Raw genomic sequence first — 72,089 nt, 5'->3', positions numbered from 1 at the left:
TGGTTTGTTCAAACTATACTTGAAGACTGTGTAAGGTATTCTTTTGTTTTGTGCACACGTCTGAGACTTTTCTTGTGATACTGCATGACTGCTCCTTCTTCTTGAATATGTGTTCGTGATGACTTGAGGATGTGTATATGAGGTATCCCTTTAGATTTTGTGTGCTGATAGCTTTCTCTATAAGTGTGTGTTCATACTAACTGGAGAAATGGTATTTGTATCCCTCTGTTTTATGTAAATTGGCCTTAATTTGTTTTAGCCAAAATTTTGCCAAAGGGGGAGATTGTTGGGTATTTGGATAGGCTGCATTGTTTCTAAAACAAATATCCATTAAGTGTGTTGTTGGATACTATGTTCCAACATGGTTTAGACATCTATTTCAGATGTTGGACAAAATGTTCCAACATCCTAGAACGGTTCAGTGTGCCTGAGTTCATGCCTATTTGTACGCGCGCCTTATCTTTAAAAGGAAACAACTTTTCCTTAACTTGATGACCAAGCAACATACGTATCTGTACAAAACCAGTTGAGCTTTTATTCCTAAAGGAGCAACAATATTTTAGGGACTAAAGTGATATGATTGGAAGTTCCGAAAGATGTTCCTACTTCTTAGGACTTTCCTTATTTGTTACCGATTCATGTTTTGTAGATCAGCTAGACGATCTACTTTGTTCTGAAGCCCAATATGGTTTGTTAGCCCATATTACTTCAGTATAAAAGCAAGACTTCAAGACCTAATTAGGTATTCAAGCCGTCATACTAAAAAGTTTAGCTTTTAGGGTTTTGAGTCTGTGTGTTCTACTCTTGTATCGTTTGATGCAAGTTTAGTCATGTTTTATTTGTGAGCCTGTAATATCCCACTCGTCAGCTAATGGAATATTACCAGTCGAACGTGTCAGAGAACAAATGTTCATGGAATGTGAGTATGACGGGGAATGTTTATTAAACGACATCAGACAAACACGAGTTAAGTATCAGTGTCGGATAAACACGTTTAAGGCAAAGGGTATTTTGGTACTTTTACGCAGAAGGGGATTATAAGTGATTTTGGCTCAAAATATTTCATTATCTCATGTTGTTTCCCTCTCTAGGTTTTCTCTCTACACCATCGCCCTCCCTCTCTTCTTCAATCCTCCTAAAACTCATTCCAAAATTAAGATCTATGTTTGTACAAGATTCCTTCAAGATATTTATGAAACTTGGAAGCTTGGATTGGGTTGATTTCTCTACTACTCCTCACAAGAAGAGATTCAAGGCTAGAGTTTGGTCTTTGGTAAAGTTGGAAGTTGGAGCATGAACTTGTGCATGTTATGGTTTCTTCATGATCAAAGAAGCAATATTGAACTTGGGTTTAATCTTGGTTTCCACTTCCTCCCTCATGTCATAAGATCAAGAAGCTAGGGTTTTGGATTGTTGATTTGGAGCTTATGTAGAGCATGTTTCATGCAATTGGTGAGTTCTATAGATAGTTTTCCCACCCTTTGGGACTATGTGTTTAACTTGTAAGGAAAACATGAATTTTCTAGGGTTTTAAGTAATGTGATTAGTTTCCCTTTTCATGTCATGCTTGCAAAACATGTAAATACTTGTTGTATGAATGTTTTTCAGGTATTCTATGATCCATAGAGTTAAAATATGCTTTGGGTCACTTGGTTTTGAGGTTTTTGAGCCAAAAATGCCATTTTTGCAAGTTCTGGACTGTCATAACTCGCCAGGGCGAGCAAGTACTCGCCATGGCAAGCTAAACCACAGAACACAGGGTCTGCTCGCCACCAACTCACCACTAACTCGCCATGGCGAGCTGACAGCATCAAAACTTGTTGTTGGCTCGTTTCAGGCAGTTTTTGGGAGTTTTGCTGGGATTTTCCCTGTGATGTTTTTACAAAAGTAAACCCCTCAAACCAAGGTATGTTTTGATAATCTTTTAAAAGGTTTTCTTGAGAATGAAGCAAGTATTTAACATAGTTAGTAATACATGGCATACGAGAGAATGATATGATATAAGTCGGGTAGCAAACTAATCTTTAAGGAAGGGAATGAATGTAGAGCCTTGACATAGTTGGTCGGGAACTAGAATGCTAAGCATGAGTCCTATATATGATAAGACACGAAGTGACTAGTGTATTCTCTTCGCACATGAACTAGAATGACCATGCAAGCATGTTAAGCCGTGAATAGATAAGTTAAACCCTTCACTATGAATGAGTGTGTCTATGTAGGTAGTTTACCGCTAAATGGGTATATCACGGACCCGTGGTAAACGAGCAAGTATGTTTAGGTTAAACCTTTCATGTATGTATGATCAAGACTATGATGTATGTGTAGTTTACCACAAATTGGATCGATTAAGGATCCGTGGTAAATGAGTATATAAGACGTAGGTGTCAAGGGAACGGGATAAGCTCCACAAGGGGGGCCTGCACGTCACTGAGGGAGTCCGATGTGCCTTAGTTAGGTTTTCATCGGTCATGTATGGGATTGTACTTGGGGTTACTCCACCCGGGGCTCTCCGTAAAATGAACTTAGATAATATGTTTGTTCAACGCTAACATCTATGTATGAATGATTATGATTATATATGATTATGATATGATGTTAGACACGTACTCCCTCCGTCCCTAATTATAAGCAAATTTGACTTTTTTGGTTCATTCAATTATTGATGTATGTGGTTCCTATTATAGACCATATACATCATTAATTGAATGAACCAAAAAAGTCAAATTTGCTTATAATTAGGGACAGAGGGAGTACAAGTTTATGCAATAGAGCAAGTTATGAATGTTAAACCGAAGACGATCTTAGGTTTCCCTAATCATCCGGTATAGGAATCGTGTCATAAATGAGAAAGTAAACTCTCAATGCGTTTATCGTATCTTGAGTTAGCGGTCTTAGGTTCCCCTTAACCGCCATGACATGTTTGATGTAAGCAGGACCTATCACAAGTTAAGATGAACCTATGACAGATCTAGTATGCACGACCGTCTATGCAAGCATGACCACACACATATAATCAACTGGCCGGTTGTATTGTAGACACGTGGTGACCGTAGGTTTCCCCAAGGTTACCTATAGCTTAGGTTTAGGTAGAACTCACTGAGACATTATGTCTCATCCCAATCCTTATTTGTTTCAGATAAACATGGTGGTATTGCAAGCTCGTAGCCGAATGAATTTTTCAGCAAGAGCTCGTTCGTACCCGCTGCAGAACGTCATGGATTTCAAGGATGCATTTACTATGTTTTAGACAAGTTATGTTGTTTTGATGTTGTACGATCGCATATTGTTGTGTAAGATATTCATTCAAATGTATTCAAGTTGTAAATTTTTAATGTATCCAGTATCAAGTTAATGCACATGCTAAACTTTCTAGATACATTTAGTATGGGTGTTACATTTGGTATCGGAGCAGGTCAATTCAGATCGTGCCATGGGTCTTTAAATTTCAACTAAGGTAGTGGGACCATTGGGTTCCGGGTAAATGTTTTAATTGTTGATGTTAGTTGAGCCTGATCAACTCAATTTAGCACTCGACGGTTAGGACGGATGCCTGAGAGCTGAATAGGACCCAGGAGGAATGAAGTATGTGATGAAGATGAACTGAAAGGCGTGAACTCAGAAGTAGGAACTCGGAGTGAGAAATAGTAAGAATTTAATCGTGCCAGAAAGTGGCCGGTGAACTAAGCAGTAGAAGTTTGAGTCCTCTGGAAATGCAAAGCAATGTTAAGTTGGAGTGTTCTGACAACGTTGGGTGAGTTGTTAATGATACTTCGTATACTCGAAAGTGAAGAATTTGGAAATATTTAAGTTTGACCTGGAGCTTCGGTAAGAGTCGTTGTTGGAACGTGATTGTGATATAGAAAGGAATTGTATTCTGGAACGTAAGTGCAAGGCTACAAGATAAGGAAAAGTCGACGTATGTTGACGGAATCGGTAAGCTTTCAGGGGTAGTAGTATGTGTATGAAGTCAAAGATGTGAATGCCCAGAGTGGGCAAGGTTCTAATGTTTGGAATGTTACGTGGGGTGGCAGAGTAACGAGATAAGTCATTTGTAGCAAACGGAGTTCATGTTTTATGTGAAAGCTATAGGTTAAGTGTTAGAACGGTTAAGACATTAGTTTCCAATGTACTGTGAATCGCGTTAATTGATGTTAATGCTTGTCATGAAAATGTTATGAATTGCTTTGATGATGTTAGGGATGACTAATGTGCACTGGGTTACTTGAAAAACAAGAATTTTATGAAAACTTCATTTTCTGGAAACTGAGCTAAACAAACTTGCCATTAGCCAACCTGGGGCGAAATTTTCTGCTTTTCCCCAAAAGCTGTCAGTTCATCTCTAGGGTCCGTAGTGGCTATTGGGGGTCGTCTTCACAATCTTCTACGCAATAAAAACCTTTTATAACATCCAGTATCGAATGCATATTATATCCTAAGGTTTCCAAAGGAAAAGGCATGGAAAATCATTAACGGAATCGATTCGGTTAAAGGTAAAATTAGAAGTTAATGTGTTAAGAGTTAAGAAGGGGCATGAATCAAAAGTTCGAGGTTCCGGCATATGAAATAGATGATGGGGATGTGAAGACTTGAGACAAAAGTAGAATGTTGAAAAGTTATGTGAAATCACAAGATTCTCAGATTTTGTGAAGTTATGAGTATCTCTCAAATCTATGTTTTGCTTGATTAACGTGCTAAGGCTCATTACAATGATGGATTTTAATAATTACAGGGTTTGAAAAGATAAGCGCATATGGGTGATTGGAGTTGGCGTTCTTGAAACTAAAATGGAATTCTGCAAGTACCGGTCCGTCATGACTCGCGTAGAGTAAGCTAAACTAACTTGGAGCCAGATTTGATGGCACTGTTGTGTTATCAACTCGTTCCGTGAATTTTATGGTAACGACTAGGACCCAGATTCACTATGTTGTTATATATGATGAAGAATCATCAACGCCAATGACCCGTGTGCTAATTTATGAAGTTTTCTTTAAGAGAGAAATCAACGAGCGAGCATTGGTATGATTAAGCAAAGCATAGCATGCGAGAATACGAAGATGCAATGTTGGATGTCCAAGGAAGGCATGTACGAGTACATTATGAGTCTACCATGGGAATTTGTAAGGATGTACACTATGAGTCGAGATTGTTCGGGAACAAGTTTAAGTATGGTATTGATATGTCAAGAGGTAAGCCCAACCAGTGGGTATGTAAGGTCTTTCCATAAGGAAAGTAATATGAGTATACGATAAGTCTATCGTGAGATTCAAATTTACAAAGCAGTGAGAACTGTAAGGTTGCAGCGTTGGTTGCAACATGGAGAGTCTTGAGAAGAGTTCAAGAAGATAGTAATCATATGGTAAAAGGAGTGTGAAGTTTCACTCGTCTCAACGGATTAGAGTATCGGTTAAAGCCAACCGGTGGGAATCAGAGTGGCGCAGCAAAAATTGATCGGTAAGGCTTTTGACGGTATGCATGGAGCCTTGAGTTTGATAGTAAGATAGGAAAGGCTGGAGTCACCACAAATGTAGGAATCGGGTTGCCTAATTGGTGATGTCGAATACGCGCAAGAACTATTAGTCAGTTAGAAAGAGTATGTGCTATGACAAGAGAAATACATGTAAGAGTCGGAAGGTTCCTTCTTGCGACTCAAAGTAATGATCGAATCATTAAGTGTGATAACCGGTATTCGAAGAAGAGGTGCCATTCCGGAAAAGGTAACAACACTCGAGCATTATCCGAATTTGCTGTTCTGAAAATTCAAGTTCAGTATTCTTGGAGCAAGGGAACAAGATATCATTATGTGGGTCAAGGATCCTACATGATTTATGTTATGTAGTAATATGTGTCTGAGATATACATATAAGATAAGAAGGAATATGAAAGAATTCACTTTTGAAGTTTAAGAATTTTATCACGGAAGGAGATACGATTCTTGAGTTATGTAGGATGAGATTCATACCCTCTTATTCCATGCTTGTTAAGTGATGAGGATACTTGCTATGATAATGTCAAACCATGATTTTATAACTCTTAGAGTTAAGATGGGTATTAAGGGACTTGGAAACGAAGTCTATATTTAAAAGCATGATATCTTTATATTCTGAAAATGATGACACACGTCGTAAGCGAGTAAGCTCACTTGAGACGTGCCGACTTAAACTTTTTTTTCAAAAATATAGTGACTCGTCCTGTGGTCCTGCAGTACCGTAATAGGCTCAGTTTCAAACTGTTTTTTTTAAAGTCATGCATCTATTCGTTCCAAGAACCTGTATACCAATGTTTAGAAAATTTCTTGAAGCTAAATGTTACGACAAGTATCGTTATTATCTAACAAGATGCAGCACTTGAAAGTATGTAAGACACTATGGAAATTAAGGTTTGACGAAGTGAACAACAATGTTCTTCGAAGGGTCATATGAGACGTACAAGTTTATGTTGATAGTATTCAAGTGCAAGTGGTCTAAGTCGGAAGATTTCGCTTCTCTATGCCAAGTTATATGAGTTACCCATGAATTCGGGTGCAATGAGATCGTAATGAGATCAGAAGATTTCTTAAGACACTGAGACGAGATAAGAGCATTGCAGAATCGTTGGATAACCAACGTAAGTAAGAGGCATAAGTCTCAAGGTATGGTAAAGAAGATTATGTATGGACCAGGGCCGTCCCAATAAAACTGGAGGATCGGCTCTCGTAGTAAAAATAGGCCGCCAATAAAAAAAACGGAAATTTTTTTAAAAGATTAATCTTCTATTTAAATTGAAAATAACACTTGTATACTGGTTATTAGCCACCGAAATCAAAATTAACAATTATTTTTACTAAAGATGTGCTTTTTTAACTTAGAAATAGAAACATAGAACCTGATTTTTTACTTAGAAATTGAAACATGAAACATGTTTATTTTTCTTTTTGAGTGAGGGTACGGATATTGAGCAATAATTTTTTCTTGAGGCTCATCACTTTAGGAGGCCTAGCTCGGTTGAGCTCTTTGCACTCCCCAAAGAACGGCCCTCGTATGGACTATGTATGGACTATGTGTGTGCACTGCAGGGCAAACCTGGATTCCAGAAGGACCCCAGTTGAAAGGCAAATCCTGAGTGTTCCAGTTAATGATAAGTTACTTATACAAATGGTTAATACTAAGCGGATAAGATATGGATCCGAGACAACCAGTCCACATGTAGCAAGGGTAAGTTTCAATCACGATGTTCTAAGATAACTCTAGATTTTGAGGAAGATATCAAAATTAAGAAGACTATATTCGGTTATATGCAGATTAAAGCAGGATGAATTACTTGATTTGATGAGGAAATTATACTTCGAACTCTTTTGAGTGTGCATGATCAGACTTTGTAAGACTGAAACCAAAGATGGTAGGTTTTAGTCACAGTGATTGGTAAGTAATCTCTAAATTTCGAGGACGAAATTTCTTTTAAGGGGGGTAGAGTGTAATATCCCACTCGTCAGCTAATGGAATATTACCAGTCGAACGTGTTCATGGAATGTGAGTATGACGGGGAATGTTTATTAAACGACATCAGACAAACACGAGTTAAGTATCAGTGTTAGATAAACACGTTTAAGGCAAAGGGAATTTTGGTACTTTTACGTAAAAGGGGTATATAAGTGATTTTGGCTCAAAATATTTCATTATCTCATGTTGTTTCTCTCTCTAGGTTTTGAGAATTTGGTTTCTCCTCCTTCTTTCTACACCATCGCCATCCCTCTCTTCTTCAATCCTCCCAAAACTCATTCCAAAATTAAGATGTATGTTTGTACAAGATTCCTTCAAGATCTTTATGGAACTTGGAAGCTTGGTGATGAGTCATAGATAGTCATATTTATTGCCTTATTTAGTTTAGTTTTATTTTAGATTTGATTTAGTTTTATTGCATTTTATTTTATATTAGAATATTTTACTTCAAATTGTCTTTTGTTTTATTTTAGGAATAACTATATGGTGGAAGGTGCCTTGGAGTGAAAGAAAGAGGACTGGAGCAAATACAGCGCAAGAATACGAAGATACGGGACAAAAATATGTTCCCCCAAACTCAGAAGCTTGGCACGGCCCGTGCCAACATGTGGCACGGCCGTGCCACCCTCTAGGATACTCTTTTGCTGCTTTTCTTCAAGCCCAAGTTGCTCTGTTGTAGTTTTACTGCTTTGCCCTTATAGTTGCTTAGATTTTAAGTCAATTGTAAATCTATAAATAGAGTAGCACTCCATCATAAACATTCATCTTTTGTTCTTAGAATAAAAGTTCACTTTTATATTATTGTTCTTTTACTTTATTGCTTTCTCTCTTCTTCCCCCATGTCTACAATGAACGTTAGTGAGTAGACTCTTCTTTGTCTTGGGATTGTTGGATAAGTCTAATGACGTAATCCGGATCAAGCCAAGCCTTAAACCCTAATTATATGTTACCTTAATTCCTAATCTAAATTCACCGTTTTAACATGAATTAATTATTATCAAACTGTGGAAGCGAACGCGGAGGGTTTGATAATGATTAATTCATCATCTTAGATATCAATTCATAAAGCGAACGCGGAGCTTTGATATCCGAACAAGTGAATTTAGACAAAGTTTACGAAACATGAGAATAGTCTAGCAAACCTTGGGACACATTAAGTTTCGATCTTCAAGGGTCCCAAAGGCAATCACCCATGAGAATAGGTGTGGTTGTTGGAGGGATACACTCACTGACTTCGAGAGAAGCTGTGATATGCTAAAGAGAAACTTGTCCTTAGAAATTAGGATTAACGCATAATTATAAGTTTAAGGCTTGCTTGTGAAAAGATTCGTTGTTATGATGAATCAATAATCTCAAGGCTCTTTTATTATTATTATTGTTATTTAATTCAGCAACTAAACCTCCCTTTTTATAATCTTTCTTCTTTTCTAATCATTCTCTAAAAGTTAATCGAATTCATAACTCCCTAGCGGAACGATACTCTTTTACTACTATTACTTCGATAGACCGTGCACTTGCGGTTTGGCCTATCAAGTTTTTGGCGCCGTTGCCGGGGAGTTGTTGTAATTTGATTAACTTTTTAATAGTGATTAGACCAAAAAAAAAATCTTTATTTTATTCTATTTTATTTTATTTTCGTTTTATATTTGTTTCAAATATATATATATATATATATATATATATTTATAAAAAATAAAAAAATATCTCTCTCTCTCTCTCTCTCTCTCTCTCTCTCTCTCTCTCTATTTCTATTCTATCTCTAACTGTTTTGATTTCAGGCATGGCTCAAAACCTTTATCAATGGACCTTTTCTCCCCTTTCACCACCTTGTAAAGCTTATGAAATTTTTGGTCACACTGGTGTTGAATGTCAACTAGGTAGTGTTGTTAGAAGTCCCGAGCAGGTAAACTATGGGTTTAGGAATAGTCAAAAAAAATTTCAAACCCCTCAAAATCTTTTTGGACAACAAACATCACCACCCGGTTTTGCAAACAACCAAAGAGTCTCTCAAAAATCCGACTTGGAACTTTTGATAGAAAATTTTAAATTAGATAACATTAGGCATAACCAAGAGTTTAAAGTCAAAGCTGAAATTTTGAATGACTCTCTCAATAGGCTTTCCGCAAATGTGGATTCTCTTTCTACTCACAACAAAATGCTTGAGACTCAAATCCCTCAAGTAGCCCAACAAGTAACCTCTTCCCCACAACCCTCCGGAGTCTTCCCGAGTCAAACTGAAACCAACCCCAAAAGCCCAATAAATGTTATTACACCTAGGGATGGTAAGCAATTAGAAGACCCCGTTGTAGAAACCAAGAAAATTGAGGTTGAGGTAGAGAGTGAAAAGCCACAAAGTGAGAAAGTTGTAGTAGAAAGTGGAAAGCCTCATATATCACCACCATATGAGCCAAAAATTCATTTCCCACAAGGGTTTGATGAGTCCAAGTTAGATGAGCAGTTTAGGAAATCTATTGCAATCATTCAAAGCAAATTGTCATCTAAACTTAAGGATCCCGAGAGTTTTTCCATACCATATGTCATAGGATCCAAGACTATAGAAAGAACAACATGTGATTTAGGGGAGAATATTAGTTTGATGTCATTGTCCCTTAGTGAGAGATTAGGTATCGGATAGAGAAACCTTTTGATCGTCAAGCTAATGACTTTAAACGAGCGCTTCGTGGGAGACAACCCACGCATTTAATTTCTTTTGTTTTGTTTGTTTTTCTTTGTTTTAAGTTGTTTTGTAGGTAATTGTTCAAGTATGATTCAAGAAAAGTTGAAAATTTTGAAGCCCCTGTGTCCAGAAGGTAGGCACGGCCCGTGCTAAGGTTGGCACGGCCGTGCCAAGTTTTTAAAGAAAAAAAGGAGTCATGAAGTCAGAATGTTGGCACGGCCCGTACCAAGGTTGGCACGGCCGTGCCCGATTCCTACACCTCTATAACTTAAATTTTTCTCTTCTTCTCCATTCATTCTCCAACACAAACCTCTCTCTACCTTCAAATTCTCTCTAAAACCTCCATAACCATCCATCTTCAAACCTTCGTATCTTCATCAAAACTCCACCAAATCAATCCAATTCTTCCACCAATCAATCACAAACTTCATTACAAACACAAACCACCAATCAAAAACAACTTTCATCCACCCAAATCCATAATTCACCAAAACCCTAATCATTCAAAACCTAACCCAAAAACAACAAATTCTCAACCAATCTCCACATCTAAACCCATAAACCTTACTAAAACATAAACCCCAACCCTAAACCAATCCTTTCCACCACAAATCTTCCAAAAACCCTAACCTTCAACCAAACCACACAAAGTCAACCCAAGGACAAGGTCTAATGGCTTCAAGAAGAAGTGGTTAGGAACCAGCAAGGTCTCAAGGAGGACCTCCCTCAAAGAAGCAAACACAAGTCAAGAATCATGGGATGAAGTTCAAAGACAACAAGCAAAGGGATAGGTATAAAATTCTAATCTCTAAACCCTTGCATCCTTCTTGATATCCTGATTCTCATACTTTGAATATGCTAAAGCTTAGAGATGATGTCTATAGGTTGATAGGAAGGCTAGGTTGGACTGATATGTTAGAACCTTTGAGGGATTATGAGAATTTCACCTTGAATTTTTGAGTTCCATTGTTTTTACTGAAGATAGGTTGAATTATGATAACCCTAACCATAGAGTTTCCTTTAGGCTAATGAATATTTTGATATGGCTCTTCAGCACTTTTGTGATGCCTTAGGTTTTGCAAACGAGGGGTATATCCATGATTCTTGAGATCCTAGCCTTAGGCCGGTTGACTATCAACTCACTGTCTTTTGGGAACGTATCACCGGCCTTAGCTCCTTTGTCACTAGAGCCAATAAAGCTAGCAACATTCACAACCCTGTACTTAGGTACCTTCAAAGGGTAATGACTTGCACTATTTGGGGTAGAACCGAGCTAGGAAACACTAGAACCGATGAGCTGTTCATGTTATGGGCAATGCTCTACAACCACCCGGTCAACACTTGTTTTTTTTGATTAAATTACCTAGACTTTGTCGGTACTAGACCGGCCGGTAAAGAAGATATAGTAGTGGTGGCATCATTACATACATAGCTAGGCATTTTGGCATTGGTGAGGATGAGGGGATCAAACAAATTGAGGGAAACAATAGACTTAACATGGACACCCTCATTGCTATAAATTTCATCAAACCTCGTCCACCACTCCATCACCAACTCAAAGCTTAATGTGCCTATTATGTTTTTACTTCCTAACCCATCTCGGACTACCACCGAGGTGGAAGCAAATTTGTTGTATGTTGATGATGTGCAGGTTCTTAGTGAGCAAGATGATGATGAGGGAGGCGATGCTAACTTGCACTATGATGTGGGAGAAGGTGCTAACTTGCACCTAGAGGAAGAATATCATGGCCATGAAGCAGGTAAGTTTAATGAAAACCAAAGATGGGCATGAATGCATAATAGAGTAGAAAAGAGGTAGGAATGATGAGGATTAATGAGTTGTTTATGTTGTGGACTATGCTTTATAACCATCATATTAACATTTGCTATTATTTGCTTGATTATCTTGTTTCAATTGTTAAAAAGAAACCGAATGATAAGGGTGATATAATGGTAGGTGGAATCATCACTTTTCTTGCTAGGACGTTTGGGGTGAGTGTGAATCAAGGGATCAAGATAGAGGGGAATTATTATCTAGACTTATATACTATTTTGTCCTTCCTTAGAACCCATGACCCTACTCATAATTACCAATATGAATGGAGAATTTGTTTGATTATTCTATCTAATTCGGACATAACTAATCCGGAGGTGGTGGAAAATTTGCTTTATGTTGGTATTAACCCACAGGTACATAATGACGGTGATGATGATGGTAATGAAGAGGAGGTAGGTGCAAACTTGCACCATGAACAAAAAGCCGGTGGAAGCTGTAATGATGAACGGCGGGCATAGATGCAAACCAAAGTTCAGAGAATAAGCACCGAGCAACAAAAATAAGGTGTTGAAAGGAACAATGTCCAAAGGAGCAATCGAATAAATGAAGAAAACAATCAAATGCTCCAAAACATAATGCAACACCTTCACCTCCAAAGTCCACTATGGACTTCAATAAAATTGTGAGCTTTCCTCTTCCTCTACTCTTCTTCTTCTTCTACTTCTACTTCTTCTACTTCTTCTTCTTCTTCTTCTTCTTCTTCTTCTTCTTCTTCTTCTTCTTTTATTTTTCTTTTTGAATCATTGAGGACAATGCTTCCCCTAAGTGTGGGGGGGCCTAATAAAGTGTCTAGAGTCGTAATGTCCAAACTCCCTTGAACTTTATTCTTTTGTTTTGTTTTTATAGTGAAAGGCATGACTAGTAGCTTGTTTTTAATGTAAAAAATGGCATAAATTTTTTTGTTTTGTCTCTTCTTTAAAGGTTGTTTCTTGTACATGAAAGTAGTTTCTAGTGTTTCTTGTGTTCTTGCTATACCCACATCTTGTTTTATTGTGAAAAATCTCCAATGAGAAAAGCACCCAGTTGCAATCTTTGAGCAAGTGTATGAATAGGTATTTTAAGGAGCACGTTCTATCTTTAGTGTTAACTTAGACCCTTTAAAGTCTTCAGAGTAAAAGTAATATAAGTTTGTGTGGGAAAAAAATCAAATGTTCTTAATTGTTATATGCTTAATTGTTAAAGTTATAATGGGGCGGGAGAATGGCACCAACATGTGGGGGAAAGGACAATCCCTAACTTCCTAATTGTGGTGGTGACTCCCTAATTTGAACTTAAAGTGAAACAAATTCATCAATGCTAGGGGGAAAGGACAATTACATCCAAAAAGACTTCCTACGCGGAGATGAAACAAATAATAATTTTGCAGCACTGCTTAGGGTGATTTTGAATCTAGGGGGAAAGGACAATTACATCCGAGAAAACTTCCTATGAGGATAGATAGCCCCTAAGCATCTGCAGCCCCTTTGTGCTTAATTGTTAATTTAATTTAATTTTAACTTAAATTCCCATCACTCTTATATGAAATGAAGAAAGGACTTTTCTCGGTTACTTTAGCATTAAGGATAGAACATGTTCCTCATAATATCTATCTTATACAGGAGCAAGAAAAGGGTTGGACTGCACACACACACTCACTTGAGACTTGATGTTGGGTAGAATAGGTTCATGAGGAATATTTGAAATTGTAATTAGTGTACTTGGAACAAAACCTTTCTTTGAGACTTATGTTCTTAATATTGCCATAAATCAATCTTTTGTTGCTGCTATGTTTGTTGCCTTTTGCTTGAGGACAAGCAAAGATTCAAGTGTGGGGGAGTTTGATGAGTCATAGATAGTCATATTTATTGCCTTATTTAGTTTAGTTTTATTTTAGATTTGATTTAGTTTTATTGCATTTTATTTTATATTAGAATATTTTACTTCAAATTGTCTTTTGTTTTATTTTATGAATAAATATATGGTGGAAGGTGCCTTGGAGTGAAAGAAAGAGGACTGGAGCAAATACAGCGCAAGAATACGAAGATACGGGACAAAAATATGTTCCCCCAAACTCAGAAGCTTGGCACGGCCCGTGCCAACATGTGGCACGGCCGTGCCACCCTCTAGGATACTCTTTTGCTGCTTTTCTTCAAGCCCAAGTTGCTCTGTTGTAGTTTTACTGCTTTGCCCTTATAGTTGCTTAGATTTTAAGTCAATTGAAAAGCTATAAATAGAGTAGCACTCCATCATAAACATTCATCTTTTGTTCTTAGAATAAAAGTTCACTTTTATATTATTGTTCTTTTACTTTATTGCTTTCTCTCTTCTTCCCCCATGTCTACAATGAACGTTAGTGAGTAGACTCTTCTTTGTCTTGGGATTGTTGGATAAGTCTAATGACGTAATCTGGATCAAGCCAAGCCTTAAACCCTAATTATATGTTACCTTAATTCCTAATCTAAATTCACCGTTTTAACATGAATTAATTATTATCAAACTGTGGAAGCGAATGCGGAGGGTTTGATAATGATTAATTCATCATCTTAGATATCAATTCATAAAGCGAACGCGGAGCTTTGATATCCGAACAAGTGAATTTAGACAAGGTTTGCGAAACATGAGAATAGTCTAGCAAACCTTGGGACACATAAAGTTTCGATCTTCAAGGGTCCCAAAGGCAATCACCCATGAGAATAGGTGTGGTTGTTGGAGGGATACACTCACTGACTTCGAGAGAAGCTGTGATATGCTAAAGAGAAACTTGTCCTTAGAAATTAGGATTAACGCATAATTATAAGTTTAAGGCTTGCTTGTGAAAAGATTCGTTGTTATGATGAACCAATAATCCCAAGGCTCTTTTATTATTATTATTGTTATTTAATTCAGCAACTAAACCTCCCTTTTTATAATCTTTCTTCTTTTCTAATCATTCTCTAAAAGTTAATCGAATTCATAACTCCCTAGCGGAACGATACTCTTTTACTACTATTACTTCGATAGACCGTGCACTTGCGGTTTGGCCTATCACTTGGATTGGGTTGATTTCTCTACTTCTCCTCACAAGAAGAGATTCAAGGCTAGGGTTTGGTCTTTGGTAAAGTTGGAAGTTGGAGCATGAACTTGTGCATGTTATGGTTTCTTCATGATCAAAGAAGCAATATTGAACTTGGGTTTAAGCTTGGTTTCCACTTCCTCCCTTGTAACACCCTATCTCTAATAAGCGGTAAAACGCGCGAATATATATAAACATATTCTAGAAATAGATGATACGTCTTCATTCAACTACAAAACATGCATGTATAAATTGTCAAGTCTCATAAACATAGCAGCGGAACATATATAATCATGTGAATAACATCTCCAAATCTCATGACAATAAATACATCTCTCAGATAAATCAATGTCTCAACATCAAACTACATAGTCAACAACAAAAACTAACATGCAAGTACTATCCTACATCAGAGCCCTAATCTAGACACTTTCACATAAAAGAGGAGCTCCACTCCTCGAAAACATCAAGCATACAGTCTAAGCATCCTGCACTCCATCTACCCGTCCATACGGAAAGGTAGGTGGTAAACCACTGAGGGTTAGTATTACATCATCATAATCCAAATAAGTTTTGATCAAGAACATTGGAAATGAAAGATATATTCAAGAATAAAGAATGACAAATTATACATGTATTCACAAGTATTCACAACCCTCATACTATTCAAGATCATTCAATATCATCATTCCAAGTTCATATCAACAAGTGTATCATACACGTATCACAACTTCAACCATGTCAATTAACAATTAACAAATTCAATCATCATGTACAACTCAAATGTGTTTCAATTCATCAACAATGCATGCAATGGTTCTAGACTCATCTAGATGCATGTGGTACCATATCACCTCAAGGTTGTCACCTTCGATGCAACAAAAACATCGTAATCACCTCAATTGGATATAAAATCCACCACCATCAGTCATGAATGCATGAACATATGACTCAACTACAATGCATATGTTCACACAAACAAATCACCTCAACATCACCAATACTTGTATATATGCAATCAACAACAATTCACCACCACTTAACATATATACGATCACCAACAACATCCATAATTCAAGCAACATATAGTTGTCACATATATACACCACCAATCATCTTCACATAAGGTATAACATCTATCCATAAAGGATTCATATGCAATTGGTTCTTAAAAACTCATTTTCAATCAAGTTCGTCTCACATTTCACAACTTTGAAAATATTAAAAGTTATGAACCCAAACCAATTTAACAAGTTCAATTGCATATGCCATGTATTCTCACAAGTCACATATGTGTGCAGTAGAGGCTACAAAAGCATTTCATCGGCCACATATGGAGGATTCACAAAATCACGAAGTTCGTCTCACTTTTGCCACTTTTCCAAAGTTCTAAGTTTTTAAGGCAAAACAAGTAATTAATCCATGGAACCAGTTGTAATCATCATTAAAAATCATATAAACATTATTCAAGTATAATCTTACTTGGTTCCCTTGAAAAGAATCAAGTTCCGGAAAGTCCGTGTTCTTGACCATTTTCAAGTTTCAAGCTCAATCTTTCAAAAATCAAATCAATTCGATTCAAATGTCACTCCAGTAGGATTATAGATGCAACAGTGTTTATAGAGGTGAAAAGAAGTGTTAGAAAGTGTCCGGATTGGTCCCAAGGTTCACAAATCAAAAGTCAAAAATGGCTGTGCAGAACCCAGCACGCTTAAGCGTCCGCCGCACGCTTAAGCGTCCTAAACACCGTAGCTCAGTGTTTGCACGCTTTCAGCATGCTGGCAGCACGCTTAGTTGCTCGCTTAAGCGTGGTGAGCACGCTTAAGCGTCCTCCTACAGTCTGTCAAAATCCAGTTACTGGTTCCACCCCAAATTCATCCCAAAATCCAATTTTCAATCCCCCAATTCACCAAAACAAGTTCCAGAAAGTGTTTATGGGTTCTATTAGTTATAATGCATCTAAACAAACATGAATCATGCATTAGAAACAACAAATTAAATTTTCTCAAAACACCAACACAACCACAAATCTCTTCACAAATCCATAAACAACGATTCCAATTACACCAATTCAATTCTAACAGTTCAACAATCATCAACAACAACTAATGAACACAAATTCGTGCACAATTCAACACCATAACCTCATTTCTCATCAATTTTGCTCAAGAACACAATTTACCCATATTTATGCATTTCAACATGTTAATTCACATACAAGCATACAATTATCACATACATCATGTTTTCAAACATAACAACAACAATTATGCACGAATTTGCAACAATTTAGAAGCAATTCATCAATTTCACAAAATGGGTAAAAAGGAAAAATTATGAAATTATGACTGAAGCCTAACCCTCTTACCTCTAGCACCAAGAATCTCTAACCCAAGCCTCAATTTAGCTCCTCGATGATGAATTCCTCTTCTAGCTCTAGCCTCCAACCCCTTTCTCTTGTTCTTCCTCTTCAAACCCTTATTCCTCTCTATCTCTATCTCTTCTCAAATGAAAATGTTGGTGGAAACCTATTTCCTCTACTAACAAGAGTTTATATAGGTCCTATTTAATTGGGCTTAGCTCACAACATCTTAATGGGCCTAACCCATCTCTATTCTAAAGCCAAAAACGTTACTTCTCACTTAACGGTAAAAATGTAATACTAACGGTCACCTACCGGTAAATAAATAAGTTACTACAACTCCCTGGCACTTAGTAAAATAACAACTCTCACTAAGCACTAAAAATAATCCTCAACCAAATTACAAAATTACCCCTACTCTCAAAATGATCAAAATGCCCCTAAGTCCAAAATGACTAAAATACCCTTCTAACACCGAATTCTACAATTCCCAACCAAAATACACACAGAGGCAAATAATCACATAAGAGCACATATAACACACATAAATAAATAATAAAATAAATCTAGCGAAAATCGGGCTATTACATCCCTCATGTCATAAGATCAAGAAGCTAGGGTTTTGGATTGTTGATTTGGAGCTTATGTAGAGCATGTTTCATAGAATTGGTGAGTTCTATAGATAGTTTTCCCACCCTTTGGGACTATGTGTTTAACTTGTAAGGAAAACATGAATTTTCTAGGGTTTTAAGTAATGTGATTAGTTGCCCTTTTCATGTCATGCTTGCTAAACATGTAAATACTTGCTGTATGAATGTTTTTCACGTATTATATGATCCATAGAGTTAAAATATGCTTTGGGTCACTTGGTTTTGAGGTTTTTGAGCCAAAAATGTCATTTTTGCATGTTTTGGACTATCATAACTCGATGGGGCGAGCAAGTACTCGCCATGGCGAGCTAGACCACAGAACACAGGGTCTTCTCGCCACCAACTCGCCATGGCGAGCTGACAGCATCAAAACTTGTTGTTGGCTCGTTTCAGGCAGTTTTTGGGAGTTTTGCTGGGATTTTCCCTGTGATGTTTTTACAAAAGTAAACCCCCTTAAACCAAGGTCCTTTTTGATAATCTTTTAAAAGGTTTTCTTGAGAATGAAGCAAGTAATTAACATAGTTAGTAATGCATGGCATACGAGATAATGATATGATATAAGTCGGGTAGCAAACTAATCTTTAAGGAAGAGAATGAATGTAGAGTCTCGACATAGTTGGTCGGGAACTAGAATGCTAAGCATGAGTCCTATGTATGATAAGACACGAAGTGATTAGTGTATTCTCGTTGCACATGAACTAGAATGACCATGCAAGCATGTTAACCGTGAATAGATAAGCTAAACCCTTCACTATGAATGAGTATGTCTATGTAGGTAGTTTACCGCTAAACGGGTATATCACGGACCCGTGGTAAACGAGCAAGTATGTTTAGGTTAAACCTTTCATGTATGTATGATCAAGACTATGATGTATGTGTCGTTTACCACAAATAGGAACGATTAAGGATCCGTGGTAAATGAGTATGTAAGACGTAGGTGTCGTGGGAACGGGATAAGCTCCGAAAGGGGCCCCGCACGTCACTGAGGGAGTCTGATGTGCCTTAGCTAGGTTTTCATCCGTCATGTATGGGATTGTACTTGGGGTTACTCCACCCGTGGCTCTCCGTAAAATGAACTTAGATAATATGTTTGTTCAACGCTAACATCTATGCATGAATGATTATGATTATGTATGATTATGAAATGATGTTAGACAAGTACAATTTTGTGCAATAGAGAAAGTTATGAATGTTAAACCGAAGACGATCTTAGGTTTCCCTAATCGTCCGGTAGAGGAATCGATCGTACCCGCTGCAGGACGTCATGGATTTCAAGGATGCATTTACAATGTTTTAGACAAGTTATGTTGTTTTGATGTTGTACGATCGCATATTGTTGTGTAAGATATTCATTCAAATGTATTCAAGTTGTAAATTTTTAATGTATCCAGTATCAAGTTAATCCACATGATAAACTTTCTAGATACGTTTAGTATGGGCGTTACAGAGCCTTTCTTGTATCATCTTGATACATGCTAAAGACTGTGTGTTGAGTTGTAAACTCGTTGTGCTACACCAAAGCTTTGATGCAAGGTTGTAGTTGTTTGTATTTGAAGGTAACTTCACCGTTTGTTTGTTTTTAGTCTGATAGGTCACAGGTGTTGTGACTGACTGTAGGATAGTGAGATGGGATCTCATATCTAGGAGTTCCAAGGTTGAAATCTAGACGGGTAGGTCCTAGGTCATAAAGTGTAAACGAGGAGTTTGCTGAGAGCTTTTGAATAAGGACTACACTAATGGATTTCCTTCCTGGCTTGGTAGCCCCAGAGTAGGTGTGTTTGTCACCGAACTGGGTCAACAATTCTCTTGTGCTTTTTATTTTTCTTTTATTTATCTTCCTTGTTAATTTTCATTTACTGCTAGCACGATGTTCTAAGCATTACATTCAACATGTGTAATTTGTGTTTGGTGTTGGAACATCGCATAGAACATTTGGTTGCTAGTGCGCCAGAATTTCATCCAATCATCGTGAAATACTCATTGTCAAGTTTGGGAACATTTGGAATGGATAAAAATGCATTTTAAGAGTTCTAGAAGTGGGTAATCGATTACCAGGCTTGGGTAATCGATTACACCAAGAAAAAAACATTATGGGCAAAATTTGACTGTGGTTTCAAATATGGAATTGCTTGAAGATGGGTAATCGATTACCACTATTCAGAAAGTTAAAAAACCAGCTTTTTAAACACAATTTTCTACAATTATCACTTCTAAAGCTCCTAAATCAACCCCAACACATTCTAATCTTTCAAAAACATTACCCTAGATATTACCTTTTTGGAAAAAGCGAAATCATCACTGAGGATATTATAGTGTTGAGTCACGACCAGATCGTTTTCTTTAAGACGTTTCGCGACACTGCCCAAGTTTGTGCAAGATTGACTAACAACCACGCTGCCTCCAGGATAAAATAGCTCAGTTCACCTGTTCGATTATGTAGTGCACCGTATGTAATCATTCGAGAAATAACACTCTCAAATATGGTTTAATCGTTCGACTAAACTACTCTATATGGTACGAAGACCACTCGAAACCGAAGGGACAGAAGGAGTATAAGAAAAGTACAGGAATCATCAACTGTGTTTTTTTGGTGTGAAAAATAAGTGAGGCGATCTCTCCTTTTATAGGGAGAGTTCATAACAAATCCGGAGTGACTTAAGGATTAAGTTAATTTGCGAATTAATCAAACTTATTCTCTAAGCAATTCGTGGATTAGTTTTCACGCATGTGGATATATCCGAAACCTTGTTGGATCATATCGGTTTGTAACAAAATTATTTGTTACCAAAGCACTTTCCGATAATGATTGAATTAACAAAAAATTAATTTAACATTTTCAAGTGATAAAAAAATATATTTCTTTTTCAGGGGAGCGTTACCACATAAAGAGGCTTGCAATTTTCATTCTCATTATGAACAATTGAATCGATGGGAACAGTTCAAAAATGAGGTAAGGGTTGATGTAGTGGCAAGGTTCTGAACTTCTGATTGAGATATTTACATATATATTAACGCATTGTTTTGAGTATGAAAGAATTGAAGAAAATATATCACTCGTGTTTGTTTATTAACAAGCTTTAACACGTTGCACGCATGTGCGGATTATTTATAAGAGCTTAGTGCACGCCAATAATCTTTTTCTTTTAGGCTTTGAGACAGTGCAATTGCTTGCTTAGATGTATAAATACATCGTGGTTGTATCTCTTTCTAAAGAGAAACATGCACGTTGTCATATCCTATATTTTATTTCGATAAAGTTTTAAGGTTAAATATGATTGTCATCCTTATAAAATTGAGAACTTCTAAATTTATTCCTTATTTAATTTTAATAATTTTTTAAGTCCTTATTAAAAAAAAGCTTAAATGTGTGGCAACCTCATGCGCTTTGAGTTTTACATGCATAATAATTTAACTTTTCAAATTTCAAGTGCAACAGCCTCTTCCCAACAATCAAGATATACAACAATATTTGGAATTTATGTGCACACTTCATCATATTTCATCTTCATCATCTTCTTGGTCAAGTTATTGCAGCAGACCCCCAACACAAGTTCCAACAATGTTGATGCTTCTTTCTCTTCCAATCATAGTATTGGCATGTACATTCGAGATTCCGACGGGTGTTTTGTACTTGCTAGAACCACCTGGTTCGCCCCTTTATGCTCGGTGGACGTTGGTGAAGTATATTGAGACTTTGTCAAGCGTTGCAGTGGGTGACTGAGTTAGGCTTTTGTAACACCGATTTTCCTCAGGATTTGAAGATTGTCTTTCATGCTTTCAATGGTAATAATAATAATAGTAACAACGACTTTGGCAATATTATTTTGTAGACAACTGTTTAGTACTCTTTTTACCAACTCTAACGTAGAGTTTAGCCTAAGACTGACAAATAGGGTCACTCATGAATTAACACACGCAACCCCAATAAACACTAGTTCCCAATTGTTTCTTAATATGTACCGTTTTATATTAACGGCTTATTATCTAATGAATTGAGTTGAATTTTTTCTCTTAATTTTTTTTATTAAATAACTAATATATCTAATCTATATTATAAACCAAGTACTTGTTAAAAAAAATATTATAAACAAGATATATATCAATTATTCAACTAATATAAAACTTTCTTAAATTTAAATCCAGAGAGGTTTTTTTTTTTTTTTTTGAAACCAGAAGGGGTGAGTATAAAGTTAAGGTTGCTATCCTCAATACCACATTCACACAAAACAATGGTTATGAATCCAAGACTCTTTTTTTTTTTTTTATGTTATTGGCCACGAGGAGCTCGTGAAATTATTTTATATAAATTTTTTGGAGCTAGTGAAATTATTTTATATAACTTTTTTTTTCAAATAGTCTTAACGTTAGACATTTACCTTTTTAAAGTGATTATATTATGTAATGTTCATACCAATTAAGTTAAAGAGAATGTTAACCATTGTTCTTGGGGCATTGGTTAAAGTATTAAAATAAGTAATTTGCATCAAAAAAATGGTGTAATTATTGCTAAGAAAAAAAATAAAAACTTGTATTTCCAAGACAAAGTTTCTATTAATAGAATTCTTACCCATTGCCTTTAAGGCATTGGTTAGCAAGACTCGTAAGTTAAATGCACGGCAACTTATATAAACATCTTTAATACTCCATCCGGAGGAGTAATGTACTTAATATTGGTTTGTTGATTGGATATTGGTTTTTAGTTAACCGCGAGTTGTGGGCATAACCACATCTTTTAAACACTTAAAATCCGCAACGGCCACAATGCGAATATTTAACGATGTTTTGCATATAAAATAACCAAATATTTAATATAAACACTATATTAATGTTGATATCTTGAAAATATTAACGAGTTTTCAAAATTTTATCATATTTACTTTCTTATATATGTACATAAAAATCTACATCCGCATATTTAAACAAATAAAACCAGCAACGAGCGTGATGCAAACATATATATAACATATTTTTGCAGGCTTAATAGCAGTTTTGGCCCCTATGTTTACAGAAGTTGCGATTTTGGCCCCCTAACTAAAATAATTTGATTTTGGCCCCCTATGTTTTGCCCCGTTTGCACTTTTGGCCCCCTAGGCCAATTTTGACCAAGTCATTGCTGACGTGGCGTCACATGTGTAATTTTTTTATTTTTTATTTATATTTTTTAATAAAAAAATTTTAAAAAAAAAGTGTTTTTTTAATTAAAAAAGTATTTTTTTTATTTTTTTAATAATTATAAAAATAGGAAGTAATGTAGGGTTCATGGTTTGTCAAGGATATATCAATGTTGAGATATGTTTGTGTGTATTTGTTTTGCAATTGTTGAATGGCCTCAAACTCTTATTTACAGACCATTTCTTATTAAAAAGTCATTCATGTTTATCTAATGTTATATAAACAAATATATAGATCACATGCATGAAAATAATAAATTAAGTTGGAATAAAAAACGTTCATATGACCTGTCTCTCACATGATGCCACTCACATCTTCTCTTTAAACTATTCTTGTATTGCTATTTGGATAGTTTTTACTCAATTCATGAGCTCCTCATGGGAAATAATATATTCATCCGTATAACAAAAGCTGATTTCTTGAATTCATAATCTTAATTTTGTAGAGCACATGATTCAGCTCCTCATGGGAAATAATATGAGGAATTTTATTTGGACATCCTAAAAGTTGTGCCACACCGTATAAGTCTACCAATCCACTACTTTTTTAGCTTTTTTATTATTTTCTTCCTTTAACTCGATTTGCGTGCAGGTTAAAATTGAGTGTTACTTTTCCCACCCTATGGCCTTCTCGCGCGCCCTGCAAAAATTTCAAAAATACCCCTGGTCCGGATTTTGTTTTCCGGACAAGATTGTTAGTAACTTCCGGAATAAAAAATCCGGCCATATACGATATGCATATTTTGTGTCTTTCTTTGATGTCAAGGGTCACTGTTGACCGTTATACGACCCCCGCATAAGCTGCAATGCAATTGCAAGGGTCGTATGAGCGGTCAACAATGACCATGACACCACAAACACTCCTAAAAGCTACCTAAAAAACTTAAAATTTTTGAAGAAAATGTAAGAAAGGAGGTGAAGAAGAATGAAGGAAAATGTTGAAGATCCAAGCCTTTTTATAGCTTTATATACGTCATAGGTCTTAATTACAGTCAAATAAAACGTGTTCCACATTCAAAACAGTAAAAAAAATGCATTCAAACTCCACTAACCGGCCTAACCTTTGGTGAAACGTCACCGGCCTAAATGTTACTGAGTGTTTCCGGATTATACAATCCGGAACGTATGCAGTTTGTCCGGAGTGTAAAGTCCGAACTGTACCAGACCCTTTATTTGGATCGTTTTCGTTGCGAATGCGTTGGAAAAAAATAGATCAAAGATACATAACATAAATAAAAGCAACATAAGACAAATAAACAGTTAAAAAAACCATAATAACATAAATGATGAATCTTTTGGGAAGGTGTTCGAAGAGGAGCTTTTGAACTCGATCCTGCCGGCCTGCCAACTGACATGTTACGATCGGCAGGCCGACATTATCGAGTTCATAAGAACCTCTTCTTTGGAGTTAGATCTGCAACACAATGAAGAAAGGCAAGGTGTTTTCAAGATGATTTCTTTGAGTTAGGTCCTGCTGCCTTGCCAAATGACATATTATCTGGCAGGCAGCAAGATCTAACTCATAAAAACCTCTTGATATTTTTGAGTTATCTATCTATCAAAGAGGCATCAAGGACTATCTATATATTTTTGACAGCATGCTGAGGATCTTCATAATGCTGTCAAATAGAGAGCTAACTCATCCATTCGCGACAGCATTAGAAAGATCCTCAGCTTGATGACAAAAATTTCCATGGTTTGCTTTGGTGTGTTTATGTGTTTTGCTGGTGTTGAAGATCAAAACCGGAGAGGGTGTATTTATAGAGGTCCTTGGATGTTTTGGACCACATAAAATCTTAGTGCAATGTGGTCCATACAAAAGAATTACGTTCCCTGGAATACACTGACGCCCTATGTATTTCCGGATTTTCTAATCCGAAAAGCATATATTGGGTTATATGCTAACACGCAATTAAAACAACATAAAACACGTAACTAAAACATAAAGCAACGACTTAATTCAACAACACATAACTAACACGCAATTAAAAACAACATAAAACACGTGGTTAATTAAAACATAACACATTATCACGGATCATCTAAACTAACTTCTTCCTTCTCTGGTCCCTCCAGCAGAGCCCTGATCTCTTCGTAGTTCCTGGGCCGGTGCAAACTTTTCCGGATTTGTTCAGCAGATCTAACCAACGAAGCGTCTAACTCGATCGGTCCTCTAGCGCTGTGCTGACCAAAGACAGAGAACATGGTTCTCACGTCGTCATCGTTTGTGAGTTTCATCCGGCTGAAGCTTAGAGATCCGGCTGAGTCGGACAATGGACATCGATATTCAACACCGACCACCCTCCTAGTGTCTCTGCGGTTGAGTTGACGGTTGATTTGATCCAGCTCATCTTTCAGCCCGGATAGGGTGACATCGTCGCGAATCCTAAATAGATGGGGTGGTGTTCCACCGTTGTAGCAGACTGCCGCTAGCTTGGTGTTCCGATCAAAGCCAGGGAATTCCATGATTTTTTTTTTCTGGTGTAGTTTACTTGTAATGAAAACAGGGACCCCTATTTACAGAGGTATTTGGGCGTTGTGGACCACAAAAATTGTCGGTACAATGCAGGCCACACAGAAGAATCAAATGCTGAATCAATCCGGATTATACAATCCGAACCAACCCTCACCATACACAATGTCCCAAGTTTCACTTTGGGACACCCCATTATCGTCTTTTTCCAGAATACGTAATTCGGAGTGCATGCGTAATCCGGATTATATCTTCCGGACTTCACCAGAAGTTTTGGCCGGTGGTCTGCACCACAAAGAAAATGTTTTTCAAACGTTTTGGGCGGTGGTCAAGTGTAAAAACACGTTTTTTGACCGGCATTGATGGCCTCCCACACGTTTTTTAACCCCCTCCCCTATAAATATGGTTCATTTTCTCAAAAAATTTCACACCTTCTTCTTTCTTCTCTTCTCCTCTTCTACAACGATGTGTTTCCATCGTTGGCCTTTCATAGAAAGAGGCCTCTTTGGAAATCCATCAGGGGTCATATGATCGGTCAATAGGGTAGGGGTCAGTCTGAATCTGAGGTGGGTTTGTCTGGGTGTCATGTTGACCATCATGGTCTCTTGTTCCCTAGAGGCCCCTGAGCCCCCTCTGTCTCCCCACCAACAGATTTTCTTCTTCCCCGCCATCTTCTTTCGTCCCACCCTCTTTCCTCTTCATCAGTGGCTGGAGTTAGAGCTGGAGCCACTTAGTATAGATTATGTAATAGGATAGGATTAGAAATAGATTTAGGATATTATGTAATAAGCTTAAAAAGCTTGAAAGCTTGAAAATTATTGTAATGTATTGTTCATATATTAATAAAATGAATTGTTTTTATGTTTGTGTCTTTTTATTTATGTTTTTTAGTTTATTTGCATTTTCTTTTACGAATTGTAGACCTTACAATTGCAAAAGTTCTGGTAAAACACTATTACGGGTAATATAATCCGGATATATCTGCAAATTTCTAACAATGAAATCCGGAAAACAAAATCCGGACAAGGGGTAAAATTGGAAAAAAAAATAGGGCGCGCGAGGAAAGGCATAGGGTGGGAAAAGTAACACTCGTTAAAATTTGGCTTTATTGGATACGGTGTGGTGATTGACAACTATTTTGGGTTGTACAAATATCACACCTCAAATAATATACTCCCTCCGTCTCACAATATTAGTCGTTTAAGGTTTGTGCACGATTATTAAGGAAATGATTAATTATGTTGATTTCAATGATAAAATTAGTAGCATTTACTAAAACACCCTTATTAATTGTAGTTAGTGGAGTAGTTTAGTTGGATAAAATTCAATAAATAAGGGTATAATAGTGGAAAAAAATAATAAATGATGCATTGGTATTGTAAAGTGGCAATTATTTTGAGAAAAAGAAAAAATACTAAATAGACAATAATTGTGAGACGGAGGAGCACACTTTTCCTTTATTTATTTTTTTTTCTTTCTAAGAGTGAGGGATAAAATCAAGGGGAAGCGTAGGCATCACAATTAAGTAGCACCTCCAATCAACCCAATAATACACTGCCTACTCCTATACACACACAGATATATATATATATATATATATATATATATATATATATATGTGTGTGTCTGTGTGTGTGTGGCTTTTAAATTACAATACGAAAATGATAAAGTTCCCGAAAAAAATTATAGCGAATTTTTCCCGATACCTGTGGCTAGTTGATAAAAAAAAATTGACACCACTACCTCCTTTATTCCACCAAATCAGGACTATTCACCAACACATGCTATGCATATATGCATTCTTGAATTTTCACGACATATTCATTCGCGTTCTTTATCACTGCTCTTAATTATTTTATAATACTTTTAAGAAAAAAGTATGAAAATAACTTTTCGTGAATTTTTCGTGATCATATGTCTTCGCGACATATAGCATCACTCTTTAAATTAAGGTGCACACTTGGAATCTTTATCATGTGGCCTTGGAGCACATGTTAGCATTTTTCCTTAATTTTTTTTTTTTTAGGAAAGCATTTCCCTTAATTAAATAAGCAACTTATTCACTTTAGTTTGCGTGTGAATACCGAATTCAATCAATGACGATTTGACCATTAACACTACATATTTAGAGGAATGAATCTTCTGGTCACTTTAATTTTATCACTTTTGTATGTATTTTCTTGTTGTGTTACAACCTTAAATGTTGTGAATTTGTTTGTAAATTCATCTTTTTTAATTTTAGCGACATCAAATTTATGTTTGGATGTAATTATTAGATGATGAACCAAAAGTATTGTAATGCAACTTTTTCACCACAATTATATCTTCAACATGTTTTGTTTTCCCCAAATTTTAAAGTCAAACTTGTTCCTGTTTCCAAATTATGTAAATCTTTATCATGTATTTTTTAACTTTTCACTAAGAGTTCTGATATATGCACACCCTTATGTGACATACGACTTTTAACCCTCACACAAAAATGTGACATGTGTCCTCTTTTATTGTGTGAACTCATACAAAAAAACACAAAAACTATGAAACCATCTTCGTCTTCCCCACTTCGTCTTCTCTCTCCCTCTCTCCTCTGTGTTCCTTATTTCTTTCTATCCTTACCCAGCCAATCCCTCCTCCTCCTATACATCATCTCGACACCTCCCTCTCTGGCAGCCACTCCTTCCATTTCTACATTAGGGGGTTGTATCAATAGCAGGGAGGTCATCCTAGGCCCCAAAAATAAGTCTAAAATATGGACCCCAAAATTTAAATAAAAAGTGGAAGGTATAATGTTATAATTTTAAAATTATAGAAATGACGACTCTGAATCAAGTATAAATATTGCCAAAAGCCTTACATTTGATATGAGTATAGAGCTGTCACTTCCAACAAACCATCGTAGCATTAGAAAAAGAGAATATATATATATATATATATAAAGAAAATAGCCTCTTTCGGCTCTTTTAGGCTGTCTTTTTCTCCTTCTAAAATTACCCTCAACTTTCAATACAAATAGCACATATAAGAAATAGTTGAGAGTAAATTCAAATATTAAAACAAAATGTAACAAACACAATATTTCTTTTTTGGTTACCATACAAAATATATCGTGTAATAAACACGATATGTGTATATGTCAAAAAAAATTTTTTTTTTTTGGTAGATAAAAATTTCTTTTATCCTTAAAAAAATGTAACACTAGATCAAGTATATCTATACTATATTTATACTATGTATAAAGAAAAAAAATTTCTTTTGGGCTGACTTTTTCACTATCCCGATTTAACCCTTAAACAACTTTTTCTATAATAACTAGCGAAAGGACGGGCATGCATGTGTCCGTCTTTCCGCTCTTTTTATTGCGCTAACGTTTAAAAATTATGAACCATATTTTTTTATGAAATTTTAATTTTGATTAAAACTAAAAATATAAATGCTTTTTTCTTTCAGATTATAACAAATCAAACTATCCATGACTATCTATTACAATGATACTTACAATATAATGAAAAAAAATATAATCTAAATCCTTATTTTTTTAATGACACCAATAACAATTTTTATTATAGAAAAAATTGTTGAAGTATATAATTGAGATAATGGAAAAGTAAGTATATATTAACTCATCTAGTTTGTTACACTTTTTATTGGATAAAGAAACAAAAAAAGGATATATATACTCTATGTTACACTTTTATTTTAAAAATTAAATTTACTCTTATCTATTTGTTATGTGTTATTTATATTAAAAGTTATGTGTAATTTTTTAAAGATAAAAAGTCAGCCCAAAAGAGTCAAAATATGCTATTTTCTTTATATATATAGTACAAATAATTGTTGCTGGTGTCATTAAAAAGATAAAAATTTATTTTATATTTTGTTGTTATATTGTCGGTGTCATTCAAATAGATAAACATGATTAGTTTGATTTGTTATAATTTGAAAGTAACAAGCATTTATATCTATACTTTAATCAAAATCGAAATTTCATGAAAAACATTGTTCATAGTTTTCAAACGTTAGCACAATAAAAAGAGTGAAAATCTTTTCGCTAGTGATGATAATGATAATGATAATGATGAGGAAACATAATCATCCGAGAAATCTTTTAGAGTCAATAATTTTTTGGTGATTGAGATGTCAATTTATTGAAAAATAAATTTGAGCAATTAGATGTATTTGAAAGTATTTTTTGTATATTTATTTGATACAAGAATGTTGAAATCATTGGATAATGATGAATTCAAAAAATCTTGCACAAATTTTGAGGTTGCATTATCTCATAAGTATTTGTCAGATATTGGCGCAAATTATATATTTTTTGTATTTAAAGTATTACAAATATTGGTCAATTGTGTTAACATCAACATTTGAAATTCTTGATTATTATCCAAATGTTTTAATTACTTATCGAATTCTCTTAACAATGTCTTTGTCAACTATTGCATCTGGAGAAAAATGTTTTTCGATGTTATAATTATTGAAAAGCTTCGCATCTAGATATATATGATAGAACATATTTCTCGCAGGGGTCAAATTTAGTTTGCCATAGCCATCAAAATCTTAGAAACGAGCGTGTCCCTCATCTCCCTCATCGTCTCTGGTCTATCTAACTTCTTTCATCCCTGATCTCTCTCACTCTCACTCTCACTTTCTCTAACTCTTGTCTCCTGTTTAACTTACATCTCCCTCTATCATGTCCAGTATCCTCTCGTTTCTTTCACTGTCGCGAGTTCCAGTGACGAAAACGGCGAGTTATGAAACTGCGAAAAAACAAAAATTAGTGAGAGAAATTTAGAGAGGGAAAATGTGAAATTTCCTATAATTCCGTCACAAAATTTTGCGACCAAGAAATTTATTAGGGATATTATTTTTTCCATCACTAATTTCCCTCCCTAATTTTGCTTTTCCTAGTAGTGAATGACGAGTGTTGGATATTGGGAATCTAGTGACGACAACGACAATGGTGATGAGAAAAGATGAGGGGGGTTACTATTTTATGTGGCGATAATGATGTAGTATCAAAAGTAAGTATTTGTGTATTATCGTCTCCACAGGGACTGGTGCGATATTCTAAGCCATTCAACAATCGATGTTGTTCTGAGCTAAGGTTTCACAATATTTTGTTTCATAAGCTATAAAACTACAAAATTATAAAAGGTTTGAGAGGTAACAGGGAAATGATTATGCTGGGACTAAACTTCATCAACCTACTTATACGTATTCTTGGATTAGTGTTGCAGATTCTAATTATCAATTGATATTGGGTCGTTCAATCGTCGATTTCCCAAACTATTAAACAATCCAATAGTCGATTGTATCGTTGTATAGCTGATTTCCAAAACTATTAAACGATCCAAAAGCTTTGGGTTCCAATATTCAAAGTGATTATCAAAACCTAAATTCCATGTCTAGAACAAAAGCTTTGATAGAAGATTATTCTAGCCTAGATTCAAAAGGTATCTTTCAATAACAATTCAAACCCAAAAGATTGTAATGGAAAACAAGAATAACCTCAACATCATAAGATAATTAAAATCAAGCCGTATGTAATACCCACACTAAACGTATCTAGAAAGTTTAGCGTGTGCATTAGTTTAGTACTGGATACATTAAAATTTACAACATTAAAACTTCGAATGAATATTTTATACAAAAATATGTGTTCGTACAATGATAATACTACTCAACTTTTCTAAAAACATAGCAAACGCGTCCTTGCATATCCATATCATCCTGCAGCGGGTACGAACGAACACTTGCTGAAACATCCATTCGGCTACAGCGGATACTAGTAGTGTTTAGCTACTCATTGTCATGGTAACCTTACAAGGAGAAAAGAAGAGATGGAATGGAATCAAGTCATGATGTCTCAATGATCTTGTGAATCCCTTCAATCCTTATGCTCCTTGCTCCTTAAGGGTCTCTCTGTGTTTTCCCCTGTTTTTCTCTCCCTAGGATAGCATAAATTCTAATAATAATCTTTCTGAAATGAGAAGAAAGACTTTTATACTTTTGCAAAATTTTGCTTTCTGGCCAGGCAGGATTTTTGTCGCTATGGCGACATCAGCTTTCTTTGCCAGTGGGTTTCTGTCACGTCATCACTTACCCCAAACTGTCTTTTCTTGTCGGGCAGGACATTTGTCGCCATGGCGACATTTAGGCTGAAAGAAATAGGTTTTGTTTTGTCATTTCCCGCTATGGCGACATTTTGTGGCTCGGGCGACATCTTGCCAGGCAGGATTTTTGTCGCCATAGCGACAGGTTTTGGTCAAACAGGTAAAGGGACCTGTAAATCTTGCCAGGCAGGAAATGTTGTGCCTGGCGAGGCATGACAGTTGTAGAGCAAAATTTGCAGGTTGCTCCTCTTTTTGTTTTTCTTTCATTGGTTCATGTCTTGATCACTCTTTTCCTGCACAATTGGGTTAAGTAAGACATAAAAAACATAATTATGCATTTTGTCACTTTTTCATATATTTTCCTTGGATAACTTGTATAACAAGTAACCAAAAGTGCTTAATATAAATCATGAAACTAACACTTTCTAGCACTTATCAAACTCTCCCCAACTTAACTCTTTGTTTGTCCTCAAACAAAATACTCAAAAGAGAACAAAGTTAATCACAAGACATTTGTCCTCAAACAAAATACTCAAAAGAGAACAAAGTTAATCACAAGACATAAAGAGTAAAGGTTTTGAAAAACTTGGTTTGTTCAGATGCATGATTCAAAGTGTGAACTGTGTGGGCAAGTCTGAATTTTCTCATTAATCTAGGAATACACTCTGAATGTGGAAGAAGTCCTAAAAATTGTTGCAAAAGGCGGTGCATGCGACATGCGGTCGTCGACGTGAAGAAGGATGTGGTGTTGCAGAAAGTGGAGGGCATGTGGTGGTGGGTGTGGGTGTGTGTGTGTGTGTGTGTGTGTGTGTGTGTGTGAGAGAGAGAGAGAGAGAGAGAGAGAGAGAAGAGAAGAGAAGAGAAGAGAAGAGAAGATAAGAGAAGAGAGAGAGGTGCCTGTGTTTGTGCTCAGAGAGTGGTAGTTAGGTGAAATTACTAAGACATCCATTGTGCCACATGGAGATGTATAATGAGGGTATGAGTAAAAAAAGTCTACATGAGACATTACTCTTTCACTAATAAATGTTTTATACGGTATTCGACATCTCAAAAGATTATTGGTTTTTGGTGAATATAGTTAGGCATGACAATGGGGTGGGGTGGGGACGGGTTTTACCTTTCGCGTCCTTATACCCTACTCTCATATACTTAAAGGCCTGTTACCCTATCCATAACCAATGGGGGTGAGAAATCGAATCTCATCCTCGTCATTGACGGGCTCGAGTATCCCTGCCCCATTCCCGCAGTGCATAATATTTTTTTTTATAAAAAAAAAGTATTTTTCAGCACCGGGAATAATGTTGTAATACGTTATTCAGCAAAGAGATGACGACGATCGAAGGCTATGGTGACGGGGAAAAGAGAGACCGAGGGTGTGAGATTTAGAATGAGAAGAGAGAGAAATCAGAGAAGCGAGTGTCAGCTGATTGAATGAGACTCTCATTGTATAAAGGAAATGATTTAGGGTTTGAATTTCTATTTATATAAAAGGGCTAATAAATAGATTTTCTACATTCAGGACGAGTTTGGGGTGGGTACCTATATCCTTATTACTCGTACCCGTTTTTTGAAATCGAAGAAACCTCAAACTTATACCCAAACTCAGTCAAAGCAGGGAAAATCCGCTATTAGTTACATTTAACATTACTTCAACCATACCCATGTTTTATAAACTACATACTTCAACCTGTTGTGTTTTTAGACATGTGTTGGCTACATTTTGTTAAAACAATAGTTCTAGCAAGATGTCAAACAAGATGTCTTAAACATGTTGGTGCAACATCACAACGTGCCTTGTATCGCTTTCTTGGATGCTTTGTTTTTGCGTGAGATCACTGAAGATTCTATTATGATTTTATTCACGTGACTTGTGGTCCAAGAGACGTGTGTTTCTAGAAGCTGCAGAGGCGGTTTAGCTTTGTCTTGTTTCTTAAGTGTGATGTTGTAACATTTAAGGAAACAATATATATGCTTCTAGAATATTGTGGAGACTGAATATATGATTTGGTCTGCTGATTTTTTAGCCTGTGACGAAAAAGCTCATGCTGCTGAATGACTATATAAGGAAGACTCTGACCCTAGTTTTATTCACCAATTCAATATTATTGAATTGAGTCTTTTAGGGTTTCGCCTTGTGCGTTATTTGTGAGCCTCTCTTTGTATCATCTTGATGCATTTAGCCTCTCCTTGTATTAGATCAAAATCATTGATTGATAAAAGAGTATTTTTAGGGTTTTGAGTCTCTGTTAATTGTGAGTCTTTCTTGTGTCTCCTTGATACAAGTTTAGGACTGTGTTTATTGAGTTGTAATATTGTAAACTACTCCTAAGCTTTGAAGCACGGAGTTAGTTTGTGTTTGAAGGTGTCTTCATCATATTGATTGTATTCATGTAATCACAGGGTGTGTGATTGAGTGGATGTGAGATGGGATCTCAGGTCTAGGAATTCCTAGGCTGAAGTCAGTACGGATAGTATCTAGGTGATAAGTTGTAAACTTGGATTTTGCTGAGAACTTAGAACTAGGACTACACTAGTGGATTTCCTTCCTGGCTTGGTAGCCCGCAGAGTAGGTGTGTTTGTCACCGAACTAGGTTAACAAATAACTTGTGCCATTTACGTTTCTGTCATTTATACTTTCCTTGTTTTGTATGTTTATCGTTAGCTTGATGTTGAAACATTAAACTCAACATACCACCTGTGTCTCAGTGTTGGAACATTGCATTCAACATCATGAATCTAGCGTGCCAGAATTTCACAACCGTTAGTTTCATTTAACACTACAAATTCAATCAGTTAACTTATCCACAATAAACTATAAGTTAGATTATCCACATAATTTAACGCAACATTATTTAACCTTACAAGGTAAAATAAGAAGAAAATTGTAAACTGTTTACCGTAGTACAAGATTCAACCAATAGACGATATAGGTCTTTTTGGCTTGCATTCACACTATATATAACTTATTATTATTATTCAATACTACTAGCTTGCATGCAAATTTCCTTTATTCAAACTACTGATCTTCCAGTTGTAACGACATCAAAAAGGAAAAAATAAAAATCCAAATATTTCCATTTCCGATGGCATTTCACCCTCAATGATCAAACGCATTCCACTTTTGTCATTGTCCAGTGTCATGACTTAACATAATCACAATAATTTAGAACAAAGATATAACTAAAAAGTTGTTAAATACACCTTAAGGTGAATGTTGCTAAAACACTCCTTTAAAACTGAATTAAATTTAGGGATGGTAATATATATATATATATATATATATATATATATATATATATATATATATATGTAGTATATGTGGATAAAATATGTTACGTGTACGGAGCAAATATCTTAATGAATATTTTAAAGGGCATTTCAACTACATTGAACTTTGTCAAAAAAAATAAAAAATACATTGAACTTAGTGGATACAAATGCGGTGGCATTTAGGGTGGGTAGAGGGAATACTTTCCCACCATGACAAAGTATCATTTTTAACCATTGATATATTATTATTTTAACTGAATGGTTCAGATTCGCTCTGATTTTTTCCTTGCAACCTATTAGCAACTTTTTGTAATAGTGCCTGTAACAAAAATGATGACCTCACAAGTAATATTTTTTATTATAATGCAATCTGGACTTCTAATTTTTTTGCTAAGAATGGGCCACGAAAGTAAATTTTTCGTTAATTACAAGGCTACTTTTTTTTTTGAGCAAAATTACAAGGCTACTTAAAATAAAATGATTAACGCAATTTCTTTTACAGCTATAATTTTGTTTTTAAGCTATGTTAATTCCTTATGAAAGAGTTGCGTGTAATTTTATTTTACCAATGTTTTTTTTTGGTAAAGTTTTACCAATGTTATTTATTCTGCCATTAATATATTTTGAACAGTCTATATTATTTGTTTCTAAAAAATCCTTTATTGTATTTGTATTTATTTTTTAAAATGAATTTGAAAAGAAGATAAATATAACGATGAACACAACAAGGTGACATTGAACCCAAGATGAACTCATGTCATAAATCCAAAATTGAAAAAAAAAAACGAGAATTTTGATTTTGAAAAAGGCCAAACTACATCTTTGCATCAAACCAAGAACACCTAAATTGCAAGATTATTTTCAAACTACCAAAGCTAAACAACTATTAAAATTTAGAGTGCCACCACAAAGATTTTACGACATCATCCTCCTCTTATAATCAATCACAATATAACTGAAGATTGGAGCAAGTACTCTCTTGTGGTATCTTCAAAATAAAAACACGTGAATTACACAACTACCATAAAACGGATTCAACATTTATAAGTAACCCATAGAAGAAGATGCCATTGATGTGTTGGTGAGAGAAGAGAAAGGCCACAAATCTGGAAGATGATTGTGTGAGACATTATTGTGAAAGAAAAGTGGCGGATCTATGTTAAAAAGAAATGGGTATTTAGGAACAAAAGAAAAAAACAAGATAAAAGGGGCATAAGGGTCAAATACATGCCTAAATAAACAGGGGTGTAGAACAAAAACATTTGGCAGCTGGGAGGGGTAAAACTAACTCATTAAAATAAGGTAAATGATTTATCATTATTTTTTATTATAACATGTTAAACAAAGTGAAACAACCACGTGTCCAGAAAAATGTGAGTTTCCCATGATGGGAAAGTATTCCTTTGACCCATCCTAAATGCCACCTACAAATGCTGGTCTAATTATACTCGTGTCCACGGGTATTCATTTCCATTAATAAATTAAGGAAATTACTTAAAGAAATTAATTAGTATACTCTGTTAGTGTACAATTATTTTATAAGTGTATCCAATGATGTATTGCCACGTCACTGAATATAAAACAATATAAATATTACCTTAGCAAAGTTCAATAAATGGTTGTTCTTCAAGAAATGGATTTAAGTTTTTTACAAGGTGGGCGAAACTGATATTGTCTGTATTTCTCATATGCAATTCCTTGATGACACTATGTTAGTAGGAAACAAAATTTGGGCAAATATTATTTCTGTAAAGGCTTTGCTCTTGCTTTTTGAGGTAATTTTCGGTCTTAAGGTCAATTTTCACAAAAGCATGCGTGTTTGTTGGTGTTAATGTGTCGGACTCCTGTTGAATGATGCTTCTATGGTCCGGAATCACAAAATTCGCCATGTCCCCTTTTTTAATCTCAGACTTCGTATTGGTGGCGACACCCGAAAACTGGATTCTTGGAAACATTTGATTGAGCGAGTTCACTCCAGATTGTCTGGGTGGAAGAGTCACAATTTATCTTTAGGTGGTTGTTTAGTTCTTTTGAAGTCTGCTATGTCCTCTCTCTCGATCTACTTCCTTTCCTTCTTCAAGGCTACTGTAGGTATCATTACTTCCTTGAATCAATTTTTAATTGTTGTTTTTTAGGGGGGAGTGAAGATTCAAGGTAAATATCTTGGATAAACTGGGACACAATTTGTCTCAAACAGGAGGATGGAGGTATGGGGGTTAGAAGGATTATGGAGTTTAATTTGTCACTCCTAGGCAATGGTGTTGCAGGTTGAGGGAGGAAAAATGTTGTTTTGGTATAGAGTCTTAACTACAAGGTATGGCGAGGAAGGTGGAACTAAAGGCAACGGGTGGGAGGTTAGCTTCAGTGTGGTAGAATAATTTGTCTAGGATTAGGAAGGGCGATGGAGGGGGTGGGTAGTCGGTTTAGTAATCACTTACGACGTGAGGTAAGGGATGAAGTACAAAACATTATTTGGGTGGGATTCTTGGTTGGAGGGAGGGATTTTGAAGGAAATATGTAGTCGTCTTTTTTATCTTTCCAATAACAAATTGGTGATTGTGGCAAAAATGTTTTTGTTAGGTTGGGGGGGGGGGGGGGGGGGGGGGGGGAGGTGAGGTTTGGTATTGGCGTAGAAGGCTATTGGCTTGGGAGGAAAAATTGGAGAGCGGATATTGTATTATATTATATTATTACCAATTCTTTTGTAAACTGTGGTGAATGACAGATCGATTTGGCAACTTCATGCATCTTCAAAATACAATGTTTCTATTGCTTATAACTATCTAACTTCAAGGGATCAACCTTTACATAATGAGCACACTTCCATTATTTGACAAAGGGAGGTTTCTTTAAAGGTCAACATCTTTGCTTGGCATCTATTACTAAACCGCCTTCCAACAACTGACAATTTAATCAGGAGAAGGGTTCTTTAGCCTAACACGACTTATTGCTCAGGTGGTTGCGGTTCTTAAGAGAATATTGATAATTTGTTTTTGACTTGCAACTTTTTTGGACAGATTTTGTGTTAATTTATAATTGGCTAGGCCTCGTTTCAGTAAAGCCAATTCATGCCAAAGATCACATCATTCAATTTCGTCTGTTTGGTGGTTTCTCAAAACACACTTGTAATGCTTTTTATTTTATTTGCCTTTCTTCTGTTTGGATTGTTTGGCGTGACAGGAATGCTAGAGTAATTCAACATAAGGTAGATTCTATTAATCAACTTATAGATAAAATTAAGCTTCGGTCTGTTGGTGGTTGAAGACAAACCATCATTATTTTACTTACAATTATTACATGTGTTTGCTTAATCCCCTATTATGTCTTGAGGTTCTTATTTAGCTTTATTTGTTTTAGTTATGTCTTTGTTTTTTAGCGTGCATGCTATGTACCTCACACGCTAATTAACTTTTTGTTGGTAGTCTGTTGTAACTTCTACTTTATCATTAGTTTTTATATGGAACTTCTTGTATTTGAGAGACTAAGTTGTAATTAATTTATCACATTTTAGTTTCTTAAAAAAAAAAGAAAAAAATTGTTGTTGTGCTCCTCTAAACTTGTGGGAATAAATATATGAAGCCAAAGACTCTTCTAGTGGATTAGATCAAAACAAAAGATGAGATATAAAATAAATTATCGAAGACTTTTATATAAAGTAAATTCACAAGCTCCTCATGGGAAATAATATATTAATTCGCATAACAAACGCTGATTCATAATCTTAATTTTGTGGGTATGTTGCATCAACGAGCGTAACCTTCATTAAGAGACCCTAAAAAAACCAAAAGAAAAATAAAAGTAAAGCAAACTACAGAAAACGAAAAAACTTATCAAACTGAAACGATCTCTAAAATGGTCCTCCCTAATAAAAGAAGGCACAGCATCCCACCAAAAGATTCCAACATTATTGTGGTCATGGTTTGCAATCTTATTCGCAGACATATTGCCTCTGAGGTAACAATCGGGCTTATGAGATGAATTGAACTATTTTTTTTAGGGGAACTTCTACGGTACACTTGCAAATTGTGGTGTACCGCTACTCTTACTTCATAAATTTATAAATTAACGATCAATTTTATGAAATAAATAGTTATCTGTCGGCATTTATATTTTAGAAAATATCATTTCATAAGAAAAACACATCATTCATTGTTTATAAGAATCATAGTCAATTTTTAACATATTATCGTATAAAATAATCAAAGTTATCTATTCTGAGCGATAAAAATTCAATTTTATTTCGTTGACGTTTTTGGTGAATAACATTTAATCATTATAATTATAAATGATAAAAAATAATATTTTTCTTCAAAAAAAAACAACTCATTCAACTATAAATTTTATGGTTTGGTGTACCGGTACACTCAAATATGTTGGGTGTACGGTAGAATTTGCCTTTTTTTATATGAATGATATTTGTACAACTATTTTTTGACAACTTTTGAAACAATCATCTCTTTTATACTCACGTGCTTTTTTATTCTCCCTTTTTTCTTTCGCTCTATTGTTTTTGTCCAATAAGAATAGAGAAAGAGTGGTTGTCACAAAGCTTGTACAAAATTGGTTGTACAAATATCACTCCTTTTTTTTTAAAAGCAATTTGAGAGTCGGAATTACGGATTCCCCTGACATCTCCCTAGAGGATATTCACCGAGGAGTGAGAGAAGGTGCACCCTTTGGACCAAGATCTGCTGCTGTAGTGAAACCACACAGTTTCACACATTTTTTGAATTATGACCATTGGATCTTTATTGGCATTGTACTATTATAATTCTATCAAACCATCCAATGGCTGAAATGAAAACTGTGTTGTACTTTACAGCACCAAATCCATATCCCCCTTTTGGATAACACATAATTGGACTATTTCAATATGGCTTCTTAATTAAGGGCACATGTTAAGGATTTCAATAATAATAATAACAAGTATTTATTGAGAAAAAATAATGTTTAACTTTTTGATGAATAAATAGAAACAATTTTTAATATATAATTTCTTTTAATGAAATCTTTATCATGTGCCCTTAGGACACATGTTAGAATTTTCCCTTAATTTAATAGGCAACTTCATTCACAATTTGCACGTGAGTACCGAATTCAATCAACGATGATTTGATCATTAATGCTACAAATTTGGATGTATGATCATTAATGCTACAAATTTGGATGTATGAATATTTCGGTCACCTTAATTTTATCACTTTTGTATGTATTTTGATGTTTTGTGTTATAAACTTGAATGTTGTGAATTTGTCGTATATTGGTCTTTTTTTTTCAGCGACGTTAAATTTGTGTTTGAATGTAATTATTACACCTTGAGCCAAAAGAGGCGAATAAGAATCAAGACAAGAGTATCTTGTAATACAAGTCACTGTAATGTCACTTTTTCACCACAATTGTATCTTCAACACGTTTTGTTTTCCCCAAATTTTAAAATCAAACGTGTTCTTGTTTCCAAATATAAATCTTTATGATGTATTGTTCAGCCTTTCACTAAGAGTTCTGATATATGCACACCTTTAGGTGGCATACACCTCCTTTTATTGTATGAACTCATAGAAAAAAAACTCAAAAACTTTGAAACAGTCTTCCTCTTCTGCACTCTGTCTTTTCTCCCCCTCTCTCCTCTGTGTTCCTTCTTTATCGTTATCTTCACCCCATCGATCCCACCTCCTTGTATACGCCATCTTGAAGCCCATATCTCTGGCCGCCACTCCCTCCGCTTCCTCATTAGGATCGTATCTGAAGTACGACGACTAGGCCCCAAAAAATAAGTCTGAAATATGATCTCCAAAATTAAAAATAAAAAGTGAAATGTATAATATTATACTTTGAAAAAAGCTAAACAACAACAACAACAGAAAAACAAAACAAAATAAAAAACCTTTTGAACCGATTCCTCCATATCTAGTATCTTATTGAAAACACAAGATCATTACTACGCATGGCAATGGGACGGGATGGGGACGGGTTTTACCTTCCCCGTCTCCATACCCTACTCATATATACTTACTCGTTACCCAACCCATACCCGGCGGGGATGAGAAATCTAATCACATCTCCGTCTCCGACGGGTTCGGGTATCCCCGCCCCATCCTCAACCCCGTAGTGGATATTTTTTTAATAAAAATAAAAGTTTTTTTTTCAACCTTGAGTGCAATGTTGTAATACATTATCTAGTAAAAAGATTATGGTGATCGATGGTTATGGTGATGGAAAAGAGAGAGGCAAAAAGTGTGAGATATGGAAGGAGAAAATATAGAACTATGATAAATAAGTGTCATCTGAAAGACCGAGACTCTGAGCGTGAGTGAAATGATTTAGGGTTTGAGTTTATATTTTATATAAAAAGGGTAATAAATTATTTTTTTTACATTCGGAACGGGTTTGGGTATGAGTTCGGGGTGGGTACCTATATCCCCGTTACTCGTCCCATACCCGTGTTTTGAAATCGGGGAAAATCCAAACTCATACCCAAACCCAATCAGAGCGGAAAAAAACCAGTCAAATTGGGTTTGGTTCTGGAAGGTACCCACGGGTATGGGTTTTATTTCCATGCCTAATCATTACAAGCAATCCATATGGTCCACACAGGGTCGGACCTTGGGGTGTGCAAGGAGTTCAATGGAACCGGGTCTCCCCAAGGTATGGGCCTCAAAAAAAAATTATAGTTCAGTAGTACTACTAAATATTACCACATTAAAAAAAATTCATTATTCTCTTTCTCTCTGATACCACGCGTTCCATCACCATCACTCCATCAGACTTTCCCTTTCTTCTTCCCTGATTTGATTTCCTTTTCCTCTTTGTTGTCTTGTTTTAAGCCTATTAGAATTGAGTTATCTTGCTTTTGGTGTTAGGTGGGTGTTTTTCTAGGAGAGTGGTTTGAGGTTCCTCATGTATACGGTAGTGACTTTCATCTTTGGGTGTATCGCATATATACGACACCTTGTATTTATCTTTTAAAAATTTTAAATTATACATTGTTCTTTTAAAAAAAATACGTTTTTATTTTATTACGGGTCTCTTTTCACTTACAGAACCAAGCCTCCAGATTTATAGGAACGGCCCTGGGTCCACACAATAGTATTTAGGGTTCATGTGAGTTGATTAATAATTAATTTGAACCATTAGATTAAAACAAAATGAAGGGATAAGATTTGGAGTAACGCAATAAACTTACTCTTGGAGTCGATGGATGTCTGACTTAATTGTAAAGCCAAAATAACCCTAATCACCAAAATTGATAGTCATGCTTAGGTATTCAAAGCAAACTACACAAAGCGATTGAGCGATTAACAAAAGCAAAAGCGATCTGCGGTTAACAAAAGCAAACGCCATCTGCGATTAACAAAAGCTAACGCGATATGCGATTCAGGAAAACATGATATGCGATCAAGCGATTCTGGAAACACGCCCTGCGTTGACAATTTCTCCGATTCATTAATTCTTTGAAGTTTCCTTAGAAATCAAACGATGGACTCTGTTGCAGAATCAAACAACAAATCAATCGATTCTCCCTCTAATTCATTCTTTTGATAAAATTGATTCCTTAATTTGCGATTGAAGCAAAACACTATTTGTGTTGAAACAGAAAGCTACTTGCGATCACTATAAAAAAAATATGACAATCACTCTTCTCACTCTAAACTACGATTCATACAAGTGTGGTTTGTGATACTGCTTCTCACTCTTCTCAATCACTCGGCAAGGGTTTCAGAGTGTTGAAGGTTTTCTCTCCGACGTTGTGAGAGTTTTTGTGTTTCTCTTCTTGTAAGAGTTTGCGGTGCTAGTTTTCTTTCTAGCGTGGGTACGATGACAGAGGTGAGTTTGGAAGACTTATCACTAAGTGATGATGAAGGACTATGTTTCGACATTGAGGAGGAAGAGAGTTCTGAGCATGATCCTCACTTATGTCTGGTAGGCCATTTTCTTGTCAACCGTCTTGTTCGACTTAAGGAGATGAAAATACGGATGTCTGAAGTGTGGCGACCGGTGAAGGGGGGTGGCGGTGAAGGAAGTGCAACCAGGGCTATTCTTGTTCCAATTCTTTCACAAACTTGATATGGAGGAGGTATTGAAAGGTGGTCCATGGACATATGACAATCACTCTTTGGTTCTGAAAAAGCTGCAAATAGGGGTGTCGTTGAAGGATATAAAATTGAACTATATGAATCTCTGGGTTAGGGTTTATAATTTGCCAACTGGTATGATGAAGGAGAAATTTGGAATGGGATTAGGGAACTATATTGGAGAGTTTTTGGAATATGATGGAAATAACAATTCTAGCTTCTGGCGTGAGTATATGAGGTTGAAGGTGAGGTTTGATATCAGACGACCATTGAAGATATGCAAGAAGATCAAGGCGAATGGGGGAGAATGGTGTGTGGTAAATTTCAAGTATGAGAGGTTAGGAACCTTCTGTTTTGTGTGTGGGGTGCTAGGACACAGCGAGAATAAGTGTGAGGTTAGGTTCTCTCAGCCAGATGTTACGATTCCAAAACGATGGTCAAACGTTATTAGGGCATATCCATGGAAGCCGGGTGGGAAGGCGACATCACAATGGTTACGGGAAGATGGGGGTTCTAAGGTTAATATGGAAAAGGAGGGAGGGAGAAGAGCCGAAACAGATGGATGGTCTGAGCCCCATTGGCAGCAGGCGTCCCCGACTTCTGTGGCGACAACAACTCAGGTACTGGTGGGTAAGCAGACTGGTTCTATGCTTATCTCAGATGGGGCCAATGATGGTGTGAAGGAGTTAAGGCATGTAAATGCTCCTTTACTTACTTTTACTAATGATATGAGGGCGAGTACATCATGTTCAACCATTCCCTCGACTATTGATAACCACAACCAGTTGCAAAATCCTAGTGAGGAGGAAAATAATGCAGACATGGAATATCAGTTTCAGAGAAAGCGTATGCGAGAGGACAAACAACCTGTTAAGGATTCCACAAATCAGACAAACCAGCATTTTTTATCGGCACGTCCTGGCAGCCAGGACTGCCGGGACCAATGATTATTTTGAGTTGGAACTGTCAGGGATTGGGCAGCCCGAGTGCAGTTCCAAATCTTCGAAACCTGGCCCGAGGACACAAACCAGACATTCTTTTCCTATCTGAAACGTTGGCAAATACACGAAGCATGGAAAATATCCGTGTCATGTTGGGATATGATTCATGCCTAGCAGTTGATGTGGAAGGAAGGAGCGGTGGGCTGGCAGTGTTTTGGAAAGATGTTTCTAATTGTCGTGTGTTAAATTACTCTCGAAATTTCATTAATCTGATTATGGAGATAGAGAAGCTGGTGATTGGAGATTAACTTGTTAGTATGACTTTCCAGAACGTGCATGTCGTCGTGATGCTTGGGATTTACTTCGGGAGCTGTGGGATATGTCAACTCTTCCGTGGTGTATCATTGGAGACTTTAATGATCTGTTGTCTCAACAAGACAAAGCTGGTATTCATCCTCATCCTAATTGGTTGTGTACGGGTTTCCGTGAAGCGGTTGAAGCTTGTGCCTTATCCGATATTAAATTGCATGGTCACCCCTATTTACGTGGATCAAGAGTCCGGGTACCAATCGAGTGCTGGAAGAAAGATTGGATATGGCTATGGGAAACTCTGAATGGCTTCAATGTTTTCCAGAAGTCAAACTTACAAACTTGCTTACTTCTCACTCAGATCACACTCCAATACTACTTGATATTATACCTACGGTTCGTCATAGGTATAGTTATTCTTTTAAATTTGAAAACAGTTGGCTCCTAGAGGACGATATGGAGGAGGTGGTGATGGATGGCTGGGGTGGTACTAGGGGGTTGGAGCTCGGTGATAGAGTTGTGAATTGTTCTATGAAGTTGCAAAGCTGGGGTAGGAGGAAGAGAGTTCGGTTTAAGGAAGAAATTAACCAGTGTGTTCATATATTAGAGGAGCTTCGTGCCCAGCTGAATGGTATGATGCGTACACAATATTTCAAAACTCGGGTGAAGCATGTTCGACTGCTTGTACAGGAGGAGGCCTTTTGGAAGCAAAGAGCGAAAATGCACTGGTTGAAGGAAGGGGACATGAATACCAAGTTCTTTCATACATCTGCGATAGCCCGTGGCAAAGTGAAGAAGGTTAGTAAGCTCCGAACGGATGATGGGAGGATTGCTACGTCTCAAGAGGATATGTGTACTGTGGCACGAGGTTATTTTGAGCAACTATTTGCTGCGAATGCAGTGTCCATGAACCGGTACTGGATTTGATGAGTCAATGTGTGTCGATGGATGACAATATAATGTTTACAGCACCTATTACAAAAGAAGAATTACGTCAAGCCCTTTTTCAGATGCAACCGGACAAGTCCCCAGGTCCAGATGGTTTTAATCTGGCATTTTATCAGAGATTTTGGCATGTGTATGGTGATGATATTTTTATCAGATGTCTTAGGCCTATATCTCTTTCTAATGTGTTGTATAAAATGGTGTCGAAGTTGCTCGCTAATCGACTGAAACGATGTTTGGATAAATGTGTGTCAGAGGAGCAGTCAGCGTTTGTTGAGGGTCGCTCTATACTGGACAACGTGTTAATTGCTACCGAGATAATCCACTCAATGAAGAGGAAGACGAAGGGATGGAGAGGGGAATTGGCTCTCAAGATTGATATTAGCAAGACTTATGATAGAGTGGATTGGGGTTTCTTCGTGGCGTGCTTATGCGAATGGGGTTCAGTGAGAAATGGATCCAGTGGATGATGATGTGTGTTAGTTCTGTTACTTATTCGGTGCTTATGAACTTTGATAGCGTGGGACCTATTGTACCCGGCCGAGGATTGCGCCAAGGTGACCCGTTATCACCATATTTATTCATATTGGTGGCTGAGGGCCTCTCGACTCTAATACATAAGGCAATTAATAAAGGTGATATTCATGGGGTACAAGTATGTCGCGGCGCACCAGTGGTGTCCCATCTGTTGTTTGCAGACGATTGTTTCTTGTTTTGCAGGGCCAATGTGGTGGAAGCACAACGTTTACTCACTATTCTTAACACTTATGAGGTAGCATCTAGACAAGAAATTAACTTATCAAAGTCTGAGGTATTTTTTTAGTCTCAATATGAGTGAGGCGGCGCAGAAGGATTTGTCACACATTATTGGTGTCCGACATGTGATGGGTACCGGAAAGTATTTGGGGTTACCTTCGATGATTGGTAGAGATAAGAGGTCTGTTTTTTCTTTTATCAAGGATCGTATTTGGAACCGAATAAATGCATGGAGGGGACGAGCATTATCAAAAGCGAGAAAGGAAGTTATGATCAAATCTGTGTTACAATCTATTCCTTCATACATAATGAGTATTTATCTTTTGCCGAATTCAATCATAGATGATATTGAAAAGATGATCAATGTGTTTTGGTGGGGAGGAAGGAGTAACAACCGAGGGATTAAATGGATGGCATGGGAACGTGTGGCATGCCCCAAAGAATTTGGTGGAATGGGGTTTCAGAATTTCAAAGCTTTTAATCTCGCTATGGTAACTAAGCAAGGATGGAGCTTTCTGTCTAAACCTGAATCTCTGGTTGCTAGAGTCTTTAAATCGAGGTACTTTCCACGTTCCTCGTTTTTGGGTGCTAAACTTGGACATAATCCGAGCTTTGCTTGGCGGAGTATTTGGAATTCGCGTCGGTTACTTTTATATGGATGTAGGTGGACAATTGGAAATGGGCAGCAGATCAGCGTGATGAATGATCCATGAGTTCGAGGTGTTCATGGTAGTTGGATTCAATCCCCACAAATTCAGGGTGTGCATAGTTTGCGTGTGTCTGATTTGATAGTTGACGAGGAACGAGTTTGGGATATTGATAAGCTTGAATCTCTGTTTCTAGATGATATGGTGCAAGCAATTCTCGATACACCACTCTTTGCAGAAGTTCATAATGATAAAATAGTGTGGACGATGGAACGTAACGGAAGGTATACTGTTAAGACTGGTTATAAACTTGCTATGATGGAGTTGTTACATACTGATCGGTTCCATGTTGAAGGTGAGTGGCATAGAATTTGGAATGTGAATTCCCCTCACAAAGCACGTAATTTGTTATGGAGGATTTGCAGAGGGTGTGTTCCGACCCGTCTCCGACTACAATCACGACATGTACAATGTGAGGTGACATGTCCCTGGTGTGATACGGCTGTTGAGGATGATTGACATGCTTTTGTGGGTTGTACGGTGGCGCGTGAGAGTTGGTATTGGGCAGGGCTTTCGACTGTGTTGCAACCGCGAGTTGGAACTGTGAGCAGTTTGGCAGATTTTGTTTTTGATATATGTCGTTCTGAAAACCGAGACATTGCTGGTCGAGTGGCTTCACTTCTTTGGCAAATTTGGGCTGCACGTAATGATGTCATTTGGAATGTCGCTCATCATACTTCAACAAGCATTGGGAGGACGGCACTAGATGCATGGCAGCAATGGCAAGAGGTTCATAAACATCCCGCACAACCGGTTGTGCAACACGGGCAGAATAGAGTGCAAGGTAACAGCTCAGTTTGGGAGAAACCACGCAAGACATGGTTGAAGTGCAATGTGGATGCCGCGTTCCATGACCGTAACCATATTACATCTTTTGCGTGTTGTGTTAGAGACTCCTGCGGGCAATTTATTCGGGCTCAAACGAAATGACAGCGGGCAAATATGACAGTTTTGGAGGGGGAGGCAGTAGCCTTACTCGAGGCTTTTCACTTTGCTGATGCGAATAGATGGGACCGGGTTGTTTTCGAGTCCGACTCATCTACTCTAGTGCAAGCTCTATCGTCTCCAGGCCATGGTGATTCGGAATTCTATGCTATTGTTTCTGGTATTATTTATCAGTTACTCCCTCCGGTCACTATTATAAGCAAATTTCTGCTTTTTAGATTCATTTAATAAATGATGTATGTAGTCTATAATATTGATCACATACATCATTTATTGAATGAACCTAAAAAGTCAAAATTTGCTTATAATAGTGACCGGAGGGAGTATTTTTACATTCCAACTTCGAGGTGAAGTTTGTTAGGAGACAAGCGAACATGGTTGCTCATAGTTTAGCTAGGGCGGCCTGTTCTTGGGCTAATCACCGTATTTTTGATTCTTATCCTTCTTGTATTGAACATTGGTTGATTAACGATAATAGTTAACTTTGTTTCGGTCAAAAAAATCTAAACATTTGACTTTTGGATAGAAAAGCTGAACATGTTTGTTTGTACTTGCTTCTGTAGATTGATTTCTTATTTAAGCATTTGTACCTTTCTCTTTTTGGCAATCTCGTATGTTTGCACATGATGTACTATACCCAGGGGCGGATCCAGTGTGTACTGAGGGTGTGCACCTGCACACCCTGAACTTTTAAAATTTGCACCAGTACCCCTAGTTTTTTTGCACTTTGCACACCCTGAAAATTTTTACTTGCACCTTAGACCCAACAGATCCCAAGTCTGAAAACTACTCTCATAATCGATTTTCACACTTCTCTCTCTAACTTCTCACTCTCTTAATTTCTCTCCTCTCCACTTTAACAAAGATAAGCTAAATCTCCACTGCCACCACCGCTCCGCCGGCGGTTGAGATGCGCCACCACCACACATACTCCGACGGTCTCTCTCTCTTTCCCACACTCACTGCAACTCGCGAACTCTTCTCTCACTGGATCTTCTTTGCAAATCGCGACCTATCTCTCTTCTCTGCAACTCACGAAATCCCTCTCTCACTGGATCTTCTTTGCAAAATCGCGACCTAAGGTAATGATCTTGATGTTTTCAACAATTTTCAATTGGGATTTTCAGTTAGGGTTCAATTAAATTCGAATTTGGGATTTTATTATTAGGGTTCAATAAAATTCGAATTTGTAGTATGGTGTTAGTGAATTAGTGATGAATCAAACTGGTGCTTTTCAGAAATTCGAATTAGTGATGAAACTGATTCATCAATAGAGCAAGGAAAGAAATTATGAAATTGATTCGTCAATGTTTTTTAGTGTAGTTTCTGTTTGGTCCAGTTTGCTTGCTTCAAAGTTGTTTGGCTACTTGTATCTTGGTTTGTGCCATCCATTTTGTTGTCATAAAAAAAATATCAATCACATTCTTTGTTTTTGTTGTTGTAGGACTCTATGAAGAGATTTTTTAAAAGAATCCGAACAGATATGATACTATGATTATTAAAAATTTCAATTTCTTTCCTTGTTTGAGAGACAGGGTACAATACAATAATTCCTGTTTTGACCTTGCTTGGTCTCTGATGCCTAGCAAACTGTTTCTGATTTTCCTTTTCAAATATTTTCAAAGTGCTGATTATAATTTCTGTTTTATGAGATTAGGTTGGAGAGATGCTTGGAAAAGGGGCAATAACAGTGTATGAAATAATTTATGAGGTAGTTAGAATAGAGGTAGCATGGAACCAAGTCAAACTCAATGAGGTACTTCATACACCAGAGTCAAAAAAATTCTAAATTTGTATATGGCAAAAAAAATTTGCACCCCCTGGTCCAGGGTCCTGGATACGCCACTGTCTTATCCCAAACTTGTCCAGCATGCATGCAACCTACTTGGACAATTGCTTTTCCGACTTTCAATACTTCCTAAAAACACAAGTAAAATACTAAAATACCCCCCCAGTTAACTGCTGCTGGCTTATAACTTGAAAAACCGGCGGCAGTTAACTCCCGTTGGGTTTTTTGGTCATTTACTTGTGTTTCTAAGACACATTGAATGTCAGAACAGCAATTGTCACCTACTTGATTGAAGTGTGTTTTGAAAGTCACTCTTAAATTTGAACGACTGTGCCTGACCTTAGTTGTATAATACTTGGGTGACATTGTGGTTGGTGACATTGGTGACATTACCAACCACAATGTTACAAGTGTACAAAACAACAAAAAAGTCTTGTGAAAGAAAAAGAAGAAAGCCACATGTGACATTGTGGTTGGCCAATGTCACCAATGTCACCAACCACAATGTCACCAAAGTGCTTCACTTGTATTGGAGGACACATACTTCAAAAGGATTAAAAAATATATATTACAATTAGGCTACAAATTTTTTCTTCGTATGAAAAGTAAAATATAAAATTAAACTTAAATGCATTTTTTTGTCCTCCTATTTACATGAGTTTAATTATATACATTGTCATATACAAAAATTCTAGACAATTATCCAGTGATGCGTTGCAACATCAATTAATGAGGTATGACAAACCATGTGTTTTTAACTCATTAAATGACATGATAGTACATCATTGGATGCAAGTGTAAAACTTTTCTAGACTGATATTGTATATAAATTAAACTCTTTACATATTTTTCATCTTTTAATCCCCTTTTTTAATTACAACTTTTGATCCTCAAATTTAAAAAATCAAAGCATTTTTATGGTCATGCCCCATTTACTCCCTCCGTTTCAAAATGAGTGTCGCTTTAGCCAAAAAAAATTGTTTCAAAATGAATGTCGCTTTCAGTTTCCAATGCAATAATAACTTTTTTTTTTCAATTGTACCCTCCAATTAATACTCTGCACACTACTTCCAAAGTATTACTTTTAAAACTAACCAATAGTTAATAAGGATAATTTGGTAAAATAACAATTCTCTTTCTTTTAATCATTGCATTTCTTAATATGTGTGTAAACATCTAAAACGACATTCATTTTGAAACGGAGGGAGTAAATGATATGGTGCACTCATCAATGATGTGGCTATGAGGTGGCAGTGGCGAGTTAGAAAATTCTCCATGTGAGAGAAATTCTCCATATGTGAATATAAGTTTTAGATTGAAAGTATGAATCCTCCCACGCTTGTTCAAGAACCAGCTACAAATTTTCAATTATATCACCATAAAATGAGAGCTACTTTTAAAACCAACCTTACCATAGGATAAATCGTTCGGAAGCACCGGAGTTTAATTTTTTTGTTAGGCTATACTTACCTCACGCCAAACACTGAAATACCAGGTCCCTTTCCACCAAGAATCAGAAGATTAACAAAACAAAGAAAAACCCTCCAAGCCATTTTGTTGAAAATCACATCCCTCCAGATTTTTCCCCTTCCGGATGGGAAAAATCTAGAATGGAGCCATTTTAGGAACATGGGGTGGAAAAACAAGCTCCCGGGAAAAGAAAGAACCAACTACAAATCCATGACATGTACCAAAACAATAACTTTAATAACATCAAGTCATTAGATAGCTGCATCAGCATTTGAACATGAAACAAAGTTAACAAAAATGTTTCTTGAGAATACAAAAGTCTAATCCAACAGAGAAACTCCCACTTTATTGGATACAAACCTCCATGTATTGAACAAGAGTAATGCATTAAACAAAAATTTCAAGTTTTTCTCTCCCTAATTCATCACTAAATTATGAGTTCCTTATGCTAAAAATGGTCTAAAAAATAAAAAAAATACACTTGAATTGATGATACAACAATTGCAAAATCCCTGTAAATGGAGCAACATGAGTCCTTTTACAGTACAATCAGGATTTGCATAGAATACAAGGATTTCTTCCGGTACTCTGAACTCAGAAGAAAATAAACTAAACAACTTATTATTACAATCAAATTTCAATCAATGAGACTTGTGTTGACGTATCCCTCTTCATATTCTGTTTGATAATAGTACAAGAATTATGCACATACAATGAAAGAATAATATCTCCAATTTTCACTTCCTTCACCTGCACCTCTGAACAACACAATAATTAGCAATCTTATTTTGCCCATTTTTGCGAATAGCAACAACTAGTTAGCCAATGTTTGGTAACATGTAACAACAGGAGAGAATGGAACAATTTGGAGAGACATTTGTTAAGATGTTTTCATAAGCTATCCCGGAGAGCTTATGAAAATAAGCTGAAAACAACGCAAGGACAAACCATAAGCTATTTTCATAAGCTGTTTCAAACAGTCTCACAGGTACTTTATGGAAATAAAACAATTAATCCCTTCTGTCATGTATTCCCGATTAATGTAGCCTCATATGCTTCAATTTTAGGTTTACAGTATTAAGCGAAAGATTATATTATACCTATAGGGTTAGGTTAATCCTACCCCACTAGTACCAATAGGCAGCATGGGAGAAGAAGCACAACGCTTTGAAGTCATACAGTCCCACAAGTACTTATGAAAGCTCAAATAAGCCAATTGAAACAGGCACGATATCATACAGATAGATGCAAAAGAAATACTCACATGGAAGTGATTCCTGCTTAAGAGTTGCATCACAATCTCACTAATTCCCATTCTTCTTTTGACATGTCATAGATTTCAACACAACCATCCTCAAACATGATCTGAAAAGGTAAATGCATATTCATATTTAATCACAATTTTTATCTAAAGTGTCAAAACCCGACTAAATAATCTCTAGAATTTAAAGGATATAGACTGTCACTGTGAAGAATTAGTTTTACACAGACATCCAATAAAAATCTACTCCCTCCGTTTCAAAATGAGTGTCGCTTTAGCCAAAAAAATTTGTTTCAAAATGAATGTCACTTTCAGTTTCCAATGCAATAATAACTTTTTCTTTTCAATTGTACCCTCCAATTAATACTCTGCACACTACTTCCAAAGTATTACTTTTAAAATTAACCAATAGTTAATAAGGATAATTTGGTAAAATAATCATTCTCTCTCTTTTAATCATTGCATTTCTTAATATGTGTGTAAACACCTAAAACGACACTCATTTTGAAACGGAGGGAGTATTATTTTGCCACACAGTTCCACTTTCATAACTGCTTTTTAAAATTAGTGGTACTGGTGTGACATGGACAGATGGATACTTTCGATTGGATCTTAGTGTAAAACTAACTAACTAATTAACAATGACAATGTAGGTCCATTAAAACTCTAATCTCTGACCTTGTGTTTTCGAGAATATTCATCGAACCATTTAATAATCCCAAATCTGCAGCATTATAAAATAAATTAGAAAACGATTAAACTTAACTTCAATTATAACATGAAATTAAGGATAGTATCACAAACTTCACAAGGATAGTATGACAATTCAAAAGTAGAAAATTTTAATATACCTCACATTTCCAAGTTGTTTTATCATAATAACTTCATCGATGCAATTGAGTAAGCAATTTGAATGGTCAACAACCCGAGAACTACCTGTAAAATCAATACAACAGAAAAATGAAACTTTCGTATTGTAGAAGACAACAAACAGAAGGAAATGATAGCAGCAGATAAATCAAATAGTTTATATATAACTAACAAAAATAAAGAAACAAGCTTACCAGTTTGCAGGCCTCCATTCTGATAAACCTGTCCAGACGAAAGCAACCCACAATTAGTCCGAAACGTAGATAATTATACATTAGTAATATATATGCAGTACATAACTAAATTCAATAACAGTGACTGTACATCATCAGAAAGGGAAAGTTCATTCAATCAAATAAAGTAACAGTCATTCCTTTCAGAAAGGAATAGTGTGCATCTTCGTATCTATTCTCTAGAGAATCAGTCTAATTGTTATTTTACCTTTACATATTTTCAAACCAGTAATCATCATGATATTAAAAAATAAAATCTAAAATCCAACAATCATGCTTTATTAGAATTTATGCCAAGTGTTTAGAGAGTCTTGAACTCTATTCTCGGAATCTCTTTGTATCAATTTTCTGCATTTTACATAGAGAGCATCAATCTATTTATCGATCGTTCTAGACGACTAATTAACTGACAGCTGTCAGTTTGTTACAGGCAGTTTGACAGCTGTCTACAGATGTCATGAGTTAGTTACAAGGGAGACTATTCACTGTGGTAAGGACGACAAGAGCTATCATGAGCTCTAGCCAAGCAATTCCGAGCTATCATGAGCTCTAGCTAAGCTATTCCTTTACTACATGAGCTCTAGCTCTAGCTAAGCTATCATGAGCTCTAGCTAAGCTATTCCTCTAGAAAAGAGTTTGTCTCATGAATGTTTTATACATCCTATTTTTATAACGCTTTCTACATGATGTCCAAGAGCAGAGTTCTTGCCTGCAAGTACAACCTAAGCTGTCACAACCAGGGGAATGCTAATTATCTCAGGTGTCCTCCTGAGCTATCTTACAATCATTCTGCTAAACATCAAAGCTAATCAGCACCCTAGATTTTGAATTCGATGGAGATATAAAATCGTTCATCATGGACCATTACCTAATAACGCAGGTTATTAGGAGTTGGTCTTTGCAAATGTATCAAAGCTAATCAGTGCTCCAGATCAAGTGTTTCAATGAGCACCCCCATTCTTTATAATTAGGTTATTAGCAGGGCTGCTAGCCCCGGTAATCGTGCAACATGCACCCGTGTTTTTAAATGTCCGCCATGATCCGGGGGCATGGTGAATTCGCTCCAGCCTCGGTGCCTATTAATCAGCCCTGTTTCGCCGTAGCCCGCAACACTGCATTTATATGGTATATTTATGGTGGGCTGCCATAATCCCGACATCTGCGATAACATTCGCATGCAGTTTGAGCAACATTAAAAAGAGTATCGTAAACTTTTTTTTTTCAGGAAATACGAGATACAATTACAGTAGAGTAATTAATTTTAGAAATAATTATGATATATGAAAAATATCTTATAACATTTATATCGTGTTGAGTGTAGAGTCCCACATCGACTAGAGATACGGCATAAGTAGTGCTTATAAGGTTTGGAAATTTTCACTTTACAAGCTGGACTTTTGTGGTTTAGTTAAGCCCTAAGCCCAAATTCTAAGTAGGCAGTTGCGTCATTTTGGTTCAAATACCAGTGTTACTGAGACTCAAGAAGCAAAAGCTCCGGCGATAAATGGAAATGTCGACCTTTGGCTTTGAAGGCTCAAAAATTTAAGTGCAAGCCTTATAAGCACTATTTAAGTCCTATCTCTATATGATGTGGGCCTCTCAACACACTCCCTCATGCTCGCGATTGGTAATTTGACAATCTAGGTCATATCTCTATTTGATGTGGGTCTCTCAATACTCTTCTTCATGCTCCCGATTCGTTATTTGAAATGCGGACTAACGGCAGGTCGTATATGTCGACCTTTGGCCTTGAAGGCTCAAAAACTTGAGTGCGAGCCTTATAAGCACTATCTAAGTCCTGTAGCTATTTGATATGGGCCTCTCAACCCACTCCCTCATGCTCGCGATTGGTAATTTGACAATCTAGGTCATATCTCTATTCGATGTGGGTCTCTCAACACTTTTTTTCATGCTCCTGATTCGTCATTTGAAATGCAAACTAATGTGGGTGCCATAAAAGGGATCTCGACTGGTAGTATATGTCGACTTTTGGCCTTGAAGGCTCAAAAACTTAACTTATGTGCAAGCCTTAAAAGCACTATCTAAGTCCTATCTCTATTTGATGTGGGCCTCTCAACACACTCCCTCATGCTCGCAGTTGGTAATTAGACAATCTAGGTCATATCTCTATTCGATGTGGGCTTCTCAACACACTTCTTCATGCTCCCGATTCGTCATGTGAAATGCGGACAAAAGTCGGTGCCATAAAAAGGATCTCGACAGGTCGTATAAGTCGACCTTTGGCCTTGAAGCTTCGTGAATACAGCTTCAAAACGATTCTGCTCAGAATTCTGATAAACAGAGAATCAAAGGAAACTCCCTTAGCAAACCAAAAGTAAAATCTAAAAAGGTAAATTTTTCATTGCCATAAGCACATACATATAGTGAAACATAATATAGTGAAACCTATCAGAACCAGAGTACAGTATTTCTTGAGAAACACCATCTTAAATTTTAAAAGACCAACTTAACAGAATACAACAGCAGGATCAATGAAAAATTCAATATTGAAACATAAATAGAATATAAGGAACTCAATAGAAGGACTAATGAAAGAAAACATGAAACAACCTTTTTCATGATGGGCATTGAATCCACAACAAGACTTTCTTGCTTCCTTCAAAGGTATTCTCTTCCTATAGCACGAAGAACAATTTGTCAGTTTTAAGTAAAACTAATTCAAGGCACTAAATCAAAAGCCGTCTCAATCTCAAAGTTTCAAATTCAATAAATCAAAACTAGCATCGTCATTGAGATATATGTATCATTCTTGTGCAACAAGACAAAACTTAGCAGCGGAAAGATGTTCAATACTTGTTCCGTTTAGACTGTCAAACAGAGTAAGGGTGATACAGAAATTAAAGGACAGGTAATCTAAAATGAACGACTAAACTTAAAGATGCATAAGATATTTTTAAAACATATAACACTAATGTATCTATTACTACGAACATCTAAGCAAATTGTAAAGTCATAAGCCATCTTATCCCAAATTTGCATAACTTCCAATAACCGCATTTTCATAACTATTTTTAACTTCGAATAACCACTTTTTATCTGTTAACAATTTTGAAATTTTGAATACATACACATGTGCCTGTATAGAAGAACAATACAGATCCTACAGGACTTAGTTTGTATCAGCAAGAATGAACTTCATTTCCTAAATTTTCATCAATTTCAATGCTTAAAACAAATTATTTTGCGCAAATTGCTAATCAAATTATTCTATGCAAATTAATGAGAAACTAATGTTAATCACAACATACATAAAGTTCTACATTTCCCATCACTCTCAAAAAAGAGAAAATAATTCAACATTCCAACATACAGAAATATAATCTATCATACATGATACATTAAATTATACATTTCCCTTCACACAAACAAGAGAAAAGAAAAATAAAATTCAACACTCAAACGAACATAAAATTCTGAAACTTAATGTAAAATGCAACACAGATAAAATTCTTCATCCCTCTTCACCCCAAATAAGAGAAGGTAAAATAAAATTCAACACTGACACATACATAAAAAAAAAAAAAAATAGGATCCAAAATTCAGAAAATTTTATCTAACATACATAAAATTCTACATTCCTTTCATTTAAACAAGATAAAAGAAAACAAAATTCAACACTCAAAAATACATATATTGAATCAGGATACAAAATTCTACAAATATAATTCATGTAAAATCCAACATTGATAAAATTCAACATCCAAACATATATAAAATAAATCACGATGCAAAATTCAGAAAATTTAATGACAGAAACTAATGTTAAATCCAACATACACAAAATTCAGCATTTCCCTTCAACCAAACAAGAAAAATACCCAAAATATTAGAAGAAAACAAATGGAATTGAATTGAATAATTCAACAACTGCAAGATTCAAACTTTTAAATTCCCGCTGATTTTTTTCACTGAACAAAAACACGAAACACTGATAAAAAAAGGCTTAATTGCACTTTTGACCCCTATCTTTCCAAAACTTGCGGTTACAGCCCCCTAACTAATTTAAATACAAAACAGCCCCCTAAGTATTGAATCTTTGGCAGTTTTGGCCCCAAGGCCAAAAAATAAATAAAAAAATGACACGTGGCACCTCATTTAGGGTGCCACGTCAGCGTTGGGGCCAAAAATGAGAATTGAAAAAGGGTTAGAGTGAAATGAGCGAGAATCTAAAATGGGTTTGATTGCATAAGCAGTGAAAGTACAAAGAAAGTACAGTGAAAGAGAAAAGGGTAAAATGGGTAATATGAAAAATCTAGAGAGAGAAAGAGAAAGAGAAAGAGAGAGAGAGAGAACCTGGTACTGAAAGAACGTTGAACGGAAAGAGAAAGAGAAATGAATTGAAAATGGAAAATTGATGGTTAAGTACTATGTGACTGTTTGGGAATGAAACTGCGTTGTTGGTTGAGAATAGATATGTTCAAACCAAACTGCAAAATTGGTTCTTTGGTTTTTTTTTTGGGTACATATGTACTTTGGTTTTTTTTAGAGGAATTAGTTCTATTTAATTTTATAAAATAGAATAAAAGGAATTTAATTAATTCAATATTTTTTAATGAAAATATGCTAATATATAGTATAATTTAATTTGTGAGAAACCATTGTCGTATAAACTAATTTTATACGAATCCATGTGAGCTTAGCTCAATTGATAGGATATTGCATATTAAATGTAGGGTCGGAGTTCGAACCTTAGACACCCTATATCTCATGATTTAAAATGTGTCAGCTCTAACCACTAGGTTACTTGACAAAAAAATTAATTTTATACCAATATTAAATGAGAACTAGTGTGTCTTACAAAAAAAAATAATTATATTGTCGTTCATTCACAGTCAATCAAAACATTTTGGATTGACACGTAAATAAAAACACTAATTGATGTGGTGATTTTAAATATTTTGATTGATTGTGTATGCAAAGTTGTTTTGAATCATCAACCCACAACTATTAAACTCTTTATTAAAAATCATTACAGCAAAATATATTAGAATAAATATGTTATTCTAATAACATCGTTATTCAATTCAGTCAAAAGAAAAAATAAAGTCAACTGTGAAAAATTCAAAGATTAATTGATTTGACAAAAATTAAATAAAAAGGATTTTTATCAATTTTGTGTGTTTAAATGAAAATTTAAAGGGTAAAGTAAAATATGTTTTTCATCCCTGCAATTATAGGTCATTTGATTTTTTATCCCTAAGCTTACTAATCCTCCCATTTTGCCGCTATAAAAGTTAATCATTTAAAATTTCGTCCTTCCACTTAATAACGGCCACGTCACTGATTAGCGTGAAAGGACAAAAATACCCCTAATTCATCTTCTCAAAATCTTCAATCAAACCCAGATCTCCACGTCACTGATTGTCTTCTTCTTTCTACACAAAAACACAAACCATTCGCTGCCACTACCCAACCCCTTTTTCAACTATTTCTCCTTCAATTGATTTCCTCATCAATATGCAGTGCTTCATTTCTTCTTCATGACAAAAACAATCAACACTGTCATTTAAAACACAACAACAACACAAATGACAAAAACACAACATTTCTTTTACATCACTATGAATAAAACACAACAACACAAATGACAAAAACAATCAACACAATCTCTCTACCGTTCTCTCTCTCACTTCAATTTAATCCCTTCAACAATGTCATTCTCTTTCTCTCTCTAAAAGCTTCAATTCTTCATCAATGAAGGAATCGGAATCGAGTTTGTAAAACCCGTTTACAGTGAGTGGGTGAAGAAGATGAAAGGAATGTGTTTTAAGAAAATGGGTTGTTTCAATTTGTTTTTTTTTTGTTTTTAAATCTGAAATGCATTGGGATATGGGTTGTTTCTCTCTTGGCTTCATCATCATCGTAACTCTCCTTGTGTGGATTTGGGATGTTATATGAAAATGATGAAGAAGCTACATTGGTGGTGGTGGTAACGAGAAGAGCGCCGGAGATAACGACGACGGTGGTGGTAACGTCACCGGCGGTGGAGTGTTAAGATTTGGAGAGTTGTACGAGCATTTTAACAGTGGTTGAAGGATTTGCATCAGAATGGTAGTGCCGTCGTTGGAGATCCCAGAGAAGTGAAGGAGGGAAGATTTTGAGAAGATGAACACAGGGGTATAATGGTCTTTTCGCAACTCATTTAACCAATAAACAGAGCCACGTCAGCTAATCAGTGATGTGGCAGTGATTAAATGGGGAGAGGGACGAAATTTTAAATGATTAAATTTTACAGGGGCAAAATGGGAGGATTAGTAAGCTCAGCGATAAAAAATCAAATGGCCTATAATTGCATGGATTAAAAGCATATTTTACCCAAATTTAAAATTTAAAATCACTTTTGCATTTCAAATTTTAAAATATTTCTTTTTTATTGTTTTAAAAATATTTTTCTTAAGGTTTTGAACACATTTTTTTAATTCGTAAAATTTCCTCTATATACTAATGAATCAAATATCACTGAAAATTTACGGTTAAACGTGCTTAAACGAGAGTTGTATTGCAATAGATGATCTCTTAAGAAGTCTTACGTGTTGCATCCTTTTACTATATTTTACAAGTAATTTTTTAAATATTCAAACGCTATAACACATTTTAATTTGTAATTTTTTTGATCAAACAAACAAAAGAGCATAATGCAAATGCATCATTATGGAATATCTGACATTACAACTATGTTGCACCAAACAAGACCATGATCATCGTGACGAAACATCCTATATAACTAACCATGTGATCTCTAAACATAGCTTCATTACATATAGCAGACCCATCTGTGTTGGCTTTAATCCAATTGAAAACATGATTTATCCAAAAGAAAATTTGAACATTTTCATTGTGTTAAGTAAGAACCATATCTGTCAGAACAGTCACCACAGCTCCTTCAGTCATGTTTTGATATGTGCTTCTGCTGTCTACATTTTCAACTCTGCATTAATCTCAATTAACAACCTTGACTATAATTCAAATCTGTTTTTTAACTCCTCCAGCTAGCATATAAGATCAATATCAATATTGTCATTAATCTTATTAAATGAGATTATTGCACAATTATAGGTGAGAACTACGTTACCCTCTCTTGTTTAGGGGGTAATTACCCTCTCATGATATCAACCAATCAAAATGTAATATGCATAGACAACATTAAATGTCAAATAAATGAATCAATTTTTTCTAAAAATAAAAACGTTAATCTTAATCATAAGGTAACTTTTAATATTTTTAATTTTTATTTAGAGTAAATTACACTCCCCTCCCCTCTTATGTTAAAATATACACTTCCCTCCCTTTAAAAATAAAATCTACACTGCTCTCCCTATAAGATGCTTGAATTACAACCATCTCCCTTAATAATTAAATATGTACTATACTTTAATCTATTTTAACATAAATAAATATTTTTATGATATATATTAATTTTGAACCACCATTTAAGAAAAATAAATTCATTTCTTTATAATTTAAATATCAATGGTAATTAAACTTAAATATTTTGCTATTAACTTTATAATTTATAGTATAAAACTAATTTTTAAATAACCATATTTTACTGTATTTAGTAATTATTGTAATTTTATTTTTTGGTTGTTTCATATTTTATAATAGGGTTTAAAACTATATGTTAATGTAATTGTGAATAAAAAATAGCGAAAAATATGTATTCAAATTTTGATTATGTTAAAATAGACCCGCAGTACTTTTTTTTTTAAGTGTGTTAGATTATTTTATTTTTTTTGCTAGATTATTAAAAAAAATATTGAGGAAGTAAAGTGTAGATTTTAACATAAGAAGAGAGAGGAATGTAATTCAAGCTTCTCTTAAGGGAGGGGAATGAAATGTTTTCTAATATGTTTGGAATAAAGGGGGAGAGGAGTGTATATTTTAACATAATAGGGGAAGGGAGTGTAATTCAAGAATCTATGAGGGGAGAAGAGTGTAATTTAATCTTTTATTTAATTATATTAAGGTGTTCAATCTTAATTAATTTACACTACAAGACTTATAACAAATAAAAATTTTACATCAAATTTCTTTCATCTGAAACTCCCACTTTATTGGATACAAACCTCCATGCATTGAATAAGATTAATGCATTAAACAAAAATTTCAAGTTTCTCTCCCTAATTCATCACTAAATTATGAGTTCCCTATGTTAAAAAATGGTCTAAAAAATAAAAAAAAATACACTTGAATTGATGATACAACAATTGCAAAATCCCTGTAAATAGAGCAACATGAGTCCTCATTTTACAGTACAATCAGGATTTGCATAGAATACAAGGATTTCTTCCGGTACTCTGAACTCAGAAGAAGAAAATAAACTAAACAAATTATTATTACAATCAAATTTCAATCAATGAGACTTGTGTTGACGTATCCCTCTTCATATTCTGCTTGATATTAGTACAAGAATTATGCACATGCAATGAAAGAATAATATCTCCAATTTTCACTTCCTTCACCTGCACCACTGAACAACACAATAATTAGCAATCTTATTTTGCCCATTTTTACGAATAGCAACAAATGGTTAGCCTATGCTTGATAACATGTAACAACAGGAGAGAATGGAACAATTTGGAGAGACATTTGTTAAGATGTTTTCATAAGCTATCCCGGAGAGCTTATGAAAATAAGCTGAAAACAACGTAAGGACATACCATAAGCGATTTTCATAAGCTGCCCCAAACAGTCTCACAAGTACTTTATAGAAATAAAATAATTAATCCCTTCTGTTGTGTATTCCCGATTAACGCAGCCTCGTATGTTTCAATTTTAGGTTTATAGTATTAAGCGAAAGGTTATATAATACCTATGGGGTTAGGTTAATCCTACTCACTAGTACCAATAGGCGACATGGGGGGAGAAGCGCTGCACTTAGGAATCAAACAACACGAAAACTTTGTAAAAAAATAAAATAAAATAAATCCTTCCTTTCTTATCGGTGTTGAGGTCATACAGTCTCACAAGTACTTATGAAAGCTCAAATAAGCCAATTGAAACAGGCCCAATGTCATACAGATAGATGCAAAAGAAATACTCACATGGAAGTGATTCCTGCCTAAGAGTTGCATCACAATCTCACTAGTTCCCATTCTTCTTTTGACATGTCATAGATTTCAACACAACCATCCTCAAACATGATCTGAAAAAGTAAATGCATATCATATTTAATCACAATTTTCATTTTAAGGGTCAAAACCCGACTAAAAAATCTCTAGAATTTAAAGGAACTGTCACTGTGAAAAATTAGTTTCACTGACATCCAATAAAAATCTATTATTTTGCCACACAGTTCCACTTTCATAACAGCTTTTTAAAATTAGTAGTACTGGTGTGACATGGACAGATGGAGACTTTCAATTGGATGTTAGTGTAAAACTAACTAACTAATTTACAATGACAATGTAGGTCCATTAAAACTCTAATCTCTGACCTTGTGTTTTCGAGAATATTCATCGAACCATTTAATAATCCCAAATCTGCAGCATTATAAAATAAATTAGAAAACGATTAAACTTAACTTCAATTATAACATATGAAATTAAGGATAGTATCACAAACTTCACAAGGATAGTATGACAATTCAAAAGTAGAAAATTTTAATATACCTCACATTTCCAAGTTGTTTTATCATAATAACTTCATCGATGCAATTGAGTAAGCAATTTGAATGGTCAACAACCCGAGAACTACCTGTAAAATCAATACAACAGAAAAATGAAACTTTCGTATTGTAGAAGACAACAAAAAGAAGGAAATGATAGCAGCAGATAAATCAAATAGTTTATATATAACTAACAAAATAAAGAAACAAGCTTACCAGTTTGCAGGTCTCCATTCTGATAAACCTGTCCAGACGAAAGCAACCCACAATTAGTCCGAAACGTAGATAATTATACATTAGTAATATATATGCAGTACATAACTAAATTCAATAACAGTGACTGTACATCATCAGAAAGGGAAAGTTCATTCAATCAAATAAAGTAACAGTCATTCCTTTCAGAAAGGAATAGTGTGCATCTTCGTATCTATTCTCTAGAGAATCAGTCTAATTGTTATTTTACCTTTACATATTTTCAAACCAGTAATCATCCTGATATTAAAAAATAAAATCTAAAATCCAACAATCATGCTTTATTAGAGTCTTGAACTCTATTCTCTGAATCGCTTTGTATCAATTTTCTGCATTTTACATAGAGAGCATCAATCTATTTACCGATCGTTCTAGACGACTAATTAACTGACAGCTGTCAGTTTGTTACAGGCAGTTTGACAGCTGTCTACAGATGCCATGAGTTAGTTACAAGGGAGACTATTCACTGTGGTAAGGACAACAGGAGCTATCATGAGCTCTAGCCAAGCAATTCCGAGCTATCATGAGCTCTAGCTAAGCTATTCCTTTACTACGCTTTCTACATGATGTCCAAGAGCAGAGTTCTTGCCTGCAAGTACAACCTAAGCTGTCACAACCAGGGGAATGCTAATTATCTCAGGTGTCCTCCTGAGCTATCTTAAAATCATTCTGCTAAACATCAAAGCTAATCAGCACCCTAGATTTTGTAATCGATGGAGATATAAAATCGTTCATGGACCATTACCTAATAACGCAGGTTATTAGGAGTTGGTCTTTGCAAATGTATCAAAGCTAATCAGTGCTCCAGATCAAGTGTTTCAATGAGCACCCCCATTCTTTATAATTAGGTTATTAGCAGGGCTGGCCCCGGTAATTGTGCAACATGCACCTGTGTTTTTAAATGTCCGCCATGATCCGGCGGCATGGTGAATTCGCTCCAGCCTCGGTGCCTATTAATCAGCCCTGTTTCGCCGTAGCCCGCAACACTGCATTTATATGGTAGATTTATGGTGGGCTGCCATAATCCCGACATCTGCGATAACATTCGCATGCAGTTTGAGCAACATTAAAAAAGTATCGTAAACTTTTTTTTTCAGGAAATACGAGATACAATTACAGTAGAGTAATTAATTTTAGAAATAATTATGATATATGAAAAATATCTTATAATATTTATATCGTGTTGAGTGTAGAGTCCCACATCGACTAGAGATACGGCATAAGTAGTGCTTATAAGGTTTGGAAATTTTCACTTTACAAGCTGGACTTTTGTGGTTTAGTTAAGCCCTAAGCCCAAATTCTAAGTAGGCAGTTGCGTCATTTTGGTTCAAATACCAGTGTTACTGACTCAAGAAGCACAAGCTCCGCCAATAAATGGAAATGTCGACCTTTGGCTATGAAGGCTCAAAAATTTAAGTGCAAGCCTTATAAGCACTATCTAAGTCCTATCTCTATATGATGTGGGCCTCTCAACACACTTCCTCATGCTCGCGATTGGTAATTTGACAATCTAGGTCATATCTCTATTTGATGTGGGTCTCTCAACACATTTTTTCATGCTCCTGATTCGTCATTTGAAATGCAGACTAATGTGGGTGCCATAAAAGGGATCTCGACAGGTCGTATATGTCGACTTTTGGCCTTGAAGGCTCAAAAACTTATGTGCAAGCCTTAAAAGCACTATCAAGTCCTATCTCCATTTGATGTGGGCCTCTCAACACACTCCCTCATGCTCGCAGTTGGTAATTAGACAATCTAGGTCATATCTCTATTCGATGTGGGCTCTCAACACACTTCTTCATGCTCCCGATTCGTCATGTGAAATGTGGACAAATGACGGTGCCATAAAAAGGATCTCGACAGGTCGTATAAGTCGACATTTGGCCTTGAAGGCTCAAAAACTTAAGTGCAAGCCTTAGAAGCACTATCAAGTCCTATCTTTATTTGATGTGGGCTTCTCAACACACTCCCTCATGCTCGCGATTAGTAATTGACAATCTAGGTCATATCTCTATTCGATGTGAACCTCTCAACACACTTCTTCGTGCTCCCGATTTGTCATTTGAAATGCGGATTAATGTGGGTGCCATAAAAGAGATCTCGACAAGTCGTGGATTAATTTAGATTTTATTAAATAACCGTTAAAGATCGGTTTCCTTAATTATTTTTAATTCAGATTTGGAATTAAATTTTAATAGAAATAAGTCAGTGCCTTGTCTTTTGTCGTAATAACATCCAACATATCATTCACATTTTTTCAATATATAATTAATTATGTTCCCTTTTCTTCCTTTGTACCTACACGACTAAACCCTATCTTCAAATTCGTATTATCGCTAACCCTCTTATCATTCTTTTGTAGACAAATTCTCGGAAATCTAATACTTAGTTTAACAATATCAATATCTCCACGATATTTTATACTCACTGGTCGAGCATAAATTGAAGTTACCCTCTCTCTAAAGTTCTTTCCTTGGAATTTCTGCCTCTTGCTTCCACACATGTCTCAAATCCTTAATATAACTTTTATTCAACATTCATATCGATCTTCCGACAGCCTCCGCACTACCAATTTTCGCCCAGTTGTTTGGCCCCAATTGCTGCAAATGCAATTGGGCCTCGACGATCTCAAAAGCAATTTGACACTATGCAAGAGAAATAGTCTTGCTTTGGTTATCCAAGAAGCACTCAAATCCAGCTATTTCAGCTGGAATTTAACCCAATTGTCTCATAGCTGCAGTTTATCTTGTCTTTTGTCCTAGCTTAACTTTTAAAATTAATGTAACCTCTAGCTTCATCATTTTCCCAAATAGTATGTTTTAGCTTGAGGGGGACTATTAGGGTATATGAAAAATATATTATATGATTTGTTCCCCTATTTAACTAAGATAGAGACTAGTTTTAGTATAAATAAAAAAATTAATGCTGTTATATAATAACAGAGCATTCCTTTTCCTCCAACTATACCTAAAGGACCCTACAACCTCAACATGTTTTCATCAAAACTTAAATGTTCTATTGTGTAGTTTCGTCATCTAAGAATAAGCTTTTATGTTACCATATATATTATGATTTGTTTCCCTTTTTAATTAAGATCGCCTAGTTTTAGTATAAATAGAAAGATTAATGTTGTGTTGTAGAAAGATTAAACACTATAACTTCAACATGCTTTGATCAAAACATAGGTTCCCACCACTGTGAGGGGTTCAACAGTGATGTACAGAACCCTTTCCCTGCAAGCAAAGAGCTGGTCTTCATGGAACTCATGTTCACAAGGCAGAAACCTAGCAAATAAAACTTGTGACTTCTCAAGGTCACAACGCAATAATAACCTACCATCGTGACAAGGCTCGACCTCTGAACTGTAAGTCTAACAGATATTTATATTTTGATACTTTTGGATCATTTATCGTCTACTTTAGGTAATTTAGCACCAATTATAAAAAATTATAAATCCTACACTACTGTTACAAACATATTATATTATTCACCCATTAAGCACATTTTCAACTAGGGAAAAAAGAGTAAAAAGCATTCTAAGAATTTTATGAATTCCGAGGCGTCTCAGAATTCGTGAAACTCCGTACATAACGCCAACACAAATAGTCACTAATAACTCTCCGGAAAAAATAAAGGAATTGATACGCATGCAAAACACAAACACATTCCGGAAAGATGGATTTTGAAATAAGTAGTAAGCAATAGCCAATAAACTTCCCTCCCTTCACAATCCAAATAAGGATTTTCCAAATCAATGCACAATCAATAATTGTATCTATGATTGTTAGTACAAGTCACAATAGTAATCTAATGAAACAGAGACACTAGAAATCTCATCTTTAAAAGAATTTCAAAACTACCAGCTATGAACATATATTTATATTTTAGAGTATAGGTTTTTATTTTCTCATCAGACGTCACTAACTTCAGCAATCTCACTTTAAAATCTTATAATATTTCCAACCATCGTCGACTATACTGAACAAATCATTCAACATAGGAGGAAATACCCTAATCAATAGTCTAATGAAACTTTGAAATGTACAGTTATTCAACCTGTTCAAAAGCACTAGCTCACAACAGAGCTTTGAAATAACAGAAATTTGATATTATTGAAAAGACATGGAGAATTAGAATCTACTCTATTTATGAGAAGATGAAGCCACCTGATATGCCACTAATTTAGGCTTGGTAGGTCGCGCACCCAGCTTACGCCTACACTGAACAGCACCACAGTGGCAATCTTGATCTGCACCAAATTGAACAAACCTGCTATGCCGTTAGAAACTTAGAATCCACCATCACTACAACAGAGTCATACAAATATCATTCCAGACACCAAACTTTCATTAGAAGAGAGTTCAACTTATGGCCTGTTTGGATTAACTTATTTAAGCTTATCTACTGATAAAATAAACATTGATGATACTGTTAGAGAGAACTTACAAAAATGGCTTATGACATGTTCATTAGCTATTTTCAGCTTAATTTTATAAGCTCTCTAGGATAGCTTATACGAAAACAATTCGACTTTATTTTCTTTTGTTATAAAAATAACTCATACATAAGTACTTATATGATGAGCACTTAGGTTGTAACTGCTTAATTAATCTATTTACCCAAACAAGGCCTTAAAGAGTGTAATCAAAGAAAGTACTCATACTGGTAGTCGTAAGTCAGATGTTCGCCCTTCTTTATATCACGACTTGCAAATATGCCGATTCTAGTTTCACCATCTATTATCCTAAAGATGGAAAACAAGAAAGAAAGAAAGAAAGAAAAACTTATTAGATGATGTGCCTAACTAATCATCTATCAAATAATGTCGGTTGAAATTAAAAGTAATACTAAAAGACCATGTGAATAAAACAATTAGAAAGTAAACCATTTCTGCATCTCAGTATTCGGGCAGCAACTATGGTTGATGTATCTTGACTTGTTTCCTTTATTTGTCGCATCTATCACCATATCTCGATTGATTTCACATAAGTAGAAGTTTGTTTCCCCACGATCTTTCATATTCCAAAGCCTCTGTTCGCATGTTTTATCATCGATAACTGTAGAAAGAGGTAACAACAACAATCAAAAGTAGGTCTAAAATAAAATAGGATTATCGTTCTATAAATGTTGAACATAAAAACAATTAACCACATCACCTTCTCCGACATATTCAATTACAAACTCCCCATGCTTTATATCTTCATCTGCCACAATTCCAGATCCACATTTCTCAGTCTACAAGCAATATATTACAACTCATTATGTCAAATGTGGACATTATGAATAAGCAGATACAAGCAAACATTGCCTAAATAAAGTTTCTCTAAAATCTAAATTTGCAATGACAAAGACCAACTTGCAATAAGAAAATCATATATTATAGTTTTTCGTAGTGTTGAGCATACAAAAAAAAATACTTGAAAACAGTAATAAAACATGATGAACGAAAACGACAGTATAACAAATTCCCAAAAATAATCCTGATTCAGAAGGTTATACCTTGATTAATTTCATCTTTTTAATAGGACGGTGCTGAAAAGCTTTGTTGAGACATGAGATCCCACATTTGCAGCCTGAAGAACAGCTAGACAGAAGCATCCTACAGGGACAGTGAGCATAAGAAACAAATAATGAACGATGCATATCCCATTCCCATTGAATCACACACATAAAATAGGATATGTTCGTGATTCATAAAATAGGCAGATTCATAGTTAAAATGGAGTAGGCGCATGTGCTAGAAATGCTTGCCAACACATGAAAAGTGTAAAGCAAATACTTAGTTACTTACCCACAGTGGCAATCTCTACCACATACAGCAGTAGAATCAGAAGATGCGCAAGAACAGAATATACCATCATCACTCTTTCTCTTGCCCTTCTTAGTGAGATATATATCTTAAATTTTAATAAGAATCAACAAAAAGATTATCTGAAATATAAGTATAAACAGACAAACTGTGTAACAGGGCTAAATACAGAAAAAATGAGGAAACTAAAAACAACTGAAGATTGCATGTAAGCTCTGTTAAAGTAGATAAAGACATTCATCAAGCAAGGGCAATACTGTAAACATCGGAGATAAACAGTTACTGTGAACAATCTGACCAACACTAATAAAGGATACTGCGCTTTATATGGGTGTACTGCGTTGTCCTGTTTTTAATCGAATCTGGAAGTTCAAAGTCAACAGTTTCACCAAGATTGTTCATCAGCTTCGTGAATACAGCTTCAAAACGATTCTGCTCAGAATTCTGATAAACAGAGAATCAAAGGAAACTCCCTTAGCAAACCAAAAGTAAAATCTAAAAAGGTAAATTTTTCATTGACTAATGCCTGATAGAAATTGCCATAAGCACATACATATAGTGAAACCTATCAGAACCAGAGTACAGTGTTTCTTTGGAAACACCGTCTTAAATTTAAAAAGACCAACTTAACAGAATACAACAGAGGGATCAAAGAAAAATTCAATATTGAAACATAAATAGAATATAAGGAACTGAATAGAAGGACTAATGAAAGAAAACATGAAACAACCTTTTTCATGATGGGCATTGAATCCACAACAAGACTTTCTTGCTTCCTTCAAAGGTATTCTCTTCCTATAGCATGAAGAACAATTTGTCAGTTTTAAGTAAAACTAATTCAAGGCGCTAAATCAAAAGCAGTCTCAATCTCAAAGTTTCAAATTCAATAAATCAAAATTAGCATCGTCATTGAGATATATGCATAAATATATTATTGTTGTGCAACAAGACAAAACCTAACAGCGGAAAGATGTTCAGTACTTGTTCCTTTTAGACTGTCCAACAGAGTCAGGGTGATACAGAATTAAAGGACGGTTAATCTAAAATGAACGGCTCAATCTAAAATGTATCCATAACTAAAAACCTCTAAGCAAATTGTAAAGTCATAAGCCATCTTATCTCACATTTTCGTAACTTCCAATAACCGCATTTTGATAACTATTTATAACTTCGAATAACCACTTTTTATCTGTTAACAATTTTGAAATTTTGAATACATACACATGTGCCTGTATAGAAGAACAATACAGATCCTACAGAACTTAGTTTGTATCAGCAAGAATGAATTTCATATTTCATCAATTTCAATGCTTAAAACAAATTATTTTGCGCAAATTGCTAATCAAATTATTCTATGCAAATTAATGAGAAACTAATGTTAATCACAACATACATAAAGTTCTACATTTCCCATCACTCTCAAAAAAGAGAAAATAATTCAACATTCCAACATACAGAAATATAATCTATCATACATGATACATTAAATTATACATTTCCCTTCACACAAACAAGAGAAAAGAAAAATAAAATTCAACACAAACGAACATAAAATTCTGAAACTTAATGTAAAATGCAACACACACAAAATTGAATTGAATAATTCAACAACTGCAAGATTCAAACTTTTAAATTCCCGCTGATTTTTTTCACTGAACAAAAACACAAAACACTGAGTGAAAAACAATTGAAATAACCAGAATTACAAATTCTGAATTGAACTGATACATAAAATCTTGTCAAAAAAAAAAAGAATTTATTTTTGATAATTAATTAATTAAACATTAAAAAAACACAATTTAATAGAATTGAATTAAAAAAATCAAATTTTGACGAAAACCCAAGAGAGTAGAGTGAAGAAAAATGAGAATTGAAAAAGGGTTAGAGTGAAATGAGCGAGAATCTAAAATGGGTTTGATTGCATAAGCAGTGAAAGTACAGAGAAAGTACACTGAAAAAGAAAAGGGTAAAATGGGTAATATAAAAAATCTAGAGAGAGAGAGAGAGAGAGAGAGAGAGAGAGAGAACCTGGTACCGAAAGAACGTTGAATTGAAAGAGAAAGAGAAATGAATTGAAAATGGAAAATTGATGGTTAAGTACTGTTTGAGAATGAAACTGCCGTGGTTAGTTTTTAGTTGGTTGAGAGATCCCTTCAACAAAAACTGCAAAATTGGTTCTTTGGGGTTTTGTTTTTGGTACATGTGCTTTGGGGGTTTTGGAACATGTTCTTTGGGTTTTTTTTAGGGGAAATAATACTATTTAATTTTAGGGTTAAATATATTTTTGATCCCTATAAATATAGACTTTCGTTTTAATCCCTCTAAAAAAAATTTCTACTTTTAGTTCCTATAAAGTTTTCAATCACTACTTTTGGTCCCTATTTTTAAGTTAATTTTTGTATTTTTTAATGAAATTGTGCTGAAATGCGTAGAATATTGTAAAAAAAATTACCCCAAAAAATTAGAATTTTTTAACAAAACATAAATTAATTATGAATTTTTAACCGTTAAACATATAAAATTTCATATTAAATTCATGTTTTGTTAAAAAAAATTAATTTTTTTGGGATAAATTCTTATAATATCATGAATTTTTCTGCAAAATTTTATTCAAAAATATGTATTCTACATATGAGTTTACTTTAAAAAAAAGACCAAAAGTGAAGATGGGAAATTTTTTAGGGACTAAAAGTTGAAAGAAAATTTTAAAGGGACTAAAACGAAAAGTTAGTATATTTATAGGGACCAAAAACATATTTATCCCTTAATTTTATAAAATAGAATAAAAGGAATTTAATTAATTCAATGTTTTTTAATGAAAATATACTAATATATACTATAATTTAATTTATGAGAAACCATTGTCGTATAAACTAATTTTATACCGATTCATGTGAGTTTAGCTCAATTGATAAGGTATTGCATGTTATAACCTCAGACACCGTACATCTCAACATTTAAAATGTGTTAGCTCTAACCACTAGGTTACTTGACAAAAACTAATTTTATACCAATATTTAATGAGAACTAGTGAGTCTTACAA

General features: G+C 35.3%; 3 protein-coding genes and 1 long non-coding RNA gene across 15 annotated transcripts; 1 reads left to right on the top strand and 3 right to left on the bottom strand.

Annotated features, from left to right (window-relative positions):
- Positions 1–25,234: 25,234 nt before the first annotated feature.
- On the bottom strand, positions 25,235–25,669 carry LOC146916936 (uncharacterized). The gene has a single exon (XM_085721773.1). The coding sequence runs from the start codon at positions 25,667–25,669 to the stop codon at positions 25,235–25,237; it is 435 nt and encodes a 144-aa protein (XP_085577899.1).
- An 18,405-nt stretch (positions 25,670–44,074) lies between these two features.
- On the top strand, positions 44,075–45,308 carry LOC146916935 (uncharacterized). Its single transcript, XM_085721772.1, has 3 exons — positions 44,075–44,309; positions 44,402–44,777; positions 44,819–45,308. Exons 1-3 carry the CDS (start codon positions 44,075–44,077, stop codon positions 45,306–45,308), a joined length of 1,101 nt encoding a protein of 366 aa, XP_085577898.1.
- Positions 45,309–51,314: 6,006 nt separating this feature from the next.
- LOC146916933 (histone-lysine N-methyltransferase ASHH3-like) lies at positions 51,315–71,204 on the bottom strand. 12 transcript variants are annotated; one of them, XM_085718805.1, is made up of 14 exons: positions 71,075–71,204; positions 69,777–69,841; positions 69,364–69,490; positions 69,029–69,134; positions 68,737–68,836; positions 68,394–68,472; positions 68,123–68,294; positions 67,901–67,981; positions 67,404–67,506; positions 63,202–63,229; positions 62,990–63,074; positions 62,815–62,860; positions 62,423–62,523; positions 51,315–51,751 (listed from the first exon to the last, which is right to left on the bottom strand). In XM_085718805.1, the coding sequence occupies exons 2-13, from the start codon at positions 69,792–69,794 to the stop codon at positions 62,452–62,454; spliced, it is 1,017 nt and encodes a 338-aa protein (XP_085574931.1). In that variant the 5' UTR covers positions 69,795–69,841; positions 71,075–71,204; the 3' UTR covers positions 51,315–51,751; positions 62,423–62,451. The 12 variants fall into 12 exon arrangements, with proteins under 12 accessions (XP_085574931.1, XP_085574932.1, XP_085574928.1 ...); XM_085718806.1 differs by having other exon boundaries at positions 51,315–51,743; XM_085718802.1 differs by lacking the exons at positions 62,423–62,523; positions 62,815–62,860; positions 62,990–63,074; positions 63,202–63,229 and adding exons at positions 52,258–52,358; positions 52,933–52,978; positions 53,106–53,190; positions 53,319–53,346 and having other exon boundaries at positions 51,315–51,918.
- On the bottom strand, positions 55,519–57,804 carry LOC146916934 (uncharacterized). The gene is made up of 3 exons (XR_015015397.1): positions 57,672–57,804; positions 55,929–55,993; positions 55,519–55,648 (listed from the first exon to the last, which is right to left on the bottom strand). It is a non-coding gene; the product is annotated as an uncharacterized LOC146916934 (long non-coding RNA).
- Positions 71,205–72,089: the final 885 nt, after the last annotated feature.

Source organism: Medicago sativa, chromosome 6 (assembly GCF_051527215.1).
Source record: "Medicago sativa cultivar Bolivia chromosome 6, Bolivia_mono, whole genome shotgun sequence".
Taxonomy (NCBI): domain Eukaryota; kingdom Viridiplantae; phylum Streptophyta; class Magnoliopsida; order Fabales; family Fabaceae; genus Medicago; species Medicago sativa.
This window is presented reverse-complemented; position numbering and strand designations above follow the sequence as displayed.

Coding starts and splice junctions, on each gene's coding strand:
- LOC146916935 (XM_085721772.1), top strand. CDS start 44,075: ATGATTATTTTGAGTTGGAACTGTCAGGGATTGGGCAGCCCGAGTGCA. Junction 44,310..44,401: donor GAAAGATGTTTCTAATTGTC/GTGTGTTAAATT, acceptor ATGACTTTCCAG/AACGTGCATGTCGTCGTGAT. Junction 44,778..44,818: donor TACTTGATATTATACCTACG/GTTCGTCATAGG, acceptor ATTTGAAAACAG/TTGGCTCCTAGAGGACGATA.
- LOC146916933 (XM_085718805.1), bottom strand. Junction 63,075..63,201: donor GAATGGAGACCTGCAAACTG/GTAAGCTTGTTT, acceptor TTGATTTTACAG/GTAGTTCTCGGGTTGTTGAC. Junction 62,861..62,989: donor AAACAACTTGGAAATGTGAG/GTATATTAAAAT, acceptor ATAATGCTGCAG/ATTTGGGATTATTAAATGGT.
- LOC146916936 (XM_085721773.1), bottom strand. CDS start 25,669: ATGGAATTCCCTGGCTTTGATCGGAACACCAAGCTAGCGGCAGTCTGC.